This window comes from Pecten maximus, chromosome 4 (assembly GCF_902652985.1).
Source record: "Pecten maximus chromosome 4, xPecMax1.1, whole genome shotgun sequence".
Classification (NCBI taxonomy): Eukaryota; Metazoa; Mollusca; class Bivalvia; order Pectinida; family Pectinidae; genus Pecten; species Pecten maximus.
Window position 1 is genome coordinate 1289693 of NC_047018.1, and position 72089 is coordinate 1361781.

At 35.9% G+C, this 72089-nt stretch overlaps 5 protein-coding genes across 5 annotated transcripts in view; 3 read left to right on the top strand and 2 right to left on the bottom strand.

Moving 5' to 3' along the window:
* Positions 1–3984: 3984 nt before the first annotated feature.
* On the bottom strand, positions 3985–21666 carry LOC117324835 (tetratricopeptide repeat protein 4-like). Its single transcript, XM_033880662.1, has 11 exons — positions 21525–21666; positions 20134–20336; positions 18276–18384; positions 17261–17422; positions 12149–12226; positions 11630–11697; positions 7931–7987; positions 6875–6961; positions 6349–6548; positions 5797–5887; positions 3985–4122 (listed from the first exon to the last, which is right to left on the bottom strand). Exons 2-11 carry the CDS (start codon positions 20314–20316, stop codon positions 3985–3987), a joined length of 1173 nt encoding a protein of 390 aa, XP_033736553.1. The 5' UTR covers positions 20317–20336; positions 21525–21666.
* Positions 21667–23687: 2021 nt separating this feature from the next.
* LOC117324929 (adenosine 3'-phospho 5'-phosphosulfate transporter 2-like) lies at positions 23688–26431 on the top strand. The gene is made up of 2 exons (XM_033880772.1): positions 23688–23955; positions 26249–26431. Exons 1-2 carry the CDS (start codon positions 23809–23811, stop codon positions 26396–26398), a joined length of 297 nt encoding a protein of 98 aa, XP_033736663.1. The 5' UTR covers positions 23688–23808; the 3' UTR covers positions 26399–26431.
* Positions 26432–27844: 1413 nt separating this feature from the next.
* Positions 27845–34772, top strand: LOC117324836 (adenosine 3'-phospho 5'-phosphosulfate transporter 2-like). Its single transcript, XM_033880664.1, has 6 exons — positions 27845–27978; positions 28705–28812; positions 29229–29326; positions 30282–30374; positions 34306–34417; positions 34765–34772. The coding sequence occupies exons 1-6, from the start codon at positions 27918–27920 to the stop codon at positions 34770–34772; spliced, it is 480 nt and encodes a 159-aa protein (XP_033736555.1). The 5' UTR covers positions 27845–27917.
* A 4453-nt stretch (positions 34773–39225) lies between these two features.
* Positions 39226–56309, bottom strand: LOC117324932 (digestive cysteine proteinase 1-like). The gene is made up of 10 exons (XM_033880773.1): positions 56214–56309; positions 54336–54488; positions 50050–50222; positions 49425–49662; positions 48374–48569; positions 44771–44964; positions 44152–44243; positions 43615–43776; positions 42946–43135; positions 39226–40163 (listed from the first exon to the last, which is right to left on the bottom strand). The coding sequence occupies exons 1-10, from the start codon at positions 56257–56259 to the stop codon at positions 39979–39981; spliced, it is 1629 nt and encodes a 542-aa protein (XP_033736664.1). The 5' UTR covers positions 56260–56309; the 3' UTR covers positions 39226–39978.
* A 9478-nt stretch (positions 56310–65787) lies between these two features.
* The window catches only part of LOC117324933 (D-amino-acid oxidase-like), a 16595-nt gene continuing 10293 nt past the window's right edge, over positions 65788–72089 (top strand). Inside the window, exons 1-2 of the mRNA XM_033880774.1 lie at positions 65788–66150; positions 72080–72089. The exon at positions 72080–72089 is cut by the window's right edge and continues 178 nt beyond it. Of these exons, the coding sequence (XP_033736665.1) occupies positions 66148–66150; positions 72080–72089 (13 nt within the window). The 5' untranslated portion in view covers positions 65788–66147. The remainder of the gene's footprint in view (positions 66151–72079) is intronic.

Sequence of the window (72089 nt, forward strand, 5' to 3'; positions counted from 1 at the left end):
TAAATTATCTGACCCGTGTGACGTTGGAATGGGTTAAGGTAAATTATCTGACCCGTGGGACGTTGGAATGGGTTAAGGTAAATTATCTGACCCGTGTAACGTTGGAATGGGTTAAGGTAAATTATCTGACCCCGTGTAACGTTGGAATGGGTTAAGGTAAATTATCTGACCCGTGTAACGTTGGAATGGGTTAAGGTAATTATCTGACCCGTGTAACGTTGGAATGGGTTAAGGTATTAAATTATCTGACCCGTGTAACGTTGGAATGGGTTAAGGTAAATTATCTGACCCGTGTAACGTTGGAATAGGTTAAGGTAAATTATCTGACCCGTGTAACATTGGAATGGGTTAAGGTATTAAATTATCTGACCCGTGTAACGTTGGAATGGGTTAAGGTAAATTATCTGACCCGTGTAACGTTGGAATGGGTTAAGGTATTAAATTATCTGACCCGTGTAACGTTGGAATGGGTTAAGGTAAATTATCTGACCCGTGTGACGTTGGAATGGGTTAAGGTAAATTATCTGACCCGTGTGACGTTGGAATGGGTTAAGGTATATTATCTGACCCGTGTAACGTTGGAATGGGTTAAGGTATTAAATTATCTGACCCGTGTAACGTTGGAATGGGTTAAGGTTAAATTATCTGACCCGTGTAACGTTGGAATGGGTTAAGGTAAATTATCTGACCCGTGTAACGTTGGAATGGGTTAAGGTATTATATTATCTGACCCGTGTAACGTTGGAATGGGTTAAGGTAAATTATCTGACCCGTGTGATGTTGGAATGGGTTAAGGTAAATTATCTGACCCGTGTGACGTTGGAATGGGTTAAGGTAAATTATCTGACCCGTGTGACGTTGGAATGGGTTAAGGTAAATTATCTGACCCGTGTAACGTTGGAATGGGTTAAGGTATAATTATCTGACCCGTGTAACGTTGGAATGGGTTAAGGTTAAATTATCTGACCCGTGTGAACGTTGGATGGGTTAAGGTAAATTATCTGACCCGTGTAACGTTGGAATGGGTTAAGGTAAATTATCTGACCCGTGTAACGTTGGAATGGGTTAAGGTAAATTATCTGACCCGTGTAACGTTGGAATGGGTTAAGGTAAATTATCTGACCCGTGTAACGTTGGAATGGGTTAAGGTAAATTATCTGACCCGTGTACGTTGGAATGGGTTAAGGTAATTATCTGACCCGTGTAACGTGGAATGGGTTAAGGTAAATTATCTGACCCGTGTGACGTTGGAATGGGTTAAGGTAAATTATCTGACCCGTGTAACGTTGGAATGGGTTAAGGTAAATTATCTGACCCGTGTAACGTTGGAATGGGTTAAGGTAAATTATCTGACCCGTGTAACGTTGGAATGGGTTAAGGTAAATTATCTGACCCGTGTAACGTTGGAATGGGTTAGGTAAATTATCTGACCCGTGTGACGTTGGAATGGGTTAAGGTAAATTATCTGACCCGTGTGACGTTGGAATGGGTTAAGGTAAATTATCTGACCCGTGTAACGTTGGAATGGGTTAAGGTAAATTATCTGACCCGTGTAACGTTGGAATGGGTTAAGGTATAATTATCTGACCCGTGTAACGTTGGAATGGGTTAAGGTAAATTATCTGACCCGTGTGAACGTTGGAATGGGTTAAGGTAAATTATCTGACCCGTGTGACGTTGGAATGGGTTAAGGTAAATTATCTGACCCGTGTAACGTTGGAATGGGTTAAGGTAAATTATCTGACCCGTGTAACGTTGGAATGGGTTAAGGTAAATTATCTGACCCGTGTAACGTTGGAATGGGTTAAGGTAAATTATCTGACCCGTGTGACGTTGGAATGGGTTAAGGTAAATTATCTGACCCGTGTACGTTGGAATGGGTTAAGGTATAAATTATCTGACCCGTGTAACATTGGAATGGGTTAAGGTAAATTATCTGACCCGTGTAACGTTGGAATGGGTTAAGGTAAATTATCTGACCCGTGTAACGTTGGAATGGGTTAAGGTAAATTATCTGACCCGTGTAACGTTGGAATGGGTTAAGGTAAATTATCTGACCTGTGTACTTGGAATGGTTAAGGAATATTGACCCGGTACGTTGGAATGGGTTTAAAGGGAATTACTACCCGTGTACGTGGAATGGTTAGTAATTTCGACCGTGACGTTGGAAAGGTTAGTAATTACCCCGTGTGACTTAATGGGTTAAGGTTTAATTTCTACCGGACGGGATGGTTAAGGTATAATACTGACCCTGTACGTGGAAGGTAGTTAATTATCTACCCGGACGTTGAATGGGTTAGGTAAATTTCTGACCTGTAAGTGGAATGGGTAGGTATTAAATTATCTGACCCGGTACTTGGAAGGTTAGTAAATTATCTGACCTGTACGTTTGGAGGGTTAAGGTAATTATCTGACCCGTGTACGTTGGAAGGTTAAGTAATTATCGACCCTGACGTGAATGGTTAATAAATATCTACCCTGTACGTTGGAATGGGTTAAAGGTAATTATCTGACCCGTTAAAGTGAAAGAATGGGTTAAGGTATAATTTCTGACGGAACGTTGGAATGGGTTTAAGGTAAATTATCTGACCCGTGTAACGTTTGGAATGGGTAAGGTAAATTATCTGACCCGTGTGACGTTTGGAATGGGTTTAAGGTAAATTATCTGACCCGTGTAACTTGGAATGGGTTAAGGTAAATTATCTGACCGTGTAACGTTGGAAATGGGTTAAGGTAATTATCCTGACCCGTGTGGACGTTGGAATGGGTTAAGGTAAGGTAAATTTATCCTGATCCCGTGTAACGTTGGAATGGGTGTAAGGTTAAATTATCTGACCCGTGTACGGTGGGAAATGGGATTAAGGTAAATTATCTGAACCCGTGTGACGTGGAATGGGTTAAGGTAAATTATCTGACCCGTGTAACGCTTGGAATGGGTTAAGGTAAATTCATCTGACCCGTGTGTAACGTTGTGGAATGGGTTAAGGTAAACTATCTGACCCGTGTGTAACGTGGAATGGGTTAAGGTAAATATACTGACCCGTGTTGACCCGTTACGTTGGAATGGGTTAAGGTAAATTATCTGACCGTGTACTGGAATGGTTAGTAAATTATCTACCGGAACTTGGAATGGTAAGTAATTCTGACCCGTGTACGTTGATGGGTTAGGTATTAATTCTGACCCCCTTAACGTTGGAATGGGTTAAAGGAAATTATCTGACCCGTGTAACGTTGGATGGGTTAATAATTATCTGACCGTGTACTGGAATGGTTAGGTTTAATTCTGACCGTGTACGTTGGAATGGTAGGTAAATTATCGACCCGTGACGTTGGAATGGTTAAGGTAAATATCACCCGTTACGTTGGAATGGTTAAGTAATTATCCCGGTAACGTTGGATGGGTGGTAATTATCTGACCCGGTGACGTGGATGGGTTAGGTAAATTATCTGACCCGTTGACGTTGGAAGGGTTAAGGTAATTATCTACCGGTACTTGATGGTTAGGTAAATACCGTGACGTTGGAATGGTTAAGGTAAATTATCTGACCCGTGAACGTGGAATGGGTAAGTAAATATCTGACCTGTACGTTGGAATGGTTGTAAATTATCACCCTTTACTTGAATGGTTAAATTATCTGACCTGTAACTGGAATGGTTAAGTAATTTGACCCTGTATTGAAGGGTTAAAGGGAATATCTCCCGGTACGTTGAATGGGTTAGAAATTATCTGACCCTGAACGTTGGAAGGTTGAAATTTTCTGACCCGTTTCGTTGGAATGGGTTAAGGTAATTATCTGACCCTGTAACGTTGAATGGGTTAAGGTAAATTATCTGACCTGTACTGGATGGTTAAAGGGAATACTACCCTTACTTGGAATGGGTAGGTAATTATCTGACCTGTAGTGGATGGGTTAGGTAATTATCTACCCGTACTTAATGTAAGTAATTTCTTCGGGTTTTTGGATTGGTTTTTAAGGGTAATATCTACCATTTAATTTGGAATGGTTTTAAAATTTCAAAACCTTCACCTTGAAAATTAATAATTTGGGACAGGGCCTGATGTAAAGTAGCATTACTGTCGACCGCGTAGAGTGTCTCTTTTTCTTTATCCTCAAAATATACCTGTAATTTAAGTATTTTATTTGAGAGAAGAATACTGAAACAATCTTTTAAGATGGTTACAGCTCATGTAATGAGATATCAAGTTCTCTGCACACATTCTTTAATTAACTGACCATCGGAAAGTCTGGTATTCAGGTTGACCAAGAAACTATATATATACACCTTTTATAACTACGTACCTTTTAACTTGGGACTAGAAATATTATTTGGCACAGACATTGTCTATTGAAATCAAAATGTTTTCATATGTATATTAATTACAGCTGTCAACCTGATAGGTCTGATTGGAATAGTATCTTCTTTAGCTTTTGTGTAATAACTTATTTTTCCAAACTAAATACAGTTGACACTGGTCTGTGATCAGATAACTGTTTAATCATGATAGACCCAGTGACATTATATTATTATAGGTACTTCTATATACATCAGGTCTTTGTTGGTTTAATGTCTGCCACAATACTGCAGTAAGTGTTGGTAGTATTTGTTCTACCTCAACGAAATTCCCTCGGCTGGACATTGGTCAATTTTTGTGAGCATGGTGAAAATCATGCAAGCCTTTTACAGTAACAGTTCACACATTTACTTCACATGAAGTCAATTCACTCTCCTAACTTTATTAATATCTTACATAAGCATGAATAACGATTCCTTGAAGATACATTTGACTTTGTGTTTCAGGAAAAATATGTTTCAATTATTTGTTTTAGTTCTGAGAAAATTATAAACATGTCTACAAGTCATGATGCTCAATCTGATTAAAATACAGATCATTATAATGTAGTCATACAATGATCTGATTAAAATACAGATCATTATAACGTAGTCATACAATGATCTGATTAAAATACAGATCATTATAATGTAGTTATACAATGATCTGATTAAGATACAGATCATTATAATGTAGTCATACAATGATCTGATTAAAATACAGATCATTATAACGTAGTCATACAATGATCTGATTAAAATACAGATCATTATAACGTAGTCATACAATGATCTGATTAAAATACAGATCATTATAACGTAGTCATACAATGATCTGATTAAAATACAGATCATTATAACGTAGTCATACAATGATCTGATTAAGATACAGATCATTATAACGTAGTCATACAATGATCTGATTAAGATACAGATCATTATAACGTAGTCATACAATGATCTGATTAAGATACAGATCATTATAACGTAGTCATACAACGATCTGATTAAGATACAGATCATTATAACGTAGTCATACAATGATCTGATTAAGATACAGATCATTATAATGTAGTTATACAATGATCTGATTAAGATACAGATCATTATAATGTAGTCATACAATGATCTGATTAAAATACAGATCATTATAACGTAGTCATACAATGATCTGATTAAAATACAGATCATTATAACGTAGTCATACAATGATCTGATTAAAATACAGATCATTATAACGTAGTCATACAATGATCTGATTAAAATACAGATCATTATAACGTAGTCATACAATGATCTGATTAAGATACAGATCATTATAACGTAGTCATACAATGATCTGATTAAGATACAGATCATTATAACGTAGTCATACAACGATCTGATTAAGATACAGATCATTATAATGTAGTCATACAATGATCTGTATTCTGTTACTGGTATGCATGATCTGTAATGTTTTACCTGAATGCTGTCTTGTTTGTACTTTTTGTCCGTGTCCCAGGGAGCTGGCTCAAGGTGTGGTCCAAACATGTTCTCTATGTGGTCTATGAACCTATACACAATATTATCTATAGATATAGGATTGAAGATGTATTGTACCAGGTACAGGATATTAACACCTTTGTAAGGTGATATAACCGATGTATGGGAGTCGTGTCCTATTTCATTAATACATTGTAAGATTATCTAGGACATGTCCCTATTGTAGACTAATAAAATTACTGATGTTTGTGTCCATCATTTTGTTTAAACTTAAGTCTTTTCACACAAAGCTTCTAAACAGCTATCAGTGATACTTGCAAAACTAAGATAAATTTTGTCTAGCTTGTTCAAATTATATAATATTATCAAGGATAATCAACAAAATGAATTTTCAATGCTTTATTTTTGCCTTTTCAATGCTGTGTAAAGGTCCCATTTAGGTCCCTGTAGTTTACATTATTTTGTATTTTTATGTTGATTTCCCTATTCACTTTTTCAAATAATCAATGGATTTACAGAATGACTAGATACCTGACGTCCTCCCTAAAGGCTTCGATGTAGTCGGTCTGTGTGTGCTCGGGATACATAAACAGAACCGGCCACACTAACTTGTTGTCAGCATCCACATGAACTTTGGCATTCCCAGAGTTAGGTAGCTCCAGATTGGTCAGGAGACTGGGGTGTATTTTACTGTTTGTTAACTTCAAACCTGCTAACTGTATTCCTCGACTCTATGTAACAAATTAAAAACATTACTCATGCTTTACTACACTGTTTTGGCTTTTCCCGGCCATTAAAGATGTTAAACTCAGCTCAACAGGGCAACGCCTTTGTCACACACAATCTTACCTGGCAAAATCTGTTATTACCAGTACAAAATAAATGTTTTGAGCTTGTACTAGTGTACTATCTAATCAGCATATATGGATATTTTTGACAAGAAATGCTTCACAAATAAAAAATGCAAGTATTTTGTCATATATTTGTCAATTCTTTTCAACTTTTTTTCTTTAAGATTAAAAAAAAAAAAACAACAACACCCACATGAACATCTTACCTGAATTTCTTCGATTAGTTTCATATCTTCTGCTTGTTCTTTTCTTTCCTTTGTATCTTCTTTCCGTTTGTCTCTTTCTTGTTTTTTCTGTAGAGAGAATGAATGTTAGGATATTGAATGAAGGACCGTTAAATTTGCTAATTGCATTATATTACTGTAATCAAATCACACACTTAATCTACTGACTGCAAAATGTCGTCAAATCACCAACAAACTCAATCTCTGATTGCCAAACCACATCAGATCTCTCACTGAATCTTATGACTGTTAAAACGTCGGTCAAATCACCAACAAACTCAATCTCTGATTGTCAAACCACATCAGATCTCTCACTGAATCTTATGACTGTTAAAACGTCGGTCAAATCACCAACAAACTCAATCTCTGATTGTCAAACCACATCAGATCTCTCACTGAATCTTATGACTGTTAAAACGTCGGTCAAATTACCAACAAACTCAATCTCTGATTGTCAAACCACATCAGATCTCTCACTGAATCTTATGACTGTTAAAACGTCGGTCAAATTACCAACAAACTCAATCACTGATTGTCTAACCACATCAGATCACAACTAGAACTGTCGCCAGGATGGCTGACTAATACCCCCGCAATCTGCACGAGTCAATGGTGAATTAGAGGCTAACTAAGATAACCCAGTAAATCTACATCTACACATGGTCCTCTATATTTGTATGAAGTTTCGTTGAAATTGGCAATTTAGTTTAGGAGAAGTTGTCCGGACAAACTTAAAGTTATGGTTCTTATCCTAAAACCTGTTTATAGTGACCAGTTGCCATAGCAACCATAATTTTGAGAAAAATAAAGTGGCATGCACATCTACACATGATCATTAATATTTGTGTGAAGTTTCATTGGAATTGGCCCATCGGTTTAGGAGGAGTTGTCCGGACAAAATGCGTCTACGGACGGACGGACGGACAGATAACCTGATTCCAGTATACCCCCCTAACTTTGTTGCGGGGGTATAATAAATTTATTGACTGTTAAAACATTGGTCAAATTACTAACAAACTCAATCTCTGATTGTCTTACCAGCAATTTATCTGCTTTTAGTTTCATTTCCAGAAGTTTTTCATTTTTCGGTTCCACCTGAATAAAACAGAAATAAAGTGGCTTGAAATGATTAGCTGAGGTATAAAGGTTGTATTTGTTATCTCTTGTTTCTCTTACCCAAGTTCTGTACCAGTTGGTGTAAAGAACAGCATTTTCACAATTACATTCTAAAACCATATATAGAGGCCTGTCCGACATATTCATAATTCTGTAATACAATGTACTTTAAATTATATAATGTTAATAAGGCCTACATGGTAAGTAAAAGATTAAGATTAAGAAATCCGGATCTTCTATGGTATGAGTTTCACATGACATAATGAGTTTTCCATTTTAATAAGCTGCATGTGAGTTGAAACATTTATGACAAGTTTCACTGATATGAAATCTAAAATTGCATGCTAGCATTTTTCTTGATTGGTAAAATCACGCATGTGACACTCTGCACTTTACAGGTACAGTTGAATAGTATGGTATTACAAACAAGAGGCCCATGGGGCCTGTATCGCGCACCTGGTTGGATTAGACCAAATGTCAAAATAATGTTCATATTCAATTTGTTTTATTTGTAAAACTCTAACAATGCTATATATGGTTAAAGTGTGGGAATCCGAACTGCTTTAAAGATTAATGAAGTCCAGACTCTCTAAGGTCTGAAAGACCTCAAGAATTATAGAACATGCATTCATCACTTTATGACTAGTAGCGATTTAAAGGAATTACCTCTATTTCACCTATTGGGCCCGCCACTTTGGCCCCTCGGGGGTCAGAGTCACCATTTATGCAAAATCTGTTCCCCTTTCTCCAAGAATGTTTCTGACCAAATTGGGTTCAAATCCATTCATAACTTTATGACTAATAGCGATTTAAAGGAATTACCTCTATTTCCCCTATTGGGCCCCGCCCCTTTGGCCCCTCGTGGTCAGAGTCACCATTTATGCAAAATCTGTTCCCCTTCCCCCAAGGATGTTTCTGACCAAATTGGGTTCAAATCCATTCATAACTTTATGACTAGTAGCAATTTAAAGGAATTACCTCTATTTCCCCTATTGGGCCCCACCCCTTTGGTCCCTCCGGGGTCAGAGCCACCATTTATGCAAAATCTGTTCCCCTTCCCCTAAGGATGTTTCTGGCCAAATTTGGTTCAAATCCATTCATAACTTTATGACTAGTAGCGATTCAAAGGAATTACCTCTATTTCCCCCACTGGGCCCCGCCCCTTTGGGGTCAGAGTCACCGTTTATGCAAAATCTGTTCCCCTTCCCCCAAGGATGTTTCGGACCATATTGGGTTCAAATCCATTCATAACTTAATAACTAGTAGGGATTTAAAGGAATTACCTCTATTTCACCTATTGGGCCCCGCCCCTTTGGCCCCTCGGGAGTCAGAGTCACCATTTATGCAAAATCTGTTCCCCTCCCCCCAAGGATGTTTCTGACCAAATTGGGTTCAAATCCATTCATAACTTAATAACAAGTAGCGATTTAAAGGAATTACCTCTATTTCACCTATTGGGCCCAGCCCCTTTGGCCCCTCGGGGGTCAGAGTCACCATTTATGCAAAATCGGTTCCCCTTCCCCCAAGGATGTTTCGGACCATATTGGGTTCAAATCCATTCATAACTTTATGACAAGTAGCGATTTAAAGGAATTGCCTCTATTTCCCCTATTGGGCTCCGCCCCTTTGGGTTCAGAGCCACCATTTATGCAAAATCTTTTTCCCTTCTTCCAAAGATGTCTCTGACCAAATTGGGTTCAAATCCATTCATAACTTTATGACAAGTAGGGATTTAAAGGAATTACCTCTATTTCCCCTATTGGGCCCCGCCCCTTTGGCCCCTTTTGGGTCAGAGTCACCATTTATGCAAAATCTTTTCCCCTTCCCCCAAGTATGTTTCTGACCAAATTGGGTTCAAATCCATTCATATCTTTATGACGAGTAGCGATTTAGAGGAATTACCTCTATTTCCCATATTTGACCCGCCCCTTTGGCCTCTCAGGGGTCAGAATCACCATATACGCAAAATCTGTTCCCCTTCCCCCAAGGATGTTTCTGACCAAATTGGGTTTAAATCCATTCATAACTTTATGACAAGTAGCGATTTAAAGGAATAACCTCTATTTCACCTATTGGGCCCTGTTCCTTTGGCCCCTTTGGGGTCAGAGTCACCATTTATGCAAAATCTGTTCCCCTTCTCCAAGAATGTTTCTGACCAAATTGGGTTCAAATCCATTCATAACTTTATGACTAATAGCGATTTAAAGGAATTACCTCTATTTCCCCTATTGGGCCCCGCCCCTTTGGCCCCTCGTGGTCAGAGTCACCATTTATGCAAAATCTGTTCCCCTTCCCCAAGGATGTTTCTGACCAAATTGGGTTCAAATCCATTCATAACTTTATGACTAGTAGCAATTTAAAGGAATTACCTCTATTTCCCCTATTGGGCCCCACCCCTTTGGTCCCTCCGGGGTCAGAGCCACCATTTATGCAAAATCTGTTCCCCTTCCCCTAAGGATGTTTCTGGCCAAATTTGGTTCAAATCCATTCATAACTTTATGACTAGTAGCGATTCAAAGGAATTACCTCTATTTCCCCCACTGGGCCCCGCCCCTTTGGGGTCAGAGTCACCGTTTATGCAAAATCTGTTCCCCTTCCCCCAAGGATGTTTCGGACCATATTGGGTTCAAATCCATTCATAACTTAATAACTAGTAGGGATTTAAAGGAATTACCTCTATTTCACCTATTGGGCCCCGCCCCTTTGGCCCCTCGGGAGTCAGAGTCACCATTTATGCAAAATCTGTTCCCCTCCCCCCAAGGATGTTTCTGACCAAATTGGGTTCAAATCCATTCATAACTTAATAACAAGTAGCGATTTAAAGGAATTACCTCTATTTCACCTATTGGGCCCAGCCCCTTTGGCCCCTCGGGGGTCAGAGTCACCATTTATGCAAAATCGGTTCCCCTTCCCCCAAGGATGTTTCGGACCATATTGGGTTCAAATCCATTCATAACTTTATGACAAGTAGCGATTTAAAGGAATTGCCTCTATTTCCCCTATTGGGCTCCGCCCCTTTGGGTTCAGAGCCACCATTTATGCAAAATCTTTTTCCCTTCTTCCAAAGATGTCTCTGACCAAATTGGGTTCAAATCCATTCATAACTTTATGACAAGTAGGGATTTAAAGGAATTACCTCTATTTCCCCTATTGGGCCCCGCCCCTTTGGCCCCTTTGGGGTCAGAGTCACCATTTATGCAAAATCTGTTCCCCTTCCCCCAATGATGTTTCTGACCAAATTGGGTTCAAATCCATTCATAACTTGATGACTAGTAGCGATTTAAAGGAATTACCTCTATTTCCCCTATTGGGCCCCACCCCTTTGGCCCCTCGGGGGTCAGAGTCACTATTTATGCAAAATCTGTTCCCATTCTGCCAAGGATGTTTCTGGCCAAATTTGGTCAAAATCCAATAAGAACTTTTTGACTACTAGCGATTTGAAGCAAATGTTGACGGACGGACGGACGGACGGACGGAAGGACGGACGGACGGACGGAAGGACGGACGGACGGACGACGGGCCATGGCATAAGCTCACCGGACCTTCGGTGCAGGTGAGCTAAAAACTGAATACATGTGCAGCTCTGGCGATTAAACTGATTAATCACATATGATATTATACCATCAATCCAGCCGAACACCATCTGTCAACCTCTTTGTACTTCTTCATTTCCATACAACACTGGGCACCTGCAACAATATTACCAATATGTAAATTTCCATTGATGAAAAATATTATAGGGTCATCATGACCCAAATAACCGTCATGTGTTAAAACTACATGCATGTACCCTAAAATCACAGCCACTGAGGAGAACCAGAACGTTTATCACAAATTTTCTGTATGAAGGAGAAGGCAAAAAATCCATAATACCAACAGTTATGAACCAAATTAGCTGAACATTTTAAATTATATAGAATAATGAAATATAATAAGCATGATAGGTTAGTTTGACAACAAGCACATGATGATTTCAAATTATTCAGAAAAGAAATCTGGATGCACAGGCTGTCAAATTAATAGGTCATTTGTATTTAAAAACAGATATAAATAGTAAAACCATGTCTCAATCTAAACAGACCATAACCTATTTGTTTCTGATGTTTTAAATTTCGAGCTAATTTCCCTGATTATACATACCTTTTACAATAGCTTTCATATGAGTTGAATTAAACTTTCTGGCAAATATACAGTCAAGTAATGCTGATTTGTAGTTACCTGTAAGTAAAGAAATTAATACATACACCATTGTTAGATATATACACCATTGTTAGATACGTACACCATTGTTAGATACATACACCATTGTTAGATACATACACCATTGTTAGATACATACACCATTGTTAGATACATACACCATTGTTAGATACATACACCATTGTTAGATACATACACCATTGTTAGATACATACACCATTGTTAGATACATACACCATTGTTAGATACATACACCATTGTTAGATACGTACACCATTGTTAGATACATACACCATTGTTAGATACATACACCATTGTTAGATACATACACCATTGTTAGATACATACAACATAAAGGCATTGTTAGATACGTACACCATTGTTAGATACGTACACCATTGTTAGATACGTACACCATTGTTAGATACATACACCATTGTTAGATACATACACCATTGTTAGATACGTACACCATTGTTAGATACATACACCATTGTTAGATACATACACCATTGTTAGATACATACACCATTGTTAGATATATACACCATTGTTAGATATATACACCATTGTTAGATATATACACCATTGTTAGATACATACACCATTGTTAGATACATACACCATTGTTAGATACATACAACATAAAGGCATTGTTAGATACGTACACCATTGTTAGATACATACACCATTGTTAGATACATACACCATTGTTAGATACATACACCATTGTTAGATACGTACACCATTGTTAGATACGTACACCATTGTTAGATACATACACCATTGTTAGATACGTGTGTCATTGTTAGATACGTACACCATTGTTAGATACATACACCATTGTTAGATACGTACACCATTGTTAGATACATACACCATTGTTAGATACATACACCATTGTTAGATACATACACCATTGTTAGATACGTACACCATTGTTAGATACATACACCATTGTTAGATATATACACCATTGTTAGATACATACACCATTGTTAGATACATACACCATTGTTAGATACGTACACCATTGTTAGATACATACACCATTGTTAGATACATACACCATTGTTAGATACATACACCATTGTTAGATATATACACCATTGTTAGATACATACACCATTGTTAGATACATACACCATTGTTAGATACATACACCATTGTTAGATACATACACCATTGTTAGATACGTACACCATTGTTAGATACATACACCATTGTTAGATACGTACACCATTGTTAGATACATACACCATTGTTAGATACATACACCATTGTTAGATACATACACCATTGTTAGATACGTACACCATTGTTAGATACGTACACCATTGTTAGATATATACACCATTGTTAGATACATACACCATTGTTAGATACATACACCATTGTTAGATACATACACCATTGTTAGATACATACACCATTGTTAGATACATACACCATTGTTAAATACGTACACCATTGTTAGATACAGACACCATTGTTAGATACGTAAACCATTGTTAGATACGTACACCATTGTTAGATACGTACACCATTGTTAGATACGTAAACCATTGTTAAATACATACACCATTGTTAGATACGTACACCATTGTTAGATACGTAAACCATTGTTAGATACATAAACCATTGTTAGATACGTACACCATTGTTAGATACATACACCATTGTTAGATACGTACACCATTGTTAGATACATACACCATTGTTAGATACATACACCATTGTTAGATACGTACACCATTGTTAGATACATAAACCATTGTTAGATACGTACACCATTGTTAGATACGTAAACCATTGTTAGATACGTACACTATTGTTAGATACGTACACCATTGTTAGATACATACACCATTGTTAGATACGTACACCATTGTTAGATACATAAACCATTGTTAGATACATACACCATTGTTAGATACGTACACCATTGTTAGATACGTACACCATTGTTAGATACATACACCATTGTTAGATACATACACCATTGTTAGATACGTACACCATTGTTAGATACATACACCATTGTTAGATACATACACCATTGTTAGATACGTACACCATTGTTAGATACATACACCATTGTTAGATACATACACCATTGTTAGATATATACACCATTGTTAGATACATACACCATTGTTAGATACATACACCATTGTTAGATACGTACACCATTGTTAGATACATACACCATTGTTAGATACATACACCATTGTTAGATATATACACCATTGTTAGATATGTAAACCATTGTTAGATACGTACACCATTGTTAAATACATACACCATTGTTAGATACATACACCATTGTTAGATATATACACCATTGTTAGATATATACACCATTGTTAGATATATAAACCATTGTTAGATACATACACCATTGTTAGATACATAAACCATTGTTAGATACGTACACCATTGTTAGATACGTAAACCATTGTTAGATACATACACCATCAAGGCATTGTTAGATACATAAACCATTGTTAGATACGTACACCATTGTTAGATACGTAAACCATTGTTAGATACGTAAACCATTGTTAGATACGTACACCATTGTTAGATACGTAAACCATTGTTAGATACATACACCATTGTTAGATATATACACCATTGTTAGATACATACACCATTGTTAGATACGTAAACCATTGTTAGATACGTACACCATTGTTAGATACATACACCATTGTTAGATACGTACACCATTGTTAGATACATAAACCATTGTTAGATACATACACCATTGTTAGATACATACACCATTGTTAGATACGTAAACCATTGTTAGATACATACACCATTGTTAGATATATACACCATTGTTAGATACGTACACCATTGTTAGATACATACACCATTGTTAGATACATACACCATTGTTAGATACATACACCATTGTTAGATACATACACCATCAAGGCATTGTTAGATACATAAACCATTGTTAGATACGTAAACCATTGTTAGATACGTACACCATTGTTAGATACATACACCATTGTTAGATACGTACACCATTGTTAGATACATAAACCATTGTTAGATACATACACCATTGTTAGATACATACACCATTGTTAGATATATACATCATTGTTAGATACGTACACCATTGTTAGATACATACACCATTGTTAGATACATACACCATAAAGGCATTGTTAGATATATACACCATTGTTAGATACATAAACCATTGTTAGATACGTACACCATTGTTAGATACATAAACCATTGTTAGATACGTACACCATTGTTAGATACGTACACCATTGTTAGATACATACACCATTGTTAAATACGTACACCATTGTTAGATACATACACCATTGTTAGATACGTACACCATTGTTAGATACATACACCATTGTTAGATACATACACCATAAAGGCATTGTTAGATACATACACCATTGTTAGATACGTACACCATTGTTAGATACATACACCATTGTTAGATACATACACCATTGTTAGATACATACACCATTGTTAGATACGTACACCATTGTTAGATACATACACCATTGTTAGATACGTACACCATTGTTAGATACATACACCATTGTTAGATACATACACCATTGTTAGATACATACACCATAAAGGCATTGTTAGATATATACACCATTGTTAGATACATAAACCATTGTTAGATACGTACACCATTGTTAGATACATTAACCATTGTTAGATACGTACACCATTGTTAGATACGTACACCATTGTTAGATACATACACCATTGTTAGATACATACACCATTGTTAGATACATACACCATTGTTAGATACATACACCATTGTTAGATACATACACCATTGTTAGATACGTACACCATTGTTAGATATATACACCATTGTTAGATATGTACACCATTGTTAGATACATACACCATTGTTAGATATATACACCATTGTTAGATACGTACACCATTGTTAGATACGTACACCATTGTTAGATATATACACCATTGTTAGATACATAAACCATTGTTAGATACGTACACCATTGTTAGATACATTAACCATTGTTAGATACGTACACCATTGTTAGATACGTACACCATTGTTAGATACATACACCATTGTTAGATACGTACACCATTGTTAGATACGTACACCATTGTTAGATACGTACACCATTGTTAGATACATACACCATTGTTAGATACGTACACCATTGTTAGATACATACACCATTGTTAGATACATACACCATTGTTAGATACGTACACCATTGTTAGATATATACACCATTGTTAGATACATACACCATTGTTAGATACATACACCATTGTTAGATACATACACCATTGTTAGATACATACACCATTGTTAGATACATACACCATTGTTAGATACGTACACCATTGTTAGATATATACACCATTGTTAGATACGTACACCATTGTTAGATATATACACCATTGTTAGATACGTACACCATTGTTAGATATATACACCATTGTTAGATATGTACACCATTGTTAGATACATACACCATTGTTAGATATATACACCATTGTTAGATACATACACCATTGTTAGATACGTACACCATTGTTAGATACATACACCATTGTTAGATACGTACACCATTGTTAGATACATACACCATTGTTAGATACATACACCATTGTTAGATACGTACACCATTGTTAGATACATACACCATTGTTAGATACATACACCATTGTTAGATACATACACCATTGTTAGATATATACACCATTGTTAGATACATACACCATTGTTAGATACGTACACCATTGTTAGATACATACACCATTGTTAAATAAAACATAATGTTAACAGTATTTTGGGCGAAACTACAAACAGCTTATTGATTCTGTGTTTTTCTCACTCAACTTACTCCAACAAAGATTTTTATTTTCAATTTTTAAAAAATTGATATAAAACATACAACAGACTAGCTAATATTGCACTTCAACTTTGGCTTTTCAATAAGTATATCAGGTATGATGATAAAATCTCAGAAATGTAAACAAGTACTTTGTACCTACCTCGAAAGAACTGAGCGGCCGCTCTGTTACTGTAAAGAACTGCATTAAGCTGTCTGTCAGGACATTCGCATTTTATACCTTCAGTATAGTTGTCAGTGGCGATATCATATCTTTTCTTTTTAAATTCTTCATTACCATCTTCCTTGAATGACTCGGCTCTAGCTAAAAGCAATGAAAATGACATCTTTTACCTCATCTGATCTGCCCATTAGTTGTCATCTGATCTGTCCATTAGTTGTCATCTGATCTGTCCATTAGTCATCATCTTATCTGTCCATTAGTCGTCATCTGATTTGTCCATTAGTTGTCATCTGATCTGTCCATTAGTTGTCATCTGATCTGTCCATTAGTCGTCATCTGATCTGTCCATTAGTTGTCATCTGATCTGTCCATTAGTCGTCATCTGATCTGTCCATTAGTTGTCATCTGATCTGTCCATTAGTTGTCATCTGATCTGTCCATTAGTCATCATCTGATCTGTCCATTATTCATCCTCTGATCTGTCCATTATTCATCATCTGATCTGTCCATTAGTTGTCATCTGATCTGTTCATTAGTCATCATCTGATCTGTCCATAAGTTATCATCTGATTTGTCCATTATTCGTCATCTGATCTGTCCATTAGTCGTCATTTGATCTGTCCATTAGTTGTCATCTGATCTGTCCATTAGTCGTCATCTGATCTGTCCATTAGTTGTCATCTGATCTGTCCATTAGTCATCGTCTGATCTGTCCATTATTCGTCATCTGATCTGTCCATTAGTCATCAGCTTTTTATTTCTAAAAAGGAAACGAACTGAAAATAGTTAAGAATGGCTTTTAACCAAATTGGATCTGTTTTGGTCAAGGGATTTCACCAAATTTTCTCTGGGTCATCCTTGTTGGGTGGAGAGAATACCATGTACCGTAAATATTCGCGTATAGTGCGCACTTTACCCGATTATTTACGGTAGAATGAATGGTCATTATAAATTCATCTGGACTTCAATATGATTGGTAATTTTAAAATATTACCTGTTGGGTCTTCATCTTCATATTTTAGCCTCATCAGACCTTCCATAGCAGGATGGAGTGGTTGACTGAAGTCAACTTCCTTGGCAAAAGCTGGATGCTTCATCAATTTCTATAGAGCAGGATAATTGTTAGTTACTATTTAGTAAAATGTTCAAAAGATATACCATATGTAAAACACACTTTACCTATTGTTAGTGTCAATGCATCCTTGGACCCAAGTTCACTTTTGCTTATTTATCCAGGGATACGGTAAATAATTGCATGTGGTCTCCACCTCCCAGGGTTACGATAAATAATCGAGTATGGTCTCCACCTCCCAGGGATACGATAAATAATAGAGTATGGTCTCCATCTCCCAGGGGTACGATAAATAATCGAGTATGGTCTCGACCTCCTAGGGTAATGATACATAATCGAGTATGGTCTCCACCTCCAAGGGTTATTACGATAAATAATCGAGTATGGTCTCCACCTCCCAGGGATACGGTAAATAATCGAGTATGGTCTCTACCTCCCAGGGATACGATAAATAATCGAGTATGGTCTCTACCTCCAAGGGTTATTATGATAAATAATCGAGTATGGTCTCCACCTCCAAGGGTAATGATAAATAATCGAGTATGGTCTCCACCTCCAAGGGTTATTATGATAAATAATCGAGTATGGTCTCCACCTCCAAGGGTAATGATAAATAATCGTGTATGGTCTCCACCTCCAAGGGTTATTATGATAAATAATCGAGTATGGTCTCCACCTCCAAGGGTAATGATAAATAATCGAGTATGGTCTCAACCTCCCAGGGTTACGATAAATAATCGAGTATGGTCTCTACCTCCTAGGGTTATTATGATAAATAATCGAGTATGGTCTCAACCTCCAAGGGTTATTATGATAAATAATAGAGTATGGTCTCCACCTCCCAGGGATACGATAAATAATAGAGTATGGTCTCCACCTCCAAGGGTAACGATAAATAATCGAGTAAGGTCTCTACCTCCAAGGGTTATTATGATAAATAATCGAGTATGGTCTCAACCTCCAAGGGTTACGATAAATAATCGAGTATGGTCTCAACCTCCAAGGGTTACGATAAATAATCGAGTATGGTCTCCACCTCCAAGGGTTATTATGATAAATAATCGAGTATGGTCTCCACCTCCAAGGGTAACGATAAATAATCGAGTATGGTCTCCACCTCCAAGGGTAACGATAAATAATCGAGTATGGTCTCCACCTCCCAGGGATACGGTAAATAATCGAGTAAGGTCTCAACCTCCAAGGGTTATTATGATAAATAATCGAGTATGGTCTCCACCTCCCAGGGATACGATAAATAATCGAGTATGGTCTCAACCTCCAAGGGTTACGATAAATAATCGAGTATGGTCTCGACCTCCAAGGGTAATGATAAATAATCGAGTATGGTCTCGACCTCCAAGGGTAATGATAAATAATCGTGTATGGTCTCTACCTCCCAGGGATACGATAAATAATTGAGTATGGTCTCCACCTCCCAGGGATACGATAAATAATCGAGTATGGTCTCGACCTCCCAGAGGTCAATAAATAATCGAGTATGGTCTCCATCTCCCAGGGGTACAGTAAATAAACAAGTGTGATTTTAACTTGGGGTCTAGGATGCTATTACAGCTTTTGTCTTGGAAATTATCATCATCTCATTAAGATATGTGTGATAACAAATCACTGATTGAAAACTTTTTTCTATACTGCACACACTGATTGCAGTTTCTGATGCAAGAAATATTTCCTTTTGAATCATGACATCCAATATGAGGTGTTGTCATTTAATTTGAGCAAGATCATTAATTTACTAATTATGTAATTAACTGTTCATTACATTTATTCTTTCCTCCCATTCTTCATCGGTCTCCTCTACTTCTTCATCAGCAGGGTTTTCTTTATTTTTTGCGATCACATCTGCAATGTATTTCTCAAGATCCTCATCAATTTTTTTCTTCAGTTCCTCCATTTTTTTTTCTGCTTCAGCTTTCTTTGCTGCGGCTTTCTTTGCTTCAGCCATTTTAGATGAGGTGTTGATATCTGAAGACAAAAGGAAAATATTTCAATCGTTTTAATTTGGTCTTTAGAAGCTTCTGATACTGTTTCAGTCATAATAGATATGATACTTTTAACACAATAAGGTAAGGATGTTAGGGTGGAATGTAGGGAATAGTAGCAATCAGAGTCCCATTTCACATCTCTACAGTAATCTAATGACGACAAGCTTATAATTCTGATCCTCTACTCACTCACGATGCACCAGAACTCCAAGGCAATCCCAAACTATCATCTATAAAAGAGTGTCAAATTTTATTCATATAGTATAACTTTTTATTTACAATTATACAATAAAAACTGCAAACATGAAATAAGAATATCGAAAGGTACACCATAAACAAAAAAGATTGATCAAAATATTGGAACATAGAATATCAAATAATAAACAGACATACATGTAGTCATGTAGCTATGGTCCTGTTCACAGGTAACTCTACCTCATTAATATCAAGGACGTAAGAAGAAAAGTATCACTATCAGAGCTCACAAATTCTTCTCAATCAGACACTTGTACATATGTAGCTGGGTTAAAATAGATAATGGAAATATGTATATCGTGGATATTTGATTTTAACTCTGTATACACATAGTACAAGTGTCCATGCTTCATCATATACAGTTATTAAGTGGTTGTAATTTAGTGATTTTGTGGTTATAATTTTAAGTCCTGAATTTAATTTCAAAAGATACTGTAACATAGACATATTCACATTATGTGGCGAAGCATATCAAGGCCCATACGTCACATTTGCAAAAAAAAAAAAAAAAAAAAAATAGGTTTATACGTAGCTAAGTAGGTCTAGATGATAAATATGCTCACTGGGGATTGAACTTGTAGATCTAAAGCACAGGGGCTCGGTTTCAGGATTCTGAGTAACATGACGTCAGTTAACAACCACAAAACCCACCAAGTACTACTTCTGTCCTGCAGACGTAATCGATTGCACCTGGTGTCTACTGTAGGGGTGTAGTTATGCATTTTTAACAACACAAAATATCACAATTTATAGTGTTGTGGTTGCTAATTAACTGATGTCATATGTTATTCAGAATCCCAAAACTGAGCCCCTGTGATTTAGAGTGGGTGGACCAACAGAGATGACACACGTGTCTTATGTGCGCTACTTGGCGACCTCCAGTAAACATTCTCCATCAATATTTTCAACTCACATAATAATATATTCTGATAGATCAGTTACCCTCACCACGGACTTAGACATATACTTAGATATTCTGCAAGGCCGTGTCTACACTTCGCCACTCTGTTGTGAACAACGAACAACGTGCTTGTTGTTGTTCCCGGAAAATAGAAGAGTTATTTCAAGGGAGGTAATTATAAGCGCTAGGAAAAATAGGTTGCACGCTGCAATTGCTTTATAAAAATGAACTGGCGTAAATCCCTGTGCTGCTATCTAATTTAAACTTAAAGAATCTTATTGAAAAAAAATCCGCTTAAAAATGAAATGGAAAAAGTTTGCACTTTCACAAGAATTTATAACTGTCAATTAACTTCGTTGTAAAATAACGTGAATGCTTTTTTTAGCTCACCTGCTAGCGGTGCGTTATCTGCCCGGCGTCAACCCTTTCTTTTTAATGACTAGAATCCAGATATATCCTAGTGGCAGGTTCCTTGTATGACAAGTACAGGTACGTATACGACAAAGTTTGCGAAATAATAACCTTGACCAATATATTTTTTACAAAAAAAACCCCAAAAACAGGTGATGATTATGACATTTTCAGGAAGTGACATTGAAAAAGGTGTATATGTGTAATTTTAGACTTGACATAATGGTATGCATTAATTTTTTTTTTTTTAAATGACGATTTTCGTGTGTATGTTTCCAAAACATGAAAAATCTACAAATACATGTACTTACTCTTTACATATTAAGAGACTAAAAGATACGGGTTAGCTTTCCCTTAATTGTATACTCGACTTAATAAAACATCAGGAATCTGTAACTATTACATATGGGACTTCACAGTCAACTTCCCATCTATACAACTACAAGGTGTGAGCAGAAATCTGTCTCGTTTGAGGAACAGCTCAGCGGCTAGTCTTTCAAATAATTTGCGGAATTGTGACTGTCCAAACTCCTACACTCGGGTTGTGATATCCCTGTCCACGGAACAAACCCATGATATATTATATTAATCTCACCCTAGGGAAAAGACAAGCTATACACGTGCTCTTTTCACGTTAATTTTCGTCACGTCAACAATACCATGACGTCACGACATAGTACAACGGCGTCACGTCGGCAATTCAATCACGTCACGTCAACATTTCCTTGCATTGATGTAACGTCAATATTAGATACATAAGAGGGTAAACAGGGTAAGAGAAAAATAATCATTCACCCCCATGAAAGTGAGACAGGGGAATCTCAACCCTCGGGGTAAGATAATTAAGCTGCCAAACACTCAGCAAGCTTCCTGTTTGGCATCTTAAGAATCTTCCCCTCGGGTCGAGATCCCTGTCTCATCCCCAGGGGGGTGAACGATTATAATAGAGTGAATGAATGTATTGGTGTTTTAGAGTATACTATATAAGCATGCATATATTTATACTAGACTGATACTAATTAATATCTATGAACTTTAGGTTTGCATGACCTTTGATCTTTTCGTGCTATTTTTTATTCCAATCTATCTGTGTTGCATCCTAACTTTGTGATATTTAAACTGTTTCTATCAATTTTAATTGTTATGGTTATAAAGTCGTAAGAATAACTGAGCTAAAGCTGTATTGTTAGAAATAAAGGACTTTAAATAAACTTTCTTGTTTCTTGTCTAGTACACATGACACACACACGTACGACATACAGAGGTCTGGTAATCTGTCGTATACCCTCCATATACACGTTCCTCATTATTGTTACCGGTATGTCAACAATAGCTGATTGTTCCCTAATCTGTTCACAATCACACGACATAATCATTGTATTGTCTGTACGATTTAAGATCAATTAGTTTTATCCACGTGTAGGTATTTTAACAAGGTTAGCGAATGCGCCACTATTTTACAACCACTAGTTTACAACATAATCATAGCGGATACTATTAAGTATTGCAATAAATACTAAATAGAAGCTGTACAATAATATGTTTAGATGTGTTAATTGCAGGTATATGTAGATGTGCTCTATAGAAACAATGCAAGTAGTGTATTTAAAACTTCGTTATCAAATATCTTAATGAACAAGATATACGCTCGTAACAAAAATCCTTTTGCCTCAGAACATGCATTCAGTAATATACCGGCATGTGCCGTGTACATGCATATAGAAAGTGACCAGTCCTTTCCACGACAACAGTCGTTCTGTGAGATAACAGTTCGGCTTCTAAACATTGTATTTCTGCACACATTCTGGGGTTTGATCGTTATAGACACTTGATTCATGTTCACATCAGAAAAGACATCAAACAGGAACCTGTGACAAAGGTAAACATGGCGACCAATTCTCTGGATCGAGTAATGCGTGGATCAAAGCTTAAACTTCTGTTTTTAGATATTTCCCACTTGACGTCCAATGTTCAGATGACTGTTCTGTCAACGGCTGTGTGTGGTTTCTTTATCACAGGAGGAATATTTCAGGTACGTATCTAAGTGTTAAGGTCACCTGAGACGACGAAGTCTCAGATGACCTTTTGCGATTGTCTTTTGTCCAGCGCGTCGTCCGTCATCATTCCTGTGCCGTGTGTCGTAAACAATTAACATTTTCGACTTCTTCTCAATAACCAATATGTCAATGGTCATGATATTGAGCCTATTGCATGCTGGGATGGAGGGCTATGAAGTTTGTTCAAAGCAATGACCTAGATCAACTTTCAAGGTCACATAGGTCAAATATGTTGATATTCTTTGTCTGTGTAACCACGATGCCCAGAGCTATGCTATACATGCCGGGATGAAGGTCTAGAAAGGAATTGATATAAGCTTTAAGCTTGTTTTCCCATCCCATTTGCAATTTTCTGTATATGTTATGTTATTTTGTCTTGCTGAATAAAATAATGTTTAAACTAAAGTTGTTCAAATCAATGACCTTAGACTACTTTCAAGGTCACAGTGATCAGATGGGATAGAATCTTTAAACAGGTTCTTCTCAGTAACCAATATGCTTAGGGTCAAGGTCATTGGGGTTAAATGTTTAAGAATCTTAAACAGCTTCTTGTCCATAACCAATGAAGAGACCCAAAGCTAGGACATTGGGCCAGTTTCATTCTGGGATGAAGGGTAATGAAATGTGTTCAAATGCATGACCTTGGTGGAAGGTCACGGTGGTCAAATACGTTTAATTCTCAATTTAAAACAAAAACACCAACTATCAGCATGTATTTCAGAACATGTATATTGAGACCGTATTATTACGTATACATGTATCTATACAATGATGCGTGCAGTAAATGTGTTTGAAGTTTGATACCGATATGCTTATAAAGACAACTGCAAATCAGATTGTCAATTATTTCATTAAGATTAAAAACAAATCACTAATACAATTATGAATGGCAACTCATAAGGAATTCATACCATATGCTGTAAGTTGAAATTAGACAAAAAGATAAAATCAGTAAAGTACATATCTAGCGTAAATCAGTAAAGTACATATCCAGTATCAATCAGTAGAATACATATCTAGTATAAATCAGTAAAATACATATCCAGTATCAATCAGTAAAATACATATCCAGTATCAATCAGTGAAGTACATATCCAGTATGAATCAGTAAAGTACATATCCAGTATAAATCAGTAAAGTACATATCCAGTATAAATCAGTAAAGTACATATCCAGTATGAATCAGTAAAGTACATATCTAGTATAAATCAGTAAAGTACATATCCAGTATGAATCAGTAAAGTACATATCTAGTATAAATCAGTAAAGTACATATCCAGTATGAATCAGTAAAGTACATATCTAGTATAAATCAGTAAAGTACATATCCAGTATAAATCAGTAAAGTACATATCCAGTATAAATCAGTAAAATACATATCCAGTATCAATCAGTAAAGTACATATCCAGTATAAATCAGTAAAGTACATATCCAGTATAAATCAGTAAAGTACATATCCAGTATAAATCAGTAAAGTACATATCCACTATAAATCAGTAAAGTACATATCCAGTATAAATCAGTAACTTACATATCCATTATAAATCAGTAAAGTACATATCCAGTATAAATCAGTAAAGTACATATCCAGTATAAATCAGTAAAGTACATATCCAGTATAAATCAGTAAAGTACATATCAAGTATAAATCAGTAAAGTACATATCCAGTATAAATCAGTAAAATACATATCCAGTATCATTCAGTAAAGTATATATCCAGTATAAATCAGTAAAGTACATATCCAGTATAAATCAGTAAAGTACATATCCAGTATGAATCAGTAAAGTACATATCCAGTATAAATCAGTGAAGTCCATATCTAGTATGAATCAGCGAAGTACATATCTAGTATAAATCAGTAAAGTACATATCCAGTATCAATCAGTAAAGTACATATCCAGTATAAATCAGTAAAGTACATATCCAGTATAAATCAATAAAGTACATATCCAGTATCAATCAGTAAAGTAAATATCCAGTATAAATCAGTGAAGTACATATCCAGTATAAATCAGTAAAGTAAATATCCAGTATAAATCAGTAAAGTAAATATCCAGTATAAATCAGTAAAGTACATATCCAGCAGAAGACACCCTTTCTGAACACCTTCTACTTATTTTTTCAAGGGTCGCTATGCGAATCTATATTTTTTATTAGTTTTTTGTCCTCGTTTTGTCGATTTAAAGTTTGAATTCTGTTTCTTTTTTTAATGTCGGTATATATATACACAGTATATAATCACACGTAAACTATCTTTATTTACAGGAGTTAGTGTCTCGCATATACCGGAAGGAACTTCTGATATATAACTGGTACATGACACTGATACAGTTGGGATGTTTTTCATTGTTTGGTTTGATGAAGTTGCAGCTGAAGATGACAACGATCAGGAGGTATCATTCATTTGATGATTAGCCTTGAGTGTACGTTATAAATGTAGTAATGATATTTGTACTTTCTACATAAATTCCTTGATAACTGATTGAATAGTTTACGGTGAATTATCACTTTAATTGTTTCCAGATAAAACATTCATATCCAATACAGGACAAAGGTCACTCATTTTGATGATTAACTTTGCAAAATAATTGAAAATAGACATACGTCATATTGATGATTAAATCAAACTTTATTTTCTGATATACATATATGTATTATCATAGAATCTGCTTCACCACGTCAATATCAAGCATGTTCGGTACACAAGATACTCGGACAGATTTTCTTCGAAACATTAAAATATTACCTTAATTACTTTCCTATTTCAGACTGCCATTGAGACAGTTTACCGTTATTACTTTCCTATTTCAGACTACCATTGAGACAGTTTACCGTTATTACTTTCCTATTTCAGACTACCATTGAGACGGTTACCGTTATTACTTTCCTGTTTCAGACTACCATTGAGACGGTTACCGTTATTACTTTCCTATTTCAGACTACCATTGAGACAGTTTACCGTTATTACTTTCCTGTTTCAGACTACCATTGAGACGGTTTATCGTTATTACTTTCCTATTTCAGACAACCATGGAGACAGTTTACCGTTATTACTTTCCTGTTTCAGACTACCATTGAGACAGTTTACCGTTATTACTTTCCTATTTCAGACTACCATTGAGACAGTTTACCGTTATTACTTTCCTATTTCAGACTACCATTAAGACGGTTTACCGTTATTACTTTCCTGTTTCAGACTACCATTGAGACACTTTGCCGTTATTACTTTCCTATTTCAGACTACCTTTGAGACGGTTACCGTTATTACTTTCCTATTTCAGACTACCATTGAGACAGTTTACCGTTATTACTTTCCTATATCAGACTACTATTGAGACAGTTTACCGTTATTACTTTCCTATATCAGACTACCATTGAGACAGTTTACCGTTATTACTTTCCTATTTCAGACTACTATTGAGACGGTTACCATTATTACTTTCCTGTTTCAGACTGCCATTGAGACAGTTTACCGTTATTACTTTCCTATTTCAGACTACCATTGAGACAGTTTACCGTTATTACTTTCCTGTTTCAGACAACCATGGAGACAGTTTACCGTTATTACTTTCCTATTTCAGACTACCATTGAGACAGGTTACCGTTATTACTTTCCTGTTCCAGACTACCATTGAGACAGTTGACCGTTATTACTTTCCTATTTCAGACTACTATTGAGACAGTTTACCGTTATTACTTTCCTATATCAGACTACCATTGAGACAGTTTACCGTTATTACTTTCCTATTTCAGACTACTATTGAGACAGTTTACCGTTATTACTTTCCTATTTCAGACTACCATTGAGACAGTTTACCGTTATTACTTTTCCTGTTTCAGAATACCATTGAGACAGTTTGCCGTTTTAGCCATTTTAACAGTGGTATCGTTCGGCCTTGGTAATATTTCCCTCAGTTACATCAACTTTCCGACCATGGTCCTTTACAAGAGTATGAATCTGGTTCCGGTGCTGATTGGAGACGTTTTATTATATGGTACAAGGATTAATACATGCAATAAGTTAGCAACACCTACAACATAATCATTGTTACGTTACAAAGTTCCAAAGCACTTCCTTATAATTTACCACGGTAACCAAAATGTATCTACAGTTAATAAACAAAGCTTATTTTCGGGGCCGCGATGGCCGAGTGGTTAAGGTGTCCCGACACTTTATCACTAGCCCTCCACCTCTGGGTTGCGAGTTCGAAACTTACGTGGGGCAGTTGCCAGGTACTGGTCGTAGGCCGGTGGTTTTTCTCCGGGAACTCCGGCTTTCCTCCACCTCCAAACCTGGCACGTCCTTAAATGACCCTGGCTGTTAATAGGACGTTAAACAAAAAACAAACCAAAAAAACTTATTTTCGGGAATATTTGGTAGGTAAGACAATTGATAGGATAGAGTTAAGAACCGAAGCTTTTTTTTCGGGAACCATTGGTAGGTAAAACAATTGATGGACACAGTAAAGAAACAACGCTAATTTTGGGAACCATTGGTACTTAGAACAATTTACAGGAGATGGTGAAGAATCAAATCTTATTTGTGTAACCATTAGTAGGTAGGATAGGCACAGTAAAGAAACAAATCTTATTTGTGTAAATCATCGGTAGAAAACGATAATTTAGCTGCTAATTGTTTGAACTAATGGATACCATACTGATGGCATTGTATAACTTTGTACCGTCACTAACTGACCGAGTAATAAATCATTTTCTTTCAGGGAAAAGAAAAGATGTCAACGAGGTGGTATCTGCTATAATCTTAACTGTGGGTGTTGTGGGATTTACACTAGCGGATCCCGAGGTACCCTCTACCTTCACTACATACGGTACCTATCTAACTAGAACTTACTATCGTGGAACTGAGCTGACTTCAACAAGTATTTAAGTTTGCTTTAACATTTTAGACAATGTGGATACTAAAGCATCGTGCAATACATAATTAAAGACTAGTAGACTAAATCAAATCACTGGTGAAATTGACGTTTGACTCTGTTGTATTATTTGTAGGGAGCCTGAAGTTGGTTCCGAGTTCCGAGTTCCGTTTAAGTAAAACGGAACTCGGAACCAGTTCCGAGTTCCGTTTAAGTAGTTCCGAGTTCCGTTTAAGTAAACGGAACTCGGGTTCCGAGTTCCGTTTACTTAAACGGAACTCGGAACTCGGAACCAACTTCAGGCTCCCTTATTTGTATACACATTGATCACAGAATACAGGTAAACTCCACGCAGTGTATGGTTATTCCAGGTGTGCTGGCCATGATGTTAGTGATTTGTGCAGATATAGGTATAGGAAATGTGCAACGGAGGACGTTAGAGCAGAGCAGGTACAGCAACTCCGACATTGTGAGTATGCCTATTTAATGCATTAAATGTATATATTAGATATTATGTAAATTGGTTATAGTTGGAAGAAGATTTCACGTGGGAGATGTCGTCCCTTCCAAAACAGGTCGTCGTTTTCCAGCATAAGCTGTATTTATTTTATTGGTATTTTGCCGTTTTTTCAGTATATACTGTATACATTTTATTGATATTTTGCCGTTTTTCAGTATTTTGCCGTTTTTTCAGTATATAGTGTATACATTTTATTGGTATTTTGCCGGTTTTTTTTTTAGTATATAGTGTATTTATTTTATTAATATTTTGCCTTTTTCAAGTATATACTCTATTTATTTTATTGACATTTTGCCGTTTTTCAGTATTTTGCCGTTTTTCCAGTATATACTGTATACATTTTATTGATATTTTGCCGTTTTTCAGTATTTTGCCGGTTTTTTTTTTAGTATATAGTGTATTTATTTTATTGATATTTTGCCTTTTGAAGTATATACTGTATTTATTTTATTGACATTTTGCCGTTTTTCAGTATTTTGCCGTTTTTCCAGTATATACTGTATACATTTTATTGATATTTTGCCGTTTTTTCAGTATATAGTGTATTTATTCTATTGGTATTTTGCCTTTGTTTTATTGGTTTTCAGTTAGAAAGTTCTGTTTACGTATCGATGATGTTTATTGTAATGTAAACGTCCGGTCTTTTTGAAAATGATCCACTTTTTTTATGCTGACGCCATTTTGTAATAAGGATGCGACTGTACTTTCGACACAACATTTATAGGATGGTCAATGAGGAACAGCTATAATGCGTGTATTTTATTATATCACTATTAAAACACAGAACGGCTATTCCAGTATTATACAAACAATAAAATCGTATGACATCGGGTATATCCATTAGATACAATAAGATATATGACAATTATTTACTTGCAATGGTAGTTTTTTCATTTGTTTACAGATGTTTTATTCCAATTCCATCGGGTTTCTCGTTCTTTTGGTTGCTCTGGTACTTTCGCAAACCTTCGAACCAGCCTTCACTTTTTGCAATAAAGTAAGTAAAAAATTAAGAAGTAACTGAATTCTGAAATATCTCTGGTGTGTACTGTCATATCCAAGGTGATGGTGTGTACTGTCATATCCAAGGTAATGGTGTGTACTGTCATATCCAAGGTAATGGTGTGTACTATCATATCCAAGGTGATGGTGTGTACTGTCTCCAAGGTAATGGCGTGTACTGTCATATCCAAGGTAATGGTGTGTACTGTCATATCCAAGGTAATGGTGTGTACTGTCATATCCAAGGTAATGGTGTGTACTGTCATATCCAAGGTAATGGTGTGTACTGTCTCAAAGGTAATGGTGTGTACTGTCATATCCAAGGTAAGGGTGTGTACTGTCATATCCAAGGTAATGATGTGTACTGTCATATCCAAGGTAATGGTGTGTACTGTCTCCAAGGTAATGTTGTGTACTGTCATATCCAAGGTAATGGTGTGTACTGTCATATCCAAGGTAATGGTGTGTACTATCATATCCAAGGTGATGGTGTGTACTGTCATATCCAAGGTAATGGTGTGTACTGTCTCCAAGGTAATGTTGTGTACTGTCATATCCAAGGTAATGGTGTGTACTGTCATATCCAAGGTGATGGTGTGTACTATCATATCCAAGGTAATGGTGAGTACTATATCCAAGGTAATGGTGTGTACTGTCATATCCAAGGTAATGGTGTGTACTGTCATATCCAAGGTAATGGTGTGTACTGTCATATCCAAGGTAATGGTGTGTACTGTCTCCAAGGTAATGGTGTGTACTGTCATATCCAAGGTAAGGGTGTGTACTGTCATATCCAAGGTAATGGTGTGTACTGTCATATCCAAGGTAATGGTGTGTACTGTCATATCCAAGGTAATGGTGTGTACTGTCATATCCAAGGTAATGGTGTGTACTGTCATATCCAAGGTAATGGTGTGTACTGTCATATCCAAGGTAATGGTGTGTACTGTCATATCCAAGGTAATGGTGTGTACTGTCATATCCAAGGTAATGGTGTGTACTATCATATCCAAGGTAATGGTGTGTACTGTCATATCCAAGGTAATGGTGTGTACTGTCATATCCAAGGTAATGGTGTGTACTGTCATATCCAAGGTAATGGTGTGTACTGTCATATCCAAGGTAATGGTGTGTACTGTCATATCCAAGGTAATGGTGTGTACTGTCATATCCAAGGTAATGGTGTGTACTGTCATATCCAAGGTAATGGTGTGTACTGTCATATCCAAGGTAATGGTGTGTACTGTCATATCCAAGGTAATGGTGTGTACTGTCATATCCAAGGTAATGGTGTGTACTGTCATATCCAAGGTAATGGTGTGTACTGTCATATCCAAGGTAATGGTGTGTACTGTCATATCCAAGGTAATGGTGTGTACTGTCATATCCAAGGTAATGGTGTGTACTGTCATATCCAAGGTAATGGTGTGTACTGTCATATCCAAGGTAATGGTGTGTACTGTCATATCCAAGGTAATGGTGTGTACTGTCATATCCAAGGTAATGGTGTGTACTGTCATATCCAAGGTAATGGTGTGTACTGTGATATCCAAGGTAATGGTGTGTACTATCATATCCAAGGTAATGGTGTGTACTCTCATATCCAAGGTAATGGTGTGTACTATCATATCCAAGGTAATGGTGTGTACTGTCATATCCAAGGTAATGGTGTGTACTGTCATATCCAAGGTAATGGTGTGTACTGTCATATCCAAGGTAATGGTGTGTACTGTCATATCCAAGGTAATGATGTGTACTGTCATATCCAAGGTAATGGTGTGTACTGTCATATCCAAGGTAATGGTGTGTACTGTCATATCCAAGGTAATGGTGTGTACTGTCATATCCAAGGTAATGGTGTGTATTGTCATATCCAAGGTAATGGTGTGTACTGTCATATCCAAGGTGATGGTGTGTACTGTCATATCCAAGGTAATGGTGTGTACTATCATATCCAAGGTGATGGTGTGTACTGTGATATCCAAGGTAATGGTGTGTACTGTCATATCCAATGTAATGGTGTGTACTGTCATACCCAATGTAATGGTGTGTACTGTGATATCCAAGGTAATGGTGTGTATTATCATATCCAAGGTAATGGTGTTAACTGTCATATCCAAGGTGATGGTGTGTACTATCATATCCAAGGTAATGGTGTGTACTGTCATATCCAAGGTAATGGTGTGTACTGTCATATCCAAGGTAATGGTGTGTATTGTATCCAAGGTAATGGTGTGTACTGTCATATCCAAGGTAATGGTGTGTACTATCATATCCAAGGTAATGGTGTTAACTGTCATATCCAAGGTAATGGTGTGTACTGTGATATCCAAGGTAATGGTGTGTACTGTATCCAAGGTAATGGTGTGTACTGTCATATCCAAGGTAATGGTGTGTACTGTCATATCCAAGGTAATGGTGTGTACTGTCTCCAAGATAATGGTGTGTACTGTGATATCCAAGGTAATGGTGTGTACTGTCATATCCAAGATAATGGTGTGTAACTGTCATATCCAAGGTAATGGTGTTAACTGTATATTAACAATATTCTCAATGGGAATTACATATAAAAGTGTGTAAGTGGGTGTGCGTGTGTGTGTGTGAAAGCTGAATTAGGTTATAGTTAGAAATGTACATCTCTACCGGAATAGAAGAAGACTGATATAGGCATAGCCTGTTGTCTGATTCTTTTGTAAATACTCATTTAATGACTGTAATTAATGTACTTTGTTAAAATGTATTTACAATAAAATATTTTTGAAATTGAAAAAAATGGTGTGTACTGTCATATTCAAGGTTATGATTTGTACTGTCTCCAAGGTAATGGTGTGTACTGTCTCCAAGGTAATGGTGTGTACTGTCATATCCAAGGTAATGATGTGTACTGTCATATTCAAGGTTATGGTGTGTACTGTCTACAAGGTAATGGTGTGTACTGTCTCCAAGGTAATGGTGTGTACTGTCATATTCAAGGTTATGGTGTGTACTGTCTCCAAGGTAATGGTGTGTACTGTCTCCAAGGTAATGGTGTGTACTATCATATCCAAAGTAATGGTGTGTACTGTCATTTCCAAGGTAATGGTGTGTACTGTCATATCCAAGGTAATGGTGTGTACTATCATATCCAAGGTAATGGTGTGTACTGTCATATCCAAGGTAATGGTGTGTACTGTCATATCCAAGGTGATGGTGTGTACTGTCATATCCAAGGTAATGGTGTGTACTGTCATATCCAAGGTAATGGTGTGTACTGTCTCCAAGGTAATGGTGTGTACTATCATATCCAAGGTAATAGTGTGTACTGTCTCCAAGGTAATGGTGTGTACTGTCATATCCAAGGTAATGATGTGTACTGTCATATCCAAGGTAATGATGTGTACTGTCTCCAAGGTAATGGTGTGTACTATCATATCCAAGGTAATGGTGTGTACTATCATATCCAAGGTAATGGTGTGTACTATCATATCCAAGGTAATGGTGTGTACTGTCATATCCAAGGTAATGGTGTGTACTGTCATATCCAAGGTAATGATGTGTACTGTCATATCCAAGGTAATGGTGTGTACTGTCTCCAAGGTAATGGTGTGTACTGTCATATCCAAGGTGATGGTGGGTACTGTCGTATTCAAGGTAATGGTGTGTACTGTCATATCCAAAGTAATGGTGTGTACTATCATACCCAGCTTAGATTTTCTATTTTTGGTATTTTAAACGCCCATATAAACATATTACTGATTACTGCAATAAAAGAGAAATCTACTTTGGTGACTAAAGAAACATGAGAAAAATATCTTCACACGGTGCAAGGAAATAGGAAAATGAAATTTGGACTCTCTGAAAAGAGTTTTATTTAAATCGGGTCACGTTTTATCATATGTACCAATCAAAACAAAACAGGGAGTTCAAACATTAACATTAATTTTCAGCACGCGATGGAGACATATGGTTACACTGCATTATCCTCACTGTTTGGTTTCCTTGGGACAAACGTTGTACAGACCATGGTGAGAGCTCACGGTTCTTTAATTGGTATGACAGGTAAGATTTTGCACATTTCTGTTTTAAAAGGGCCCTTTTAGTTATTCAAACTTATTTCAATATCATCTATAAAACGAATTAGACATATGTGGTGCAGATACAAATAATAAACTGATTGTCTTGGGGTCAGTTGACCGTGGCTGAAAGGGTTTTTCATTCAACCCTAAATAATTACATTATGATAAAGCCCCAGACAATAACATTCCATGTACTTAGACACAGTCATTTGCTAGTTTACTGAACTAGTTGTTCAGAAAAACTTTTAATTTTGAAATATCTCTAAATTGAAAATAGCACCGACTCCGTTTGAATTGATACTATGACATCTTCATGACGTGTATTATTAGATACTTGATATAACACAATAGTCTTCATGGCGGGTATTATTAGATAGACTAATTGATACTTGATATAACACAACAGTCTTCATGGCGTGTATTATTAGATAGACTAATTGATACTTGATATAACACAACAGTCTTCATGGCGTGTATTATTAGATAGACCAATTGATACTTGATATAACACAACAGTCTTCATGGCGTGTATTATTAGATAGACTAATTGATACTTGATATAACACAACAGTCTTCATGGCGTGTATTATTAGATAGACTAATTGATACTTGATATAACACAATAGTACTAAGTGTAAGTACTACTAGAACATTTCCCTAAGATAACTGATGGACATACACTTGTCGGCCTACCGGCTCGAGCATTATACTGATTGGAACGATGTATTTTGAAAGTACCTTCAAGTTATTGCGTTACTGATCAAGTTGTGATGCACATTACAGGTTAATAAGTTAAAACAAGACATTGTTTATATTTCAGTTACACTTCTAAGAAAGGCTCTTTCCATTGTTTTATCATTCCTATTGTTTCCGAAGCCATTCGTTTATCAGTGAGTATAATCATAGCATATTACTGGTCGGAGATTATATAAACTATTCACTTGTTAATGAAGTTATACATCGGTCGTTTATTAGTACAGTTGTCAATTATTCGCTTGTTCGTGAAATCAAATACATGTATATCTATAATTGTTGTATGAAATTTCCCTTTACCCTTTACATATACGTTTTGGTCTGCTTTGTTATACATCGGCCGCTTATTAGTACAGTTATACATTTGTCTCTTGTTGGTTAAGGTATACATTGTTCACTAGTTAGTTAAGTTATACATTGTTCGCTCGTTAGTGAAGTTATACATTGTTCGCTTGTTAGTGAAGTTATACATTGTTCGCTTGTTAGTGAAGTTATACATTATTCACTTGTTAGTTAAGGTATACATTGTTGGCTTGTTAGTGAAGTTATACATTGTTCGCTTGTTAGTGAAGTTATACATTGTTGGCTTGTTAGTGAAGGTATACATTGTTGGCTTGTTAGTGAAGTTATACATTGTTGGCTTGTTAGTGAAATTATACATTGTTGGCTTGTTAGTGAAGTTATACATTGTTGGCTTGTTAGTGAAGTTATACATTGTTGGCTTGTTAGTGAAGTTATACATTGTTCGCTAGTTAGTGAAGTTATACATTGTTCGCTAGTTAGTGAAGTTATACATTGTTCGCTAGTTTATACATTGTTCGCTTGTAAGTGAAGTTATACATTGTTGGCTTGTTAGTGAAGGTATACATTGTTGGCTTGTTAGTGAAGGTATACATTGTTGGCTTGTTAGTGAAGTTATACATTGTTGGCTTGTTAGTGAAATTATACATTGTTGGCTTGTTAGTGAAGTTATACATTGTTGGCTTGTTAGTGAAGTTATACATTGTTGGCTTGTTAGTGAAGTTATACATTGTTCGCTAGTTAGTGAAGTTATACATTGTTCGCTAGTTAGTGAAGTTATACATTGTTCGCTAGTTTATACATTGTTGGCTTGTAAGTGAAGTTATACATTGTTGGCTTGTTAGTGAAGGTATACATTGTTGGCTTGTTAGTGAAGTTATACATTGTTCGCTAGTTTATACATTGTTCGCTTGTTAGTGGTTATACATTGTTCGCTTGTTAGTGGTTATACATTGTTGGCTTGTTAGTGAAGTTATACATTGTTCTCCTGTTAGTGGTTATACATTGTTCGCTTGTTAGTGGTTATACATTGTTGGCTTGTTAGTAAAGTTATACATTGTTCGTTCGTTAGTGAAGTTATACATTGTTCGCTTGTTAGTGGTTATACATTGTTGGCTTGTTAGTAAAGTTATACATTGTTCGTTCGTTAGTGAAGTTATACATTGTTCGCTTGTTAGTGGTTATACATTGTTGGCTTGTTAGTGAAGTTATACATTGTTCGCTTGTTAGTGGTTATACATTGTTGGCTTGTTAGTGAAGTTATACATTGTTCGCTTGTTAGTGAAGTTATACATTGTTGGCTCGTTAGTGAAGTTGTACATTGTTTGCTTGTTTATGTATTCTGGTTTTTATTTGTGAATCTTTAGGAGCATATAACATAAACCTTTTCTCTTTACAGATACGTTTGGTCGGCTTTGCTGTTTTTCGTTGGATTCCTACTAAATATTTACACACGCCATAGAAAAATAGTGTCAAAGCATTTTAATGTGCAATAATAATGTGATGCTGAATATGACGTGTTGCCGGTTTGTACCTTTAAAAATGAATCGCATAAATTGTACTCAACACTTTGGTGTCCAGAAAATTTACAGAAAAAAACTTGAAATTTCTTTTATTTCGATGTCCTTTCCAGAACACTTTTGAGAATTGCACAAAAGGCATGATTTTCAAACATGGAGTTGTTGACTTTGGTTACTGAAAGTAGTAGTATTTTAAGGGTGGTTAGGGGTCCCTCCATAGGGACCCTCTATATGACACTATGGGACCCTCTATATGACACTATAATACTACTACTACTGAAATCACACTATGTTTGGGTGTGGCCTCTGAAGCATGTTATGTATTACGGTACGTAATAAACTAAGCTACGTTACAGCTGATTTTAATGTGGAACCAGAAATAAGATCCATTGAATAGGTATACTTTTATTCCGTGCCATTTATATGTTTATATCATGTATATATCAATATAGTCAGCTGACATCTTGTTTAATCATTTTCTTTATGTCATGAGAAAATGTTTATCTGTGAAGATACAACTGGAGTAGTTGTTTACAGCAATACAGCCAAATTAGCCCCTTTTAGTCCAAGCTCTCATCCCCCCGATGAGTCGGCTCTACTATTTGTGCGATTTTAAATCCCTACCACCTAGGGGTGCTAACAGCCAAATATGACTGATATCAATCGATCAGTTCCAGAGAAGAAGTTGTTTACAGCAGTACAGCCAAACTGCTCTCTTTCGGCCCCGCACCTCAGCACTCTAAGGGCCAGTCCCACCCTGTGTAGCTTTTTGAACCCGTCATTTACAGTTGCTTCCAGTCAAATTAGATTAAAAATTAATCAGAAATTAAGAGGTCGACGGTCGGAAGAAGCTCACGTTGGTTCTTCAGGTGAGCTAAATAGCAGTTACACGACTCGTGATTGTTGGATATGGAATTTATTTCACTCGAGTAAGTTATTTTTTAAAGCTATAAAAGACACAAGCTTTAGCGAGTGTCTATTGTAACTTAAAAAAAAAAACTTATCCGTGTGAAATAAATTCCATATTAAAAATTCACGAGTCGTGTGATCAGTTTCTACCAAAATGATATCGACAGGAATCAAAGGGAACCTGGCCAAGTATAATTTACGTATACAAAATAAGGTGTACAAGTAACGGCCGGACCCGGTGACGTGACGTCATTCCATTATTGATGACATTAATAACATATGCAGTTTGGGTCAAAGTTCAAATTCTTGACCAATGAAAACACCGAAAGGTTATATTAGTGGAAAATAACATATATATCAAAGTTATCACATTGATACAATGGTCTGAGAGTGGAATAACACTAATGTATTGTGGTAGAGACACAGATTCTCTATACCAACGTCTAAGTTTTGAAGCTTCGGATTCCCAAATGCAAAAATACAGGTTTAATGCTCTTAAATTGTAAATATCCTATTAACCAGGTCTCAGTGTTTACACAGACATTATCTGTATATGACAAATGTCCAAATCACAGAATGTTAGCGGATAGTTTAATGTTTAGACATTTACAATGCCTGCACAGTTCCCAGTAGTTAGAGTTTACGTTTTGGTTTTTGCGTTACTTTTTACTACCACAATAGGTGAGATTTATTCAACTCCCATGGCGTGAAAAAAGTCATTATACCACACATAGAATAATTAAATGCGTTTTGATTGACACAGTGAAGTTTGGAGGCTGATTCACTGGGTACCAGAAATGATAACACACAAGAAGTACTTTGCCGTTGTTTTTGTCACATTTAAAAATATATATATTAATTTCTATCAATTCATTATTTTGAAAATAATAAACTTGCTTATTATTTGTTATGTTTCAAAACAAAATGTACTATTTCAGTCTATTTATATATTGTAATATTTCACTTAAATTAAGGTCATATCCCTGATCCCTGATATTTTTGTAACAGAACATACAATGTACGTTGACACAAAACATGCCAATTCATCCACGAATATTTGTTTCTATTGTGGTAAAACAGGTCAAGCCCATGGTTGTTGTATATGGTATTTTGTTTACCCTCATTAGTTATCTTTCCAAAGTTACACAAAACTCTGCTAAAGCTCATGTTTTTGCAACATTTGAAAAAAAACTTAATGAGTGAAAGAATTACCATATGCAAAAACCGCTCATGTGTAACCTCTATAACGCCATCTCATTACAGTACATTTTGTGGTACAGTTCTTGATTCAAAACAAATATACACAATGCATGTTTTTTTTTCTACAAAAATTTTATTTACATCACACATCCGAAATTCAATTTGCATATATTTCACACTTTGATTTAATTTTCACACGTGGAGGTATCACTATACTGGATAATGGAATGTATACAAACCAATGTAACGGGGCATGATTTTTACTTAAATTCAGTCCTGATAAAATCATATCACTCATTTTACTTCTGTCACGTGTAACATGGAGATCAAACCTGATTGGAATGAGAGATCTGCTTTTAATTAGATCACATCTAATTCATAATAGCCTCAACATCATACAGTTATGGAAATGACAGGTGTACCAAACAACCAGCCAGTAGGACAGATAATGGAAAAAAAGAAGATCTGTTTGTCTTTAAATAAAACAATTCTGAAATTTACGGCACAGTATTGTTAATGGTAAACACTGAGAAGGACTAGGTTTCATTTACAATTATTGAGGATATAATCATGTTTTATATAAATTAATACAGATAACAGGATATACTCTTATATTTGTTAACGAAGAAACAAGTGAGTATTAAATCATTTTGTCATGATGTAGATGTCACATTTCAAGTTCACTCTACCAGGCACCAATATCACAGTCGTACAACCATTATGTTATAATGTTACGATGATGTTCCAATAAAAATGAAGTTTTAACAGCCTAAAGCACAATTACATTGTGATTGATGGCATAGCTGAACTTTGAAGCGATGTTAATAGAGTAGAACATGTGGTAATCCTCAGTATGTGGGTTCTATAGAATAACGTACGTGGCTGCAGTAGCCACACCACAATTGTTGTTCTTCTGAGACATGAGAACGTAGCCGTCGTTACCCCAATACGTGGACCAGGAATTCTTTACCAACCAGTAGTCTTGGCCAGCAATGGTTCCGTAGCCCACAGCGAGGACAGCATGGTCCAAGGCATCGTCAGTATTACCTGGAACAGATACATAATGTTGTAGCCACACAAACTCACGAACAGATATATAATGTAGCCACACAAACTCACGGACAGATATATAATGTAACCACACAAACTCACGAACAGATATATAATGTAACCACACAAACTCACGGACAGATATATAATGTAACCACACAAACTCACGGATAGATATATAATGTAACCACACAAACTCACGGACAGATACATAATGTAACCACACAAACTCACGGATAGATATATAATGTAACCACACAAACTCACGGATAGATATATAATGTAACCACACAAACTCACGAACAGATATATAATGTAACCACACAAACTCACGGATAGATACATAATGTAGCGACACAAACTCACGAACAGATACATAATGTAACCACACAAACTCACGGACAGATATATAATGTAACCACACAAACTCACGAACAGATACATAATGTAACCACACAAACTCACGGACAGATACATAATGTAACCACACAAACTCACGGATAGATATATAATGTAACCACACAAACTCACGAACAGATACATAATGTAACCACACAAACTCACGGACAGATATATAATGTAACCACACAAACTCACAAACAGATATATAATGTAACCACACAAACTCACGAACAGATACACAATGTAACCACACAAAGTCACGGACAGATATATAATGTAACCACACAAACTCACGAACAGATACATAATGTAACCACACAAACTCACGAACAGATACATAATGTAGCCACACAAACTCACGAACAGATACATAATGTAGCCACACAAACTCACAAACAGATATATAATGTAACCACACAAACTCACGAACAGATACATAATGTAACCACACAAACTCACGAACAGATACATAATGTAACCACACAAACTCACGAACAGATACATAATGTAGCCACACAAACTCACGAACAGATATATAATGTAGCCACACAAACTCACGAACAGATACATAATGTAACCACACAAAGTCACGAACAGATACATATGTACATACTGTAGCCACACAAACTCACGAACAGATATATAATGTAACCACACAAACTCACGGACAGATACATAATGTAGCCACACAAACTCACGAACAGATACATAATGTAGCCACACAAACTCACGAACAGATACATAATGTAACCACACAAACTCACGAACAGATACAAACTCACGAACAGATACATACTGTAGCCACACAAACTCAGGAACAGATACATACTGTAGCCACACAAACTCACGAACAGATATATAATGTAACCACACAAACTCACGAACAGATACATAATGTAACCACACAAACTCATGAACAGATACATAATGTAACCACACAAACTCACGAACAGATACAAACTCACGAACAGATACATACTGTAGCCACACAAACTCACGAACAGATACATACTGTAGCCACACAAACTCACGAACAGATATATAATGTAACCACACAAACTCACGAACAGATATACAATGTAACCACACAAACTCAGGAACAGATACATAATGTAACCACACAAACTCACGAACAGATACATAATGTAGCCACACAAACTGACGAACAGATACATACTGTAGCCACACAAACTCACGAACAGATACATAATGTAACCACACAAACTCACGAACAGATATATAATGTAGCCACACAAACTCACGGACAGATACAAATGTACATAATGTAACCACACAAAGTCACGGACAGATATATAATGTAACCACACAAACTCACGAACAGATACATAATGTAACCACACAAACTCACGGACAGATATATAATGTAACCACACAAAGTCACGGACAGATACATAATGTAGCCACACAAACTCACGAACAGATACATAATGTAACCACACAAACTCACGAACAGATACATAATGTAGCCACACAAACTCACATCCTAAGATATATGATCAACAAATAAAATCTAGGGGTACAACAAACATTTCAAAGGAGTTTAATGATTCCTTTCTACATTTATAGCTCAACATTTAAAAACCAACGCCAACACCTATGTGACAGCATAACCTCCCCCTCTCTCCGAGAAGCGAGCTAAAAACTAGTGCAGTTGTGTACATGCTTTTTTTTTTTAAATCTTGAATTCATATATAATCTATTACTGTCAGAAGCATTGTTTTTCCTATCTTTTAAAACCCTTGCATATCAATTTTCAGCTTAATGAGAGAGTATCTAAATTTTGACCAATCAGAGGCCTCTATTACACATATATTTCCATAGTAACGATTCTGGAAACACATGTCTAAAATTAATAGGCATCAATAAGTTGCACCATTTGACCAAATTAAGAAAAAAAAATATCTACAGACTGATGAGCTATTTTCATTACACAAAACCTGTATATATATGTATATAGTGACCATGCTACTATGGTAGCTAAAATTTTTGAGAAAAAAAACCCAACCTGGATGCACATCTCCAGTCATATTCTCTAGCGTAATGGCTTCCAGGGAGATTTATTTTATGAGTAACATGTATGCAAAGTTTTGTTAAAACCATGCATAATTTTGAGAGGATTAGATGGTACAAAATGTGTCTAAAGACAGATAAACAGACTGATTCCAGTACCCCCCCCCCCCCCCCAACCACCCTAACCCCCAATTTCCCATTTTTTCGCGAAAGGTATGAAAACGCTTTAAAATGTTACAGAATGTGTTTAGATTTGTAGGTTATCATTGATCACATTCTTGGCCTAGGTACAAATGTAGATGTTTTAGATCATTGAACCTGTAACAAGAAGTATAACATCACTCACCACAGGCCGGCTCATAGTAGATACCGTTGGCATAGAAGGACAAAGATTTGTGTGAGGCATCAATGGCTACTGATACGGGTCCCTGGTGGGCAATGGCAAATTTGAGGGCTTGAAGGTCTCCTTTGGTGACATTGACATAGTTCTTCAGTGTCACAACAGGTGTCACGGCTGCTGCATGACATTTACCATCCTGGAAAACATACAAATATAAGTCAAACTAAATCGCTCTAGACTGGTTTCATCACTGTTTCTTAGGATTAGCGTGAAGTGGTTACCAGAGAAGCTTGTGGTATATACAGCTATATAGATTCAAAACAACACAGATTTTTAAAATCAGATATGTTTCAAATGTCAAATGGAAAAATCTAGCTGGCCAAAATATCATATTTACATTTAATTTACTACCGGCCGGTAGCATGAAAAGTAATCATATGATAATCATGCATTTATGGAGAGTAAATAATATTGCAATAAATTTATCATCCTGATTCATGAAAACAGTGACTGCTTATAAACAAACAAATATCTATTTTGTAAGTTCACTTGTGTCTGGTATTCTGGTTCTAAAATCTGCAAATCTTGTCTAAAATGAATTGAACAATTGTATTTCTTATTAAAGATGAATCCTATATGTCCGTTGATATGGGGCAGACAAATATCAATACACACCTGGGCAAGATAAGGTCCGTACATTTCTTCACTTGTGATGCCTTTGTTCTTCATGATCCAGTTGTAGGACCTGAAGTCCTCACCCCCATCACAGGCGTTGTTGCCTTCACCCCACGAACAGTCCATCAATTCTTGTTGCGACAGGCGCACGAGGTGCCCAGACTAAAAATTTAATTGTTAATTTTGATAATATTTGATAACTTTATTTTCTATCTTTTCTGTAAAAATATCGAAGAAATCTGTAATGAACACATGCGTAAGAGTTTTAAAAGTGCATGCATAAGGACATTAAAACTATTGATAGGGAATGCTTAGTCCCGGAGGTTTTATATTTTCTAAACAACACTAGACTAAGTATGCCTTACCTATTCAAACATTACTGATGACAAAACAATGATTGTAATTAAACTCAACGGGGAACTGAGAAAGTCTTTTAAAGATTATTTACAGTATATACTGCTTTAATTTGCATCACAAATGCAACAAAAAAGTCCAGTGGAAATTTTTTAATTATTTGTTTAAAATCTTTCTCCACACCTTGAGAAAGTAGGCCCCCTCGATGGTACCAACAGTTCCGAAGCTCCAACAGGATCCACAGACAGCCTGGTCCTTTACCGGTGTCACAGCTCCTATGTACAGTCGAGAAAACAATCACTATAGCTTAATTTGTCAAACATGTAAGTAGCACTGGAGAGACATACTAATGCGTTTCAGAAATATTTCTCATTTCTGTTTTTAATACAAACCTCAGAATCTGTAATTACCCGATGTTTTGTTATTGATTTTTTCTTAAAACAATGAAAAAACCAGCAATCCAATAGAAGTCGAGCAAAATCGGAAATCGAGTCTATTCCTTTTTTCTTCTCTTTCTAAGCTTTAACAAAACTATTTTCCTACGGAAATCCTACGGAACAGCCAATTCTTGTCACTTTTACGTTTCCTTTTGTCAGAATCTATCTGCATTTTGGCAGGTCCACACTTTTGGCATTCAGCCATTTTATGTTGACTGATATAACCTGCCCTTTGCATTGTGGGACATGACCAATTTATTATTTTTGAAAATTTCATGTATACTTTCATAACTTAACAGTTTTTGATTCACGATAATTTGCTAGGTATATATCAAGTCTGAAAACTCTATAATATATATACCTACCATACAGTCTCCAGTCCCAGCTAACAGGAGTGTCTTTCACACTGTATTTGGTCTTGTCAAAAGGCAGTCCACCGTGATGTCCTGGGGTACGTCTAAACCCATTCATCATTGACAGTTCTTCGACAGATTTATCTGCTAGGTGATTCACAGCTAAAGAGAACGACAGACCGGCCCTGTTCTTAGAATGGATGTATCTATGGATCATAAGAAATCCCCAATTAGTTTAACATAATTATAAAAATGGATTCAACTTTTCAAATAATTATTAAAATAAATAATAATGAGTAATGGAATAAAACCAAATCCAAGGCTGAGAACTCCGGTTTAATTTCACAATTAATAGTGCACATTTGGTAGGGTGAGTTCAGGTTATATAATACTGTTGTATACCACAAAGAAATAAAACTGTCTTTGTTTCAAGGGTTTAACCATCGTTATAACAAAACAATCACAGCACATAGTCTTACATGTACAGAGCCAATTGTTACACCTGCCTGGAAGCCCAATGATGGTACACAAGACACATTGCAAGATATATATCAACACCTTTCAATACGAAGTAGGAGAAAGATGAAGTAGAAAGAAGAAACAAGAGGCCCAGGGGCCTTAACGGTCATCTGACTGAAAAAATAAAAAAAACTTATATTATTGTAGTATGCATTCTCTGTAGCAAGTATATAATGGCACTGTTGGCCATGGTGGCCATCTTGGATTTCTGACCGACCCAATAAATAATAACACTTGGTCTGGACCATCTAAGGATAATTTCTGGTAAGTTAGAGCTGAATCCCACGGTGTGGAATTTGAGAAGAAGTTTGAAATAGGTGTTGTTCAGGAAAACCATGATTGCGCAATCATGTTACAAAATGGCCGCCATTGCTGCCATGCCAAAGTTTTTACGAGGCCAAAAAAATAACAACACTTTGTTTGCCCTCCTTCCTTAACATCCTCACCAATTTCGAGCTCAATGGCACCAGTGGAACTGGAGAAGAAGTTTAAAATGTGTTTTTTAAGATGGCGGATATGGTGGCCATCTTGCATTTCAGACCAATCTAAAAAATAACAATACTTGGTCGGGATTATCTCAGAAACATTTCAGGCAAGTTTCAGCCCAACAGCACAGGTGGAACTTGACAAAAAGTTTAAAATGTGTTTTTGAAAATAGTGGTTATGGTGGCCATCTTGGATTTCGGCCCTACCCGAAAAATAACAACACTTGGTCGGGATCAAATCAGGATCATTTCAGGCAATTTTTAGCTCAATAGCACTGGTGGAACTTGGGAAGAAGTTTAAAATGTGTTTTTCAGGATGGCGGCTATGTCGGCCATCTTGGATTTCGAATTGGCCCGAAAAATAACAACACTTGGTGGGAATCATCTCAGGAACATTTCTGGCAAGTATCAGCCCAACAGCACTGGTGGAACTTGAGAAGAAGTTTAAAATGTGTTTTTCAAGATGGCGGCTATGGCTGCCATCTTGGATTTCGGACCGACCCTAAAAATAACAACACTTGGTCGGGATCATATCAGGATCATTTCAGGCAAGTTTCAGCTCAATGACACCAGTGGAACTTGAGAAGAAGTTTAAAATGTGTTTTTCAAGATGGCGGCTATGGCGGCCATCTTGGATTTCGGACCGACCCTAAAAATAACAACACTTGGTCGGGATCATATCAGGATAATTTCAGGCAAGTTTCAGCTCAATGACACCAGTGGAACTTGAGAAGAAGTTTAAAATGTGTTTTTCAAGATGGCGGCTATGGCGGCCATCTTGGATTTCGGACCGACCCGAAAAAAAACAACACTTGGTCGGGATCATATCAGGATAATTTCAGGCAAGTTTCAGCTCAATGGCACCAGTGGAACTTGAGAAGAAGTTTAAAATGTGTTTTTAAAGATGGCGGCTATGGCGGCCATCTTGGATTTCGGACCGACCCGAAAAATAACAACACTTGGTCGGGATCATATCAGGATCATTTCAGGCAAGTTTCAGCTCAATGGCACCAGTGGAACTTGAGAAGAAGTTTAAAATGTGTTTTTCAAGATGGCGGCTATGGCGGCCATCTTGGATTTCGGACAGACCCGAAAAATAACAACACTTGGTCGGGATCATCTCAGGATCATTTCAGACAAGTTTCAGCTCAATGGCACCAGTGGAACTTGAGAAGAAGTTTAAAATGTGTTTTTCAAGATGGCGGCTATGGCGGCCATCTTGGATTTCGGACCGACCCGAAAAATAACAACACTTGGTCGGGATCATCTCAGGATCATTTCAGGCAAGTTTCAGCCCAACAGCACTGGTGGAACTTGAGAAGAAGTTTAAAATATGTTTTCAAAATGGCGGCTATGGCGGCCATCTTGGATTTCGGACTGACCCGAAAAATAACAACACTTGGTCAGGACCATCTCAGGATCATTTCATGCAAGTTTCAGCTTAATCCCACTGGTGGAACTTGAGAAGAAGATTGAAATGTGAAAAGTTTACGCACGGCGGACGGCGCACGACGACGGACGAAGCATGATGACTATAGGTCATCCTGACCCTTCGGGTCAGATGACCTAAAAACATATATAGCTGTTCTGTCCTTCTAAGGCTCATCATTAATGCTATGTGCCCTAGTTTTGGTTTCTGCTGTCGCTAAGATATCTGCTGTAGTTTAAGGATGTGACTAAAATACATTAAAAGAAATGAGAAAAAAATAGATAAGGATGTGCAGTGGCCGCCATTCATTGATAAAATAGATGATGAGAAGCCGTGGCCGTCGTTAATTGATGAAATAGACGAGGAGGTGCAGTGGCCGCCCATAATGGATAAAATAGATGAGGAGATGCAGTCAGGGCCAACATGTGCATACCATTAAACTGTCACCCCATGCTGATAATGTTAACAAAGATTTTTGAAGTTTCAGCCAATTTGACTCTTTTTGGTCCCACCCATCATCCCCTACGGGTCAGTCAGGGCCAACTGGCAACATGTGCATACATTTTACCTTCAAACTGTCATCCCATGCTGACATGCAGGGTCATCTAATTCACAATTTTGGGTTAAGCACCTTAAGACTCATCTATGAAGAAGTATTTATTTCTACCTTATTTGGGTCTTGAGATGAAGATTTTAGACCCCTGGGGGTGGGGACCATATATTCACAATTTTGGTTGACCTTTAGCAATAAAAGCTGCCTGCCAAATTTGATTAAATTTGGTTTCAGGGGTTTTGGGGAAAAAGTCAAAAATGTTAATTGTTAACGGACGCATGATGTCAGACAAAAGTCAATTAGAACAAAAATAGATGAGGAGGTGCAGGGGCCAGCTCATTACTGAGGAAATTCAATTCAATCCAGCCTCTGATTTGAAGAAATTTCAAGAAAAAGTTTATTCTTTTCTTGTGCAATACAACAACACATCAACACTAATTTTCTTCAATCTGGCTGGAAGACATGGCTAGAGTAATTAATACATGACTATTATAAGATCTTCATTTAACTAAACTATAAATACATCAAATGGTATCTGATGAAAGGACAATAAAAATTCATTACAAAGACTATAAATACCTGTTTTAAGATCACAAATACGTTATGAATAATATAGAGATTATCAATACCTTAGATTGTTTCTGAAGTGATGGTGTCTCTGAGCGTGTTCTTTAATTGAATGGTATTTACGGCCATGTTTAATTTTGAATTGTCCAAATAAGTCCTGGACATGCTGGTCATAGTGGTGAATGTATTCCTTCATGGGATTCATTAACACATGCCGTTCACTGGCACCTGGGCCGGGGAAGTCGCCGCACGTCAGTCCTGATAAATACAACGGTACACATGATCGATTAATCCAGTCTATCTACAACGGTACACATGATCAATGAATTAAGTCTATCTACAACGGTACACATGATCGATTAATCCAGTCTATCTACAACGGTACACATGATGGATTAATCCAGTCTATCTACAACGGTACACATGATAAATGAATTAAGTCTATCTACAACGGTACACATGATCAATTAATCCAGTCTATCTACAACGGTACACATGATAAATGAATTAAGTCTATCTACAACGGTACACATGATCAATGAATTAAGTCTATCTACAACGGTACACATGATCAATGAATTAAGTCTATGTACAGAAACCTTCTGTCTTTATATTCTTACTTCTTGTGTTCTAAATGTGGACTCAATATTGGATTAAGCAAAATTTAAATTATTGGTTTATTTTGTTTAACATCCAATCAACAACCATGGTCACTAATTCAATTTAATAATTAATTAAAATGGGGATATTTTCAGAGTAAACTTCAAGGAACGAATAAAAGGCTGACTTTTCTCAAAAATTTGTCTATATCTAATGTACATGGTTAAATAATATCTATGGATTGTTATTTTCAGCAGTTTTCACACAACATATAGATGTACAAAGTAAATACTTTTATTACAGCTTTCTTTAAACAATGTTCTATGTATCAAAAAATACCCGATACATGTGTAAACGTTTTGGGTTTCTGATAGACTTATAGATCGGAAACTTAGCTAGTATCAGTAAATTTTCACTTCAGGGATCGAGTCTTGTTAAATTAAACTATTACGTGATTCTTCAATAATTCTCCAAAGGAATGGAAATACTTTTTTACCAGTTTGTATTGCTTACCTTTAGGATAGGCAAATGTGCTGTCGTCAAACTTAGCATTAGCTGTAAAGTTGGTATATTTGATGTAGTATTTGTCATAGTGAGAACCCAGTAAAGTATCGTAACCCATCATCTCATACAACATTGGACTCCCATCAGAATTAATCCAGATTGTGTAGGTGTTCTTCTTCTCCCCGACAACATTCACAAGCTGCCACTGGTCAGCCTCCTTACCCAGCTTCACACTTTTACCGACTTTCTGAAACAAAGAAATAATTACCGTTTATTAGAAAAACTAGTTGTGTTTGGGGAGACATGCAGCAGGCTTCACTGGCTACCTACCAAGTTTTAGTGTTATTGGTTTCGTTAAGAGGTATACATAACAAGAGATCTACACATTCAGTATTTTTCTTCTACTCATTGTTTTTCCAGTGAATAGTTAGTAGGCAAGGATTTGCAAATTTGGTCGTACCATTTTTGTGAAAATTTTGTAAATATTAACATTCTGTATTCTAAATGGCCATAATAACTTTAAGAGTGATTGAGGTTAATTAAGACCCCACAATGAAGCGTGTTCCAATCAGGGGAGAGGATTTTCTCTACAGTATAAAAATGCCTTCAGTACTGAAGGTATAGGTGGTTATACCTGAAATCCAGTAAGGTCTGGTAGCACACTCTGTATAGTAATGGGTCCATCACTGGTGCCGTTCATTCCAAAACAGGTCATTTGGTTTGTCACCTTGTAGGTGGTGATAGGAGCGACCTTATATCCTACACCAAATGGCTTCACATCCTGTCGCTGAACAGTTTTTACCATTCCTGAAATTTAGAAATCATCCTAGTATGTTTGTTCACTGCAAACTATTGTGACAATATTGATGATATTGTAGTTTTCTTTCTCCATAATTGGTCAATTAGGTACCTATAAAGTACAGTATTGTTACACTGGTTCAGTATGTACTTATAATGTACAGTATTGTTCCACTGGTTCAGTATGTACTTATAAAGTACAGTATAATTACACTGTTTCAGTATGTACCTATAAAGTATGGTATTGTTACATTGGTTCAGTTGTACCTATAAAGTGCAGTATTGTTACACTGGTTCAGTTGTACCTATAAAGTGCAGTATTGTTACACTGGTTCAGTTGTACCTATAAAGTATGGTATTGTTACACTGGTTCAGTATGTACCTATAAAGTACAGTATTGTTACACTGGTTCAGTATGTACCTATAAAGTATGGTATTGTTACACTGGTTCAGTTGTACCTATAAAGTGCAGTATTGTTACACTGGTTCAGTATGTACCTATAAAGTACGGTATTGTTACACTGGTTCAGTATGTACCTATAAAGTACAGTATTGTTACACTGGTTCAGTATGTATCTATAAAGTACAGTATTGTTACACTGGTTCAGTATGTACCTATAAAGTGCAGTATTGTTACACTGGTTCAGTTGTACCTATAAAGTACAGTATTGTTACACTGGTTCAGTATGTACCTATAAAGTATGGTATTGTTACACTGGTTCAGTATGTACCTATAAAGTACAGTATTGTTACACTGGTTCAGTATGTACCTATAAAGTGCAGTATTGTTACACTGGTTCAGTTGTACCTATAAAGTATGGTATTGTTACACTGGTTCAGTATGTACCTATAAAGTATGGTACTGTTACGCTGGTTCAGTATGTACCTATAAAGTATGGTATTGTTACACTGGTTCAGTATGTACCTATAAAGTACAGTATTGTTACACTGGTTCAGTATGTACCTATAAAGTACAGTATTGTTACACTGGTTCAGTATGTACCTATAAAGTATGGTATTGTTACACTGGTTCAGTATGTACCTATAAAGTACAGTATTGTTACACTGGTTCAGTATGTACCTATAAAGTACAGTAGTGTTACACTGGTTCAGTATGTACTTATAAAATACAGTATTGTTACACTGGTTCAGTATGTACTTATAAAGTACAGTATTGTTACACTGGTTCAGTATGTACCTATAAAGTACAGTATTGTTACACTGGTTCAGTATGTACCTATAAAGTACAGTATTGTTACACTGGTTCAGTATGTATCTATAAAGAACGGTATTGTTACACTGGTCCAGTATGTACCTATAAAGTACAGTATTGTTACACTGGTTCAGTATGTACTTATAAAGTATGGTATTGTTACACTGGTTCAGTATGTACTTATGTAATGTACAGTATTGTTACACTGGTCCAGTATGTACCTATAAAGTACTGTATTGTTACACTGGTCCAGTATGTACCTATAAAGTACAGTATTGTTACACTGTTTCAGTATGTACCTATAAAGTACAGTATTGTTACACTGGTTCAGTATGTACTTATAAAGTACAGTATTGTTACACTGGTTCAGTATGTACCTATAATGTACAGTATTGTTACACTGGTTCAGTTGTACTTATAAAGTACAGTATTGTTACACTGGTTCAGTATGTACCTATAAAGTACAGTATTGTTACACTGGTTCAGTATGTACCTATCAAGTACAGTATTGTTACACTGGTTCAGTATGTACCTATAAAGTACAGTATTGTTACACTGGTTCAGTATGTACTTATAAAGTATGGTATTGTTACACTGGTTCAGTATGTACCTATAAAGTACAGTATTGTTACACTGGTTCAGTATGTACCTATAAAGTACGGTATTGTTACACTGGTTCAGTATGTACCTATAAAGTACGGTATTGTTACACTGGTTCAGTATGTACTTATAAAGTACAGTATTGTTACACTGGTTCAGTATGTACCTATAAAGTACAGTATTGTTACACTGGTTCAGTATGTACTTATAAAGTACAGTATTGTTACACTGGTTAAGTATGTACTTATAAAGTACAATATTGTTAGACTGGTTCAGTATGTACCTATAAAGTACAGTTTTGTTACACTGGTTCAGTATGTACCTATAATGTACAGTATTGTTACACTGGTTCAGTATGTATGTATAAAGTACAGTATTGTTACACTGGTTCAGTATGTACTTATAAAGTACAGTATTGTTACACTGGTTCAGTATGTACCTATAAAGTACAGTATTGTTACACTGTTTCAGTATGTACCTATAAAGTACAGTATTGTTACACTGTTTCAGTATGTACCTATAAAGTACAGTATTGTTACACTGGTTCAGTTGTACCTATAAAGTATGGTATTGTTACACTGGTTCAGTATGTACTTATAAAGTACAGAATTGTTACACTGGTTCAGTATGTACCTATAAAGTACAGTATTGTTACACTGGTTCAGTATGTACCTATAAAGTACGGTATTGTTACACTGGTTCAGTATGTACCTATAAAGTACAGTATTGTTACACTGGTTCAGTTGTACCTATAAAGTACAGTATTGTTACACTGGTTCAGTATGTACCTATAAAGTACAGTATTGTTACACTGGTTCAGTTGTACCTATAAAGTACAGTATTGTTACACTGGTTCAGTATGTACCTATAAAGTACGGTATTGTTACACTGGTTCAGTATGTACCTATAAAGTACAGTATTGTTACACTGGTTCAGTATGTACCTATAAAGTACAGTATTGTTACACTGGTTCAGTATGTACCTATAAAGTACAGTATTGTTACACTGTTTCAGTATGTACCTATAAAGTACAGTATTGTTACACTGTTTCAGTATGTACCTATAAAGTACAGTATTGTTACACTGGTTCAGTATGTACGTATAAAGTACGGTATTGTTACACTGGTTCAGTATGTATCTTTTCATTGGTAGATTGTTTTGTCACTTGATCAATTATTGTTTCCAATACTAACAGTAACTGGCTAGCTGCATGGCCAGAATGGAGAGTTTTAAGCAAACTTTAAAATTCAATAAAAAATTTAAAAAATCAGCCCAACAAATTTAAACCTGTGACCTCATTAATAATGTGATGAAATGATGAAGTTTGTACACCCTAAACTTATCTGTTGGTAAAAAGACATGCCTGCCTCATCAACATATAAGTATACACAGTGCTTTCATTATAATTAGTTGGCCTTAGTTTTACTCGCTTTAACTTAATTTGGAATTGGGGTACTTTAACTTTAAATTACCATTTTAAGTACATCAAGATACATTTATTTATTTAATGCATGTGTGATCTAGGCTGTGGGCACATCTGTTACCATGGAAACAGCTTGCACATGGCAGGGAGCCAGATTTCCATTTCTAAGGTAAGTTTAATATCTTCTTTCCTTTTCTCTTTTATCTTCTTTTTCATTCATATCACTAGTGAACGAGACTTGAAGGAGGATGTTCGGATACTTGTCTTGCTGTATAATTACATTTTGCAGTGAGAATGACATTCAACTCATAACAAACCTCATATGCCATTGTCAATATTCAAAATGGCAGCTGGCATTCATATGACAACATACATAAGGGGAATATCAAATTGATTCCCACCAGTCTGAGTAAGGTGACCTATACTCCCCACTAATTCCCACCAGTCTGAGTAAAGTGACCTATACTCCCCACTAATTCTCACCAGTCTGACTAAGGTGACCTATACTCCCCACTAATTCCCACCAGTCTGAGTAAGGTGACCTATACTCCCCACTAATTCCCACCAGTCTGAGCTAGTAAGGTGACCTATACTCCCCACTAATTCCCACCAGTCTGAGTAAGGTGACCCATACTCTCCACTAATTCCCACCAGTCTGAGCTAGTAAGGTGACCTATACTCCCCACTAATTCCCACCAGTCTGAGTAAGGTGACCTATACTCCCCACTAATTCCCACCAGTCTGAGTAAAGTGACCTATACTCCCCACTAATTCTCACCAGTCTGACTAAGGTGACCTATACTCCCCACTAATTCCCACCAGTCTGAGCTAGTTTTCTATATAATAACATACAATATTATAGTGATAAAATTAGCTGTTAACTTACCACCATAAAAGTCGACTCGGCTCATGTTGTTGACACCATCATAGTAGGCAGTGAATGGCTCTTTGATTTCTGCGTAAGGAAGCTCCAGTTCAGCTGTCAGCATATAGCTGGTAGGCCATTGTGGAGGGTTATCTCCCCTACAGATGCAGATCACTGAAAAAATATTTTAAAGATTAACTTGAAAATACTATTTGTATAATATCTAATACTAATTATTTATGCATAAATATGACTTTTGGATATTTTCAACAACCTTCAAATGAGAAAATGAAAGAAAGAGCTGTATAGTAATTGTACAAAATACTATTATAAAACATACTTACATGTACATATTGCCTCAGGTACCAGGACTACATCATTATTCCACTATACTTATTTACACCATACCTTTGTCTCCTCACATTAAATATTCAAGAAATGGTTAACATTGATTGGTGCTTCTTTATACAAATCAGATGATATTACTCCTTATTAGGAGGATGTTTATTACATGTATGCAGGAAAGTAAGGCAAGCCATTTCGGTTTTTACTGTTTAATTCCGGTATCTGAATTCAAATAAGAGATATCTCTATTTATGACAAAATAAAGATATATGAATTAAAGATAGAGATATCTGTATTTAAATAGAGATGTACAATATTCTATCTGTGTTGATGTATTCAATACATATATCTGTATTTATATTAAAGATAATTAGATATCTTTTCAAATTATATGTATCTGTATTTAAAGTACAGATATCTCTATTTAAGCAGTTAGCAATTAACGGACTTTTATAAGCATATATTCGCTTCTTGGCCTCAATTTTAAATACAGATATCTGTTATCATCTTTGGATCATTTCAGGAGATAGAGTTGATTTCCAAAGGTGGAACTAGAGAAGAATTAAGTTAAAAATGTGTTTTTCAAGATGGCAGCCATAACTGCCATCTTGATTTCGGATCTTTGTCTCAGATGACCTAAAAAGCTGTTTGGTTTAATTTTTTACCCATTCAATTCAGACTCCTTATTAATTGAGAGATATCTCTATTAATTGAGAATCAGAATTTTTACATGATGGAATTTGATAAGGAGTGGGAATTTTGAGAGAAATGGTTTGATGGAATGGCAGAGTTTTTCTTTACAGCCATTATAGCACATGCATGACTTTGAAAAATGATGCAAGCCTTGCATCTTTAAAGTATTTGCTAATGAGTGAAAATCTGGGATGTTTATCCAATCTCCAACACTAGAGCTGTTTATAAATTTGTTGGAGACATAAGGTGCAGCTCTGCATTGAACCATTTCATCTTGTTTATATCAGTTTTCAAGTGTGGATCCCATGCAGACAGAACAAGCATACCCTAGGGTAGCCCAAGTTTCCTCTGGCCCTGACACCATGTCTAGTGCAGAAATGGTGTCAGGGCCAGAGGTACTCCAATAATATTAGAGGTTTACACGACAGGAAACTTTTAACAGGCTGTCATGCAGCTATATCCACCAATGTAATCAGGTGGAATAAGACCTCATATACAAAATGGAGTAGGCCAGAGGAAACTCGGGCTAACCCTAAGGTAAGTCTTACTAAGGAGAAGTATGCTTGTGTTTTGACTTTTTTGTGTGTAGTCACTGTTCCTTGTGATAGTAAACTTTCTATAAAATACCCAGTCTACTAAATCACAGTTCATGCTCAGGCACTTGTATACTGTATCTGGTAATTGGAACTCTGAGAAAATCCTCGAAATATCTGGTAATCAACACTAGGAGTCAAAATCCACCAATTACTCGATGTGTATGCCCCTTAACCCTCGATAATTACCATTAATCGGTAGTTTACAAAAATAAATCCCGCAAAAGTTTTCGTGCGTTTGAGAATGAAAAACAGAATTTAAGCGTACCTGTAATGAAGACAACACAAATACGTCCTAGTCCTCCCATCGCCATCTTGACTATGAGGAAAACATCACATGACTTTCAACGTGAAAATCACGTGATGAGATCACAAGGTGTACTTTCGGTTTGTCAAGTGACTATCATGTGTAGCAGGCTTGTGTTAATCTGATAAGAATACATGGCGTAGGCGAGCTGAAGGGTATCTTTTTTCTTACTTGTGGCTGAATCAGCTTTATTATTCAAAGTCACATTTCAAAGTTCAATTTATTTAGATTCAGTTATTTTTTTATCAGGAAAACAAAATAATGACATCATTATGTACAGTATTCTGCATTACTTTTCCACATCATCATTCAAGTCTCTCATGAATTTACATAAGCGTATGTATTGTGTATAGAAAACAATAATGAAAGATACCCTGCCCGCTCTGGGGCTCGAACTAGTGACCTCTCGCTTTCAAAGCAGATATGTACATTTTGTATATCGCAAGCCTTAGTTGTGGCATATAGGAATTATATAAAAAGGTGAGGGGACAATGCATGTTTGTTACAGTTGATTTATTTCTTTATTCATTGTATGTACAGTATGTGTGACGGACAAAATTAAATCTTGCAATCTTCATTTTATGAGTGATGATTTTTTTTTCTTTTTCTCCACCCCCCCCCCCCCCCCCCCCCCCCTTTTCATATTGGAATCTGTCGTTATAGCTAGAGAGAGAGAGAGAGAGAAAAAAACCCCAAAAAACCTACATCTTGCAGAGCAATTTTGATGCGTGTGAAGGAACGCGACATCGCAGTAATTAGTTTTTTAGTTTTGTGTTGTTTTGTTTTTAAACCATTTCACGCATGTTGAATGTCAGATAATATGAAAATTATGATAATCACACGTATTAGATCTATCTACAACCACTTATTTTTCAACATAATTCAAACAAAAGAGAAATGAATATGCAAAAATTGTAGCAAAATGCAACAATAATTACAAATGGTTTGATGTGTAATTATCTGACTCTGTAATCAAAACCAGTTAAATGGCACCATTTTTAAATCTGGAAAAAAAAAGAATTAAGGTTACAGGTAAATTTGTTACATTTTATATATTTTCTAAATTTAAAGCTTACGTGTGATTTATTGTCTTAAAACTAATTTCATTTTTGTGTTTAACTAATGGTTATTATCTTTATAAATTATTATAAAGACTTGTATTTACATTGATAAGACTACTAGTATAATAAATTATGTCATGTACCATAGCCAGGGAGCTAGTTACATGTAGGCTACCCAATCACGTGCTCTCTGGCCTGAATCCTGTGATTTATATTATGGTTACATCTGTTTTAATTAAATCATTGAAATATGTATATTACACGTGTACTTAATTTTGCTAATTTATTTACTACAGACAGAGAGCTTGCTAGGTAGGGGCTACCCACAAAGATATCAATTCAGAATTCTCAGCACAATAACTGGTATTTTATTAAAAAGTGCAACTTCACTGAAATCAGACATTCCAATTTGCCGTTCTTTCTTGCTATTTTAGTCTGCAATTACCTGCTCTCTTCTGGCCTGTATCCTGTGATATTGCTTATTATCAAGCTATGTTTATGTAATGCACATTACCATTTAAATCATTATTATGAAGAGCTGTATTACCATATTTAAAACATCAATATATGTTTAAACTAGACAGAATGCTTGCTAGGTAGGGGCTTCCCAATCATCTGCTTTCTGGTCTGTATTCTAGCTGTGATATTTGATAAATTTGTTCTCAGATCTTATGAAGATAAATTGTAATTTACTAATCAAAGTTGATTATAGACAGGTCATTAATGTATCTTATATCTATGTAAGTATTGTCTTGTAAATTCTTCAAGTGTGTTGTTGTACCTTGTATATTTGTCTTTTACAGGGCCGTATTGAAAACTGGACGGAAGTCTAAATATATAACCGGAAGTCTAAATATGTAACCCTGTCTAAATATGTAACTTTGTCTAAATATGTAACCCTGTCTAAATATGTAACCGGAAGTCTAAATATGTACTAAGAAGTCTAAATATGTAACCCTGTCTAAATATGTAACCCTGTCTAAATATGTAACGTTGTCTAAAGGTGTAACCCTGTCTAAATATGTAACCCTGTCTAAATATGTAACCGGAAGTCTAAATATGTAACCGGAAGTCTTAATATGTGACCCTGTCTAAATGAAGTAATTTATTATTTATACCCCGCTCTGCCGCGGTGGCCGAGTGGTTAAGGTGTCTCGACACTTTATCACTAGCCCTCCACCACTGGGTTGCGAGTTCGAAACCTACGTGGGGCAGTTGCCAGGTACTGACCGTAGGCCGGTGGTTTTTCTCCGGGTACTCCGGCTTTCCTCCACCTCCAAACCTGGCACGTCCTTAAATGACCCTAGCTGTTAATAGGACGTTAAACAAAAACAAACCAAACTCTGCGCTGAAGCTCGAACTAAACAATTATCCTACCATAAGGCTAAATAGAGATTCCAGCTAGTCTGGTCTACATATTGTCCCGTTGTTTTTTGGTCAAGCAACAGAAATTTAGCTTCAACAGGATGCGTGTGGTTAATGATGACGTAATCTTTGATTAATGTAGTAAGTAGGAAGTAAAGTGTTTTGTCCACCTTTATTGAAAATAGAGAAACTACGTACGTGGATGTATAAATGTATACCGTCTCATGTAATTTATGCATCGTCATGCTATATTGTATATTATAGCGACACATCACACGCCATACGTGTATGTGTTTTATACAGGCATGGGCTTGTGTACATGTACATACACAAAGTATGCATCGTCAGTTCCTTAACAGTGTCGACACATATACATGTGAATATTTTATAAGATCGAGGGTATACTGACAACATCCCTGTCGGGGCTGGGGTTCGAACTAGCGACCTCCCGATATCCTAAATCTAGTTATATATAGGGTAATGATAATTCCCACTAGTCTGATGAGCTGTAGTAAAGTGACGTTATACCTCCACCTTTACACTGCTCCCTCCTTCACAGAATTTTCGCCTCCGAAGACAACCACAACCAAGGTTCTTTAGTTACGAGGAAGTCTCTCAATCTCCTATAGCTTGAAGTGGTCAACGGACCAGATCTGTAATAGGAAGGAGGAATGAAGAATACCCCGCCCTTGTCACAACCTCTCGAGTCTTTTCTTTCTTAAGATAACGTATAGATCTACAGAGGCAGATAAATATGGTATTTGTAGTCACACAGGATTTCACTCTATTTAAGGCATAACACTAATTTTGTTTTTACCTTGAAATGCAAATTGCGGTTGTGAATATCGGTAATATAATATCACAAATAGGGCATAAAGAGAGGGTATTCATTAAAACGAACTTTTCCTATTGGATACTATTACGACGTCTGATCATAGTAAGAGATATGTTTTCAAGAGAAATGGTTAAATTGTGCCCCCCCCCCCCCCCCCCCCCCCCCCCGAAATCTGTATCTTTTACCTTAAACTCAGCGATATTTTCTAAAAAAAATCTTCTCTTTCAGAGTTCTTGATAGTGTCTAATAAGAGCATTGTTTTGCCTTATTATAAGACATATTTGTATGATATTGTTCACAAAAGCTATTTGCAGTTCAATCTAAAGAATAAATATTTTTTATAGGCATGATTATTTAGTGTATTACTGTAATGTATAGATGGGATACATGATTATTTAGTGTATTACGGTAATGTATAGATGGGATACATGATTATTTAGTGTATTACGGTAATGTATAGATGGGATACATGATTATTTAGTGTATTACTGTAATGTATAGATGGTATACATGATTATTTAGTGTATTACTGTAATGTATAGATGGTATACATGATTATTTAGTGTATTACTGTAATGTATAGATGGTATACATGATTATTTAGTGTATTACTGTAATGTATAGATGGGATACATGATTATTTAGTGTATTACTGTAATGTATAGATGGGATACAGGATTATTTAGTGTATTACTGTAATGTATAGATGGGATACAGGATTATTTAGTGTATTACTGTAATGTATAGATGGGATACATGGTTATTTAGTGTATTACTGTAATGTATAGATGGGATACATGATTATTTAGTGTATTACTGTAATGTATAGATGGGATACATGGTTATTTAGTGTATTACTGTAATGTATAGATGGGATACATGATTATTTAGTGTATTACTGTAATGTATAGATGGGATACATGATTATTTAGTGTATTACTGTAATGTATAGATGGGATACAGGATTATTTAGTGTATTACTGTAATATATAGATTGGATACATGATTATTTAGTGTATTACGGTAATGTATAGATGGGATACATGATTATTTAGTGTATTACGGTAATGTATAGATGGGATACATGATTATTTAGTGTATTACTGTAATGTATAGATGGGATACATGATTATATAGTGTATTACTGTAATGTATAGATGGGATACATGATTATTTAGTGTATTACTGTAATGTATAGATGGGATACATGATTATTTAGTGTATTACGGTAATGTATAGATGGGATACATGATTATTTAGTGTATTACTGTAATGTATAGATGGTATACATGATTATTTAGTGTATTACTGTAATGTATAGATGGGATACATGATTATTTAGTGTATTACGGTAATGTATAGATGGGATACATGATTATTTAGTGTATTACGGTAATGTATAGATGGGATACATGATTGTTTAGTGTATTACTGTAATGTATAGATGGGATACATGATTATTTAGTGTATTACGGTAATGTATAGATGGGATACATGATTATTTAGTGTATTACTGTAATGTATAGATGGGATACATGATTATTTAGTGTATTACTGTAATGTATAGATGGGATACATGATTATTTAGTGTATTACTGTAATGTATAGATGGGATACATGATTATTTAGTGTATTACGGTAATGTATAGATGGGATACATGATTATTTAGTGTATTACTGTAATGTATAGATGGGATACATAATTATTTAGTGTATTACTGTAATGTATAGATGGGATACATGATTATTTAGTGTATTACTGTAATGTATAGATGGGATACATGATTATTTAGTGTATTACGGTAATGTATAGATGGGATACATGATTATTTAGTGTATTACTGTAATGTATAGATGGGATACATGATTATTTAGTGTATTACTGTAATGTATAGATGGGATACATGATTATTTAGTGTATTACTGTAATGTATAGATGGGATACATGATTGTTTAGTGTATTACTGTAATGTATAGATGGGATACATGATTATATAGTGTATTACGGTAATGTATAGATGGGATACATGGTTATTTAGTGTATTACTGTAATGTATAGATGGGATACATGATTATTTAGTGTATTACTGTAATGTATAGATGGGATACATGATTATTTAGTGTATTACTGTAATGTATAGATGGGATACACACGAGCTAAATGTGTTTCCTGGAAATATGCATATTTCACGTGTTTCGTCGAAATTCACAGACAGTTTAACAAATTATTGGTCATCAGCAAGGTTCATGGTTCGCCATGATACATATTTACAATCGATCGTCTGTTAAGCAGCTAAGTGGGTGGTCAATTAAAATTCGACTAAAACATTTAACACCCCAATTTATCACCCCAAATAATACACAATAACTTTTCTATCAAAAGATGGCTGGACCGATTAAATCAACTTTATCAACTCAAAGATTTAACCAAAAAGCAGTAAGATAACGGGATCAGGTCTTGAGACCACAAGTTCTTCCCCCTATCCGTTAATGTAACCTTATGTTGCAGCAACATAACATGAGGCACCATGTTGCTGTCTGTCGTAACACTCTGGCTCAAAACAACACAACTTCCAGTTCTTGATTGACCACCATACAGTCCAGATATGTCCTCAATCGAGCCTTTGTGGGACGAGCTAGACAGGAGGGTATGGGAACATGTCAACATCCATATAACGTCTCTCAACTCATACAGGCCCTTATTCAGGAGTGGACACACACGCTACTGATTTGGATCAGGATACGGCGAAGGGTACCATTGGTTTAATGCAACCTCCAAGGACATCAGCTAGAGTTAGTAAAAGGTACTTAGAAGTCACTATAACATCAGACATACGATGGCGAAAATATCAACAACATAACCGTCAAGGCATCAAGATCCATTGGTTTCCTGCGCAGGAACCTGCATGCATGCTGCAGATTCAGATTCAGATATCTTTATTGTAGTTTCATGTATTGATACAAATACAAACACTCTTTCATTAAAACATTAAAATAATCAATACCCAGCCATATTTGGCTTATGAGACAATATACCACCCTGGTAAGACCAACTCTAAAGTATGCTGCACCAACTTGCCATTCCCAAATTGAACAATTGGAAGGTGTTCAAAGGAGGGCGGCCAGATTTGATGTAAGTGACCACAGGGGCTTGGCACGATTTTCCAAATGATAGTCCATATATATATGTATATAGCCTTGCTCCAGCGACAAGGATGGGGCCAACTGTAACTACACAGAACAAGAGCCAGGGTGTTGGTTTTCCACAAAATCCTGTAACATCACGAGTACAGCAGCCTGTTCCATTATAATTAAAACCCTTCGGACTCCAGAACTAGGAGGTCGGCACATAAACTACAACAGATACCAGACCGGCCAGATATTTTCTTATACTAGTAGTTAGCTCACAGGCAAACACAACTTATGGAACAGCCTCCTAAACGACATCAATTGGGTATACAGGGGAAGGCAGCATTCAAGTCCAGGATATTAACTATGGACCTTCTGGCCACCAGCTGTCAAAAAATGATGAACTAGTTTTTTTTTTTTTTTTTTTAATCTTATATCCTTTAAACTTTTTATCAAGTGGCTTTGGCCTGCACACAGCAGGTCACTGGAGATGCACCCTAGTAAGAGTTATTCCTATTGGGGAAGAAGAATACATTCAAACGTATCAATATCTTGGGTAACGTCTAACCATGCAAATGTCATCAAGTCTTAAATAAAAAGTGGCTACATTCATGAAACTAAAATTGACGACAAATAAACAGGGAAAGTATTATAAACAGGAATACGACACACGCTAGGAGACAGTAGTGAGCTGAAGAGTTGTCTCCCGTCGGAATTTATGGCATTTATGAGTATGGAAGTTATTTCCTGCATGCTTTTTAGCTCTCTGGACGGAGTCCAGGAGAGCTTACGCAGTCATTCTCATGTTTTTGCCAGAAGTAGAATTATTAAAAGTTTGTGGACAGAGGATATCAGAAACAGTGGGACTGTCAGAATGGATTTCAAGACACATGATTGGGGTCGACACGAACTAGATTTGACAAGAAATTTGAGTTGTTAAATGATTTCATTTTTGAGTAATCGTCAATTAACGGTGTCATTTAGGACATTCTCGGTGTCACAGGGACATGCCGAACGTTATTCTGAGGAGTTATGAAGCAAAGTTCCTATATCAACCCACTGTAATGTGTATATAACAATGTGCTGCAACACACGTATCCCTGTGACGCTGCAAAAATTTGCTGCTATGCGTGTTACATTATATACATTATGTCGTCTGCTACAGTGTACAGGGTGTCTCGCGAAGTATATGTGTATACGTCCCTGGCAAACACTGATATGGAATATTACTATGTATTCTTAGTAGTTCCAATTGTTTATCTTCTCTCATAATAATAACTTAATTTCTTGAAAGCATGGGAATGGGGCCCTATCTTTAAATCGGCAAAAGTTCCGGCCTATCACAAGGAGACTTGACACGAACACACCGCAGCCTCCCAAAACACACATATGCACTCACCACACTCATACATGTCGCACGCACGGGAGGCCGTCCTTAAATGACCTTAGATGTTAATAGGACGTTAAACAAAATAAACCAAACCAAACCAAACCAGAGCTATTACTTAGTATTTGAAATATGTCCTGTTACCCAGTGTATAGCTTTAAATCACTAATACATGTAACTGTTGACAAATGTGTTTTGGGTATAAAATGTACCATGTGTAAATATGGTAAATATCAGAAAACTTGTGATAATTTAAATCAAATTTGGAGAGAATATAGGTTTCTAATTGATTATAGTCATATGCATATATATTGATGATTTGTATTATGTAGTGATAATGTGCAAGCTGAAAGTATGTCGCATTGGTACTATATTGATGACCAATTTGACATGTGACCTTTGGTGACTAATAAATGAATAACATTTCTCTAGTCATATACATCGGAAAACAGTGAAAATATTATGAGATGAAACAGGAAACAATTCTCAAAATTTCATTTGAAACGATCAATACACAAAGTCAGGAAAATTCATTGAAAAAGTTGAAAATACAGAGAATATATAGCAAAATAAAAAAAAAATAAGACTGAAATTCGCAAGGAACTGTATATACAAACAAGCTGGATTTCTAATCAACGTCCAGAGAGCTACGAGGCCCTTGGCCTCTTGTTAGCTCTCTGGACGGAGTCCAGGAGAGCTTACGCAGTCATTCTCATGTTTTTGCCGGAAGTAGAATTATTAAAATTTTGTGGACAGAGGATATCAGAAACAGTGGGACTGTCAGAATGGATTTCAAGACACATGATTGGGGTCGACACGAACTAGATTTGATAAGAAATTTGAGTTGTTAATTGTTTTCATTTTCGAGTAATCGTCAATTTACGGTGTCATTTTGGACATATTCGGTGTCACAGGGACATGCCGAACGTTATTCTGACGAGTTATGAGGCAAAGTTCCTATATCAACCCACTGTAATGTGTATATAGTAATGTGCTGCAACACACGTATCCCTGTGCCGCTGCAAAAAAAATGCTGCTATGCGTGTTACTTTATACACATTATGTCGTCTGCTACAGTGTACAGAGTGTCTCGCGAGGTATACGTATACGTCCCTGGCAAACACACTGATATGAAACATTACTATGTGAACGGATTTTGACAATATTTCGTCATGTTATGAAGAAATGTCCATAGTTTCTTATCATAATATTAATTTATTTTTCCGTTGAGTATTTATGGAGCAATACAGAATTGTCTACACTGATAATTTCCGTGTGACGCCATTTCTCTATATGACGTTACTAAAATAACGTCAAAATGGCGTTCAAAAAATTAGGTATTGTATAAAAAAATATATGATTTCTCTAGTCATATACATCGGAAAACAGTGAAAATATTATGAGATGAAACAGGAAACAATTCTCTATAAGAGTACAAAATTTCATTTAAAACGATCAATACACAAAGTCAGGAAAATTCATTGAAAAAGTTAAAAACACAAAGAATATATAGCAAAATTAAAAAAAAAAAGAAAAAAAAGACTAAAATTGGCACGTTACTGTATCAACGTCCAGAGAGCTACGAGGCCCTTGGCCTCTTGTTATATACTTATTCATCTGAGTTTCCACTAATACAGCACTATATGTTTCTGGATATGCTATGTTTTAGAATAAATAAATAAATATAATATTAAGAAAAAATCATATTTTGTTGAGTCTCGATTTCCTTCGGCGGAAGCCATGCTGGAGAGGCATGCGTTTCCCTCTCTGTCATAAATGAGATGTGGAAGGGGATTTCCACCAGCCATAACGGTTTCATCAGCCGCAGCCAGACGTAAGAAGACCTGCACTATGAACATGTTCTCTCATTCATTGAACTCACTGGAAACGAAAGAAGCAGGCAATGTTTCTCCTACTGGAATGAAAATGATGTAAACAACCGACATTGTAGGTAGCTGTGTAATCACATGGACGTATTTACATATTACAGATCCTCGTGTGTGTAATACACATTATAGATCCGTATGTGTGTAAAGCCATGCTTGTGTTGTCAGGCCAGTGCAGCTATATGTAGTGCAGTGTATCACGTCCACGTTTACAGAGAAACACTGAGCTCAGATGGTAAGTATACTCTGTATTCTTATGAGAGTCGCTACCTAGTCTATGATACAGACATATCTTCATTAGTTAAAGACGATAACACTAACATTCAAACTTGTCCTCACAGACATTCAAAGGCCACTGACATTGATTTTAAATACCTAGCATGTGTAAACAGGTGTACACGTGTGGAAATGAAAGTAGCAGTCGTTAAACCGAGTATGACTAGAGTAGTATATATACCTATAAATAACAAACAAATATATAATCATACACCATTTCCTTGTTCTTTAGGAAACAATACGGTTCCCAAGTGTAGACCTATATAAATCTATTATATATATGACACCATACGGTACCAAAGTGTAGCCTAATATAAATCTAGTTTAGATCGACCTACATAAATCTATTATATAGATATATGACACCATACGGTATTAAAGTAAAACGTAACATACATTTATTATATATATGACACCATACGGTACCAAAGTGTAGACTTATATAAATTTAATATATATATGACACCATACGGTACCAAAGTGTAGACTTATATAAATTTATTATATATATGACACTATACGGTACCAAAGTGTAGACTTATATAAATTTATTATATATATGACACCATACGGTACCAAAGTGTAGACTTATATAAATTTATTATATATATGACACTATACGGTACCGAGGTACCGTTTCTTGAATAGATATGCAGACTGCGTTACTCTGTTATCTACATGGTAAGTAATGACCTTGGTTTTGTCAGATCTATTTTTTGACCTATTTGTTGCACACATGCGTTGCAATGACACAGACACTAATAATGGTATCTTATCTGCATTTAACTAGAATTGGCACACCAATGGTGCTCTTTAAAAACTACACATGTGTCGTCTGCACGACATACTTATCCAATCGGGGCGATTCACGGGTAAACAAAGTTACATAAATTATTCTGTGGTATTGAGTAATTTAACAGGGATGCCCCGTATCTGGCAGGTAGATTTCAGCCCCCTGTCTGGAGTGTTGGTCTAAATAGATTTACAACTGTTTGATCAAGTCCGCATATCTTCACATACCTGGTGTGTGTCAATATTAAGCTACATGACTAGAACCATAGACGTCTGGTTCTGGTTATTATAGTAAGAATAGGGGACTGATAGTTTTTCCTCTTTAAATACGAAGCAGAAGTATCTACGCATATGCTGGAACTGAGTTTTGTTTGATATTTAGATCTGTTACAAATAAGATATTTTTAATACGTAGATGTTATATATTTATAGCTACACAGTTTGTTTCTGCAACGACAGTTTTGAATCATCCTAGATAACACCGGGTTCGACTCTCGATACACATCATTTCTCTGCATCATTACTATATGTTAAGAGAAATCTTGAGAGGATCTTTGTTAGATGTTTGTCTGGTTTCATAATGACTTTTCTATGGATCCATGATATCGTTTTTAGCGAAGTCGGTAACTTTGTCTTCCATGTTGCTGTGCTTTGATCTTTACCATATCGAGAGTAATGAATATCGCCCGATATATGGTACGTCCAAAGTATTCAATTTTGATATAAGTATTCCGAAACAATTTCAATATGCAAATGTATGTTCTTTTTTCGACATTCACGGTATTCATGACTAAAGTCATGTTTAAACTGATGATCTTAAAACCATACGGATGATGAGTTTCAATGGATTCCTTGACAGTCTTAGACTAGGTATAGCATTCCTTACAGCGTAACCATGTCATGGCATTGCTTTGAAATTAAAAGGCAAGTTACGTTACCTGATTTAGATCATAATGCCTTGGAAAATATATGCATCTAACCAGCAAATCCAACCGAAAAAGTGATATTTTACAAGGCTATAAATCCTTACTAGGGTGCTATTTAACAGAAGTAAAATGATGAGCTTTTAGTGTGTATCATGTCAAATTGTGGGCCTTGCTGTTGACATTTAATTTGTTCAGTTGTTTGTAAATTTCAACAAAACATGAGAAAAATGCATGTTTCAGGGGGGACATAATTAACTCATTTGTATCGCATTTATTGCGCAAAAAAAATCATGTTGTTTTGCTCACAAGACTCTAAAACACAAAATAGGAGCATTAGTTTGTCTAGATATGGCTTTATGATATGTATTAACACTGATTTTATTTTGACCTTTGAATGCGGTTGTTAATATCACACAATTATGGCATATAAAAAGGTATTTCAAACATCAAAAATGCTCTTATTAGATACTACAAAAAACTCTAGATATGGCAGGAAGACTGTGTTTTAGGGGAAAATGTTCATCCGTTGAGTTAAGGGTAAAAGATATATATTTTTGAAAAGGTCCAAAACTCACCAATTTGACAAGTTGTCTTAAAATATCATTCTTACTATAATCAGATGTCTTAAAAGTATGATATAGGCGCATTTTTAATAACTGAAATAGCTCTCTTTATGCCATATTTTTGTTATATCATTCACAGCCGCCATTTGCATTTCAAAACAAAATAAGTGTTTATACCTACATAAAGTCAAATCCGATCAAACAAATGCTCCTACCCTGTGTTATAGACACTTGTGAGCATGACAGCTGGGCTATTTTGCAGATTTTGTTATTTTTGTGACTTAGAATTATCCCACCTTACCACAAAGTAACTCTATAGAAGAAATTATTAGCAACTACATCAAATTATTTGTGATTTCAATACACTACATGTCCAAACAAACATTTAGATAAGAGCGAAGCTCTCTTTAAGACAACACGTGTATAAGCTATATATCCAATCAATTCTATATACCCCTTCAACTTTGAAATCGTGTCCCGCGGGAAAAGTCGCGCGCCTCCAGTAGAGGCAGCCATGTTTGAAATCTCGTTCCCTACACGACGAGATCTGAATGATTTCTCTCTCGTGGAAACAAATAACTGAAATATAGTTCAAATCACTTAATTCTTGAAATATTCACACAACCCATGTCAAAGGCCTGATTCATTTAAAAGTTACCATTTCTATTTTTCTTTTGTCTGGCAAATTTGATTGGCTTGAGTTCATGATTTCTTTGGTTACCTAAATCGGAACCTTCCCAGTTTCGGTGCTGATCAATATTGGATGCGAGAGTAGAATAAGAGGTTATTTTGCTTCATATGTTCATGATATAGAACTGTTTTTAATTGTATTATCATTAGACAACAGCATTATAAGCTCAACTTTCTAAGTTACAACCGAAAACCCTGAAATATTACCCAGTGGAACACCCCATTCAGAATGGTGCTGTATTGTCGTCAAGCGTGACGTCATAAGAATTCAACGTCAAAGATTATGCCACGGATTCCCGCGCTTTCTCAGCGCATATATTTTAAGAGTTTTTCGTTTTCCAGATGTCTGAAATATGCGATATTTTACAGGAAACAATTCAATATCTTCTGTATTTTCTTAGTGGGTATAGACTGTATTAACTGCAGTAGTTGCTGCAATTTTTTTTGTCATACAATTTTATCAAAACTTGTATTTAAATAATAAAATACAGTTCATAATTTAAAAAATCTGACTGTGTCGATCTCTTTAAATTTACACCTTGAACTTAAATGACTGGATATTATGATTAACAAGGCATCATGAAAAAGATAGTATAAGTTATCATTGTACAGTGCGTATCAAAACATGTGTGTGAATGAGGAGATTCCATTCTGTTTGTATTAGTCTAACTTTCCAAAATCTATGTGATGTTCAATTACAAACTTCCACATTATAGTTCTCATTGTTTTAGTATACAGTGAGGACGTTAAGTATACTAAACATTCACAGGAGAAAACAGACTTTGTAATTTGTTTCTTTATGTGGAAAATGAAGCCCTTTTTTTATTACTTATCCAATATGCACTCACCTTCAGATTAAAAAACCCATACATGTTTATAATATATCTCAAATAATAGTCTAAGTGAGTGATTTTGCTTCTTGTTACTTCAACCACGGACTAGATATACATACTTATATATGTCCATGCTTTAACCTAAAAACAAAAACAAAACCCAACACATGCACAAAATAAAAGAATACAAGTATACGTCGCAAGTTTTATTGTAACTAGTTTATATAGTGATACGGTTGCCTTCTAGCTTCGCGCTAGTTCGCTTTAGCTCAGTCTGTAAAGCGGCTGTCCAGTAACAGTAAAGCCTGGGGTCGCGGTTCGATGACGGTGGAGGCACACTACTTGCTTTTCTGTTACATCGGTTGACCACTCCAAGTGCAAGCTACAATGTATATGAAAATGAGAGGCTTCGTTGGGGATAAAACCTGGGTTAATGTGTGTTCGGGGCGAACACGTTTGAAAAGTGAGGAATAGTGAGGCAGGTTTTAATTGTAAATAGTGTACATAGTGATTTCAGGTGGGGGAATTTCCATTAAGTCAGTCGGTAGAGCGACGGAGCAGTAAGGGTCGCGGGTTTAACCCCTTGTGGAGGCACTAAATTCGCTTTCCTGTTATATATATCATGAAAATATTGTTGTATCGTCTGCCCTTTTACGTTGTTAGTAGCAAAGAAATATGGCAGTAGAATACTGGTGCCATTATTAAGTGCACGATCATTTGGAATCCAACAATGCAAAGTAAAGACAATGAAATTCACATACAAGCAATAAACAATTCTGTCTTATTTCTGTTAGTGTTCGAAAGTAAAGGTGGTCCGATGGCCAGAGGCTATAGAAAACCTGGTCGGTCTATATAAACATGTTTAGTGTTGGCCCAAATGGCTATGAAAAGTTTGAGTCCTGACATACATTACAATTCATGTAAACAACATTCCAATATTTTCTGACAAATGATATGAAATCAGAGCTTAAAATAGAGTTTTTTTTTAACCCATAATAGCGTGTTATTACTGGATGATGCAAGCGTTTGCGTGACAGTTATGCTACTTTCAACAATATGTTTACAAAATGGGTCTATGGAAAAATGACTTGGGCTATGGGATTTCAATTTTCTGTAGACATATTGTCTAAGGAATTTTCATATATACTTTCATGTATAGATGTTTAGATGTAATACATAGTTTATGTTACAATGTGTTTACATGTTTAGATTTAGATTTTTTAAAAAGGGGTGTATAATCACCTATTATATTTTGGCCTAGTTTGTAGCATTTTTTTGTGTGTCATTCTTTTAAATTAACACCCCCCCCCCCCCCCCCAAAAAAAGTCTAAAATCTGAAAATGTGATAGTCTACATGTTACGGTGGGTGATTACTGTCATAGCTGCGCTCTTCTAAGGCTTTGCCTTCATTCATATTATATTATATGACTACTTTTGTGCAAAATGTTAGATATTTGTTCGTGTTTGAAAAAAAAATCATTATTCTGCTATATAGATGACCCTTAATATAATTGCATGTTACCTCCTACTAACGCAGATTAGAATCCTTCAAACACTTTTTTGACTCGGAATAATATTACAATCTAGTAGAGAAAACAGATATCCGGAAATCTTTTTATTTATATTACTGGTAAAATATAATTAGTATTGAAGAAAAATAATAACAAATATAATGATGTGTAAGTGTGTTTTGATAGTGTATGGCGAATGAGTCTCCTCCTGCGTGTGGATAATTTTTTTGTAAAATGTTGTCTTTTTTTGACTAAAATTTTTTGAACCTAAAAAAAAAAAAAAAAAAGTACGTATATCCTATTCCGCCCATTTTCGATGTCCAAGTGGTGGAACTTTGCTGGATAAGTTCATTTATTCCCTTTTCTTGTGTGATCAGGTTATTCATAGTCGGGTAAAACGGACATTTCTGAAAAATAAACATAACTTTATAAAAAAAAAAAAAAAATAAAAAAAATTGCATGTTCAGAACTGCAACTTTTCCATCTTTGCAGTACTTAATGCTTTCCTAGAAGAACGATAAATGTATATTTGATAATGATAAGTTTGATTGTTATGTTTTATGTTCTATACAGATGCCTCGGC

What these genes read in the sequence shown, in the direction of transcription:
- LOC117324835 (XM_033880662.1), bottom strand. Translation starts at nt 20,316, where the DNA reads ATGGCTGAAGCAAAGAAAGCCGCAGCAAAGAAAGCTGAAGCAGAAAAA. An exon ending in GGTGTTCGGCTGGATTGATG is followed by an intron (nt 7,988 to 11,629) that starts GTATAATATCAT and finishes TGTTTTATTCAG; the next exon opens with GTGGAACCGAAAAATGAAAA. An exon ending in GCCTTTAGGGAGGACGTCAG is followed by an intron (nt 5,888 to 6,348) that starts GTATCTAGTCAT and finishes TATTGTGTATAG; the next exon opens with GTTCATAGACCACATAGAGA.
- LOC117324929 (XM_033880772.1), top strand. Translation starts at nt 23,809, where the DNA reads ATGGCGACCAATTCTCTGGATCGAGTAATGCGTGGATCAAAGCTTAAA. An exon ending in TCACAGGAGGAATATTTCAG is followed by an intron (nt 23,956 to 26,248) that starts GTACGTATCTAA and finishes CTTTATTTACAG; the next exon opens with GAGTTAGTGTCTCGCATATA.
- LOC117324836 (XM_033880664.1), top strand. Translation starts at nt 27,918, where the DNA reads ATGGTCCTTTACAAGAGTATGAATCTGGTTCCGGTGCTGATTGGAGAC. An exon ending in TGGAGACGTTTTATTATATG is followed by an intron (nt 27,979 to 28,704) that starts GTACAAGGATTA and finishes ATTTTCTTTCAG; the next exon opens with GGAAAAGAAAAGATGTCAAC. An exon ending in CCTTCACTTTTTGCAATAAA is followed by an intron (nt 30,375 to 34,305) that starts GTAAGTAAAAAA and finishes ATTAATTTTCAG; the next exon opens with CACGCGATGGAGACATATGG.
- LOC117324932 (XM_033880773.1), bottom strand. Translation starts at nt 56,259, where the DNA reads ATGGCGATGGGAGGACTAGGACGTATTTGTGTTGTCTTCATTACAG. An exon ending in CACATTTGCCTATCCTAAAG is followed by an intron (nt 48,570 to 49,424) that starts GTAAGCAATACA and finishes TGTATTTATCAG; the next exon opens with GACTGACGTGCGGCGACTTC. An exon ending in CTACTATGAGCCGGCCTGTG is followed by an intron (nt 40,164 to 42,945) that starts GTGAGTGATGTT and finishes TATCTGTTCCAG; the next exon opens with GTAATACTGACGATGCCTTG.